Source organism: Mixophyes fleayi, chromosome 3, assembly GCF_038048845.1.
Source record: "Mixophyes fleayi isolate aMixFle1 chromosome 3, aMixFle1.hap1, whole genome shotgun sequence".
In the NCBI taxonomy this organism is placed as follows: domain Eukaryota; kingdom Metazoa; phylum Chordata; class Amphibia; order Anura; family Limnodynastidae; genus Mixophyes; species Mixophyes fleayi.
The window spans coordinates 58,840,831-58,912,919 of record NC_134404.1 but is presented as its reverse complement, the minus strand read 5'-3'; the positions used below and the strand labels follow the sequence as shown (position 1 = coordinate 58,912,919).

The 72,089-nt window shown below is 39.8% G+C and overlaps 1 protein-coding gene across 1 annotated transcript; it reads right to left on the bottom strand.

The window, feature by feature from the left end:
• Positions 1 to 15,595: 15,595 nt before the first annotated feature.
• Positions 15,596 to 67,404, bottom strand: IL20RB (interleukin 20 receptor subunit beta). Its single transcript, XM_075201546.1, has 7 exons — positions 67,210 to 67,404; positions 38,353 to 38,476; positions 30,193 to 30,383; positions 25,525 to 25,649; positions 20,197 to 20,368; positions 18,134 to 18,279; positions 15,596 to 16,380 (listed from the first exon to the last, which is right to left on the bottom strand). Exons 1-7 carry the CDS (start codon positions 67,280 to 67,282, stop codon positions 16,252 to 16,254), a joined length of 960 nt encoding a protein of 319 aa, XP_075057647.1. The 5' UTR covers positions 67,283 to 67,404; the 3' UTR covers positions 15,596 to 16,251.
• Positions 67,405 to 72,089: the final 4,685 nt, after the last annotated feature.

Below are 72,089 nucleotides of genomic sequence, written 5' to 3'. Positions count from 1 at the left end.
TCTCTCTCTGTGTTCAAAGTTAATAAAGTTTTATCTATACAGACTACTCAATGTAATACCTGCTAGAGGTGGTTTAACTAATTATTGACCAAGGGCAATGCATATTTATTTAATGATATTAATATTCATCTTTATTTTATTGTTTTGGGGAGACTCTGTGAAGATCAGGGTCTGACTCACAACATTCTAAAACAATAGAATTCTAGGCTGTGAGATTCTTAAGTGTGTAAAAAAAGGAATTATTCAGAGCATTGTGGCTAGCTAAAGATAACACATGTAATACATTGTGTGTCTTTCTGAAACAGTATTTCTGTTATGTACATTAAGTATGAAGCCACACCATTGATACTGAATTTGAAAACATGATAATTTTTCTGCTAACAATTCCCTAATGATGGTTCTGAGTCTATGGAGAATATTTACTTAACTGCAGGTTTGAAAAAGTGGAGATGTTGCCTATAACAACCAATCAGATTCTAGCTATCATTTGTAGAATGTACTAAATAAATGATAGCTAAAATCTGATTGGTTGCTATAGGCAACATCTCCACTTTTTCAAACCCGCCGTTTAGTGAATATACCTTTATGTCTGTGAAGAACACCATAATATATACCAGAAGAATAGTACTTTCCCATTATTCAAAGGTCTTGGCCATATCTTCTCATTACATTATTGTCACCTTCCCTATCAGGTAAGTTGGGTTGATATCATAGCAATTACTGCTTAAGGTGTAAAAGTTACCATGTAACATCACACCATGTTGCCTATTAATGAACTGCGTGGTAGGCTTCTCAGGTAGAGATGTTCACTGAGCCCCGTATTCTGGTTTTGGTTTTAGATCTGGATTAACTTCGTGTTTTGGTTTTGGCGAAAAAGCCCTTGCGTGCTTTAGTTTTGGATCACGATTTTTTTCAAAAATCCCTTTATTTTTTCCTAAAATCACATGTTTTTGCTTTTTTTTCCCCCCCCTACATTATTATTACCCTCAATAACACTAATTTCAAGTCATTTGCAGTCAATTTTGACCATTTCACAGGTCACAATATTATTTTCATAGACTTTCAAACAAAGACTGCAGCGACCTGGCTGGATGCTAAGCGACAGAGCAATGACTCAAACACACAGCAGTTCCTAGCACATCTAGGAAACATTGTCACACAGCAGTGGAAGAAAAGAAAATTGGGGCAAGATGGAATTGTCCTTGGATCATGATACCAGTTATGGTTCATTTGATCGCTCCACCCATTTCTTGGATAGCTGTGGTAATTCTACAGCTAATACATGGCGATGAGCGCTGAACCCCCCCTGGGATGCGTGCTTTTATCAGACCCAGACCAATCCAGGTTGCCAGACAATGTACTAAAAAGAACCATTGTAATTCACAGCAAAAAGCAAGTTCATCACTGAGCTTGGAATCAGCCCTAATTCCCACAAAATTATAATATAGTTAGGTACCTTCGACGTAAAGTGCAGATTACAAACACTGGATCGACCAGCAGCAAAGTGTAAGGTAATACATGTACATGTCTATTTAGACATCCATGCTTACATTACTTCTGTAACCAACGTTGTTCATTGTTAATAAAACTGTTGTCTTTATACCATTCAAAAAAATTAAAAATAATCCTCCACCATTCTTTGGATGTTGATAGTAGAATCAGGTGGAGTTACAGCAGAGGTGTCACTAATTCTGGTCAATTCTTTTACAGTACACAAGACCAGATGTCAAAATGTTGTGCTGAGTCATCTGCATCATCAATGGGTGTGTAATATTTTTGCTAAGCACACAACAGTATATAGCACATGTAGGCAACATTGGCACACAGTGGTAGTTGAAAGAAAAAGTGGTGCAAGATGGAATTGTCCATGGGCCCTCCCACCCACCCTTATGTTGGATCTTATAAAGGACATGCACACTTTAAAAAACCAAGCATTTCAGCCACAAAAGTGCCACTCCTTGTTGCTGAAGTGCTTGGTTTGTTTGGGCCCCCACAAAACAAGCTAACAATGGGCTTAAGGCACCTAATGTGCTGTTAATGAACTCTACTGTGACAAGATGTTGTTGTCATCATCCTCATCCTCACCCTCATCAGATTGCACATCATCCTCACACATTATTAATTCATCACCGCTGGAATCCACCATTACAGAAGTCTCAGTATTTTGATGTAATTGGAGGGAAAGGCCTTCCTCGTGGAACTTTAAGTTAATTTTTATGAATATCATCTTTTCCACCTTTTGAGGAAGTAGCCCCCTACGCCGATCACTGACAAGGTTGCCGGCTGTGCTGCAAACTCTTTCCAAGTACACACTGGCGGGTAGGCAGCTTAGGCAATGCAAAGCGAGTTGGTACATGGGTGACCAAATTCCCTTTATTTCCTCCCAGTATGTAAAGGGACTGTCTGATGTGTCTATTCCTATGTTGTCGTGAAAATAATCCTCCACCATCCTTTGGATGTTGATATTAGGATCAGGTGGAGTTACGGCAGAGGTGTCACATTTTTTAGTCAATTCTTTTGGACCAGACCACATGTCAGAATGTTGTGCTGAGTCATCTGCATCATCCCTGGGTCTCTTGGGAAAGCTAAGTTTTTTCCTAGCAGCAGTTGAGTGAGATACTGAAGGAGGAGGCGCTGTCCTGTCACATACCACTTGAGCTGTCATCTTGCTCACCAGGAGCTCCTTGCATCTCATCAGATCTGGGTCAGTTGTAAACAAAGAGAAGACATAGGTCTTAAACCGAGACTCAAGCACAGTCACCAAAATGTAGTGATCCGATTTCAAGATTTTGATAACTCTTGGATCCTGGCGAAGTGAATAAATCTATCTACAAGTATGACAAGTATGTCGGACTTGATCTACAAGTCCGACATACTTAGCGTAATTGCTTTGTTTCATCTCCTCCTTCAGTTTCTTAAGCTGCTTTTCCAAAAGTCTAATTAAGGGAATCACTTGACTCAAGCTAGCAGTGTCTGAACTCACTTCACAGGTGACTACTTCGAATGGTTTCAGCACCATGCACAACACAGAGAGTATTCTCAACTGCGCTTGAGTAAAATACATCCCCCCTTTCTTCCTAATGTCATGTCTTGTGGAGTAAGCGTGGATGGCTTTTCGATGTTCCTCCATTCGCAGAAGCATATACAGGATGAAATTCCACCTTGTCACCTCCTCTTGCTTCAGTTGGTGGCAGGGCAAATTAAACTGCTCCTGTAGCTGCTGAAATCTCCTACATGCGGTTGCAGAATGCCGGAAATGTCCAGATATTTTACAAGCCACAGACAGCATCTCCTGCACGTCCCTGTCATTTTTTAAAAAGCTCTGCACCACCAGATTTATTGTGTCAGCAAAACAGGGAATGTGAATGAATTCACCCAGCTGTAATGCTCTCACAATATTGGTGGCGTTATCAGAAATGACATATCCTGAGGAGAGTCCAAGCGGGATAAGCCCTGTTGCAATGACATCCCTTAGTTTTTGTAACAGATTGTCAGCTGTATGCCTCTTAGTGAAGCCGGTGATACACAGAGTAGCCTGCCTCTGACAAATGTGACGTACTTGGGTACATGCTGCTGCTGTTCCTGCTGGTGAAGGCGAATCACCAACCCAGTGGGCTGTCACAGTCATATAATCTTTAGTTTGCCCACTTCCGCTTGTCCACATATCTGTAGTTAAGTGTACAGTGGGTAGAATGGCATTTTGAAGCCCAATAATTACATTTTTATGAACCTTCTGGTAGAGGTGAGGAATAGCTTTTCTAGTGAAATTGTGTTGTGATGGAATTTGGTAACGGGGACAAAAGACCTCAAGTAACTGTCTAAACCAGCTGCATTAATAGTGGATATTGGACGCAGATCTAATACTAGCAGAGTCGCCATGGCGTCTGTGATCCGCTTTGCGACTGGGTGACAGCTTTCATACTTGCTTCCTCTTGCAAAGGATTGTTTAACAGTCAATTGTTGTAAACTACTAGTAGTCTTCTTCTTGGTCTGCTTCTGGGATGAAGATTCACCCCCAGCAGCAGCAGCAGCAGTTATCTTCTAAGGAATCCAGGATAGTGGAGGAGTCATCTAGCCTTACCAACTTGGATGCAGGATAACTCCAATCGCTACTGATGATATTGATGAGGATGGTGTTGTGGGTGTAGATTGCAGGCGTCGGGATCTAGCTGAAAGAAGGGACCTAGCTGATGATGGACTGCTTGTTATTTTTTTAGCATAAGTTTCTGATTCTCCTAACAGCTTGCCATGAACTCGCTTCAAATGACGTAACATGGATGAGGTTCCTAGATGGTTAAGGTCTCTACTGACTGTGGCTTTACAAATGCTACAAATGGCTAGACAACTGTTGTCAGGATTTGGGTAAAAATAATTCCACACATAAGAGGTGGATTTTTTGGTCTTATGTCCAGGCATGTCAAAGGCCTTCTTCTTATCACGTGCAAGAACTGCTTCAACCTGTGCAGGACTTACACAAATATCCCCCTCATCCTGTTGCAATTCCAAAGTAATTTATGTATCACCCGCTACACTTGGGCTCTTCATGCACACATCTGAGGAAATGCTAAAAGGAGCCTTCTTTATGGGTATACTATCAGAATGATCAGAAATACACATAGTACTCGTGGACAGGGCTGCCAAGAGGAATTCAGGGCCCCGGTACAACAAATTCATGGGGCCCCCCTTACAGTTGAGCATGCTAAAAATCGGAGGTGTAGTCATGCATTTGGGGACATGGTAAATGCGCCATTGGGGCATGGTTAACACATCAAAATCACTAGGCTCTCAATTCGCCCGAGCGTCACATATGTCCAAGCACTCCGACTTTCAGGACATCTAGCACCACAGTGTAGTATAGAAAAAATGCAGTGTGTACACAAAGAGTTCAGTCTTGGTCTACACCTTACATTGGGCACAACACTCACCAAAATTTGACAATGTCCCTACTAGAATCACAACATTTCACATACTATCCTGCTCTCTCCTACCTGTTTTTCTCACTTTCACCACCTGTGGCTGCATGTTTCTTTAGTTGCGGCTTGTATGGATCCTGGAATGCTGAGGGCCCTATTTGGAAAAAAAATAGCTACATTTAGATAATTCCAAACAACCCTGGCGTTAAATCAATACCATCCACGATTAATAACTAGGCCTTCCTCCAGCTCCGATATTACAATAATGTGCCCCTTCATCATCACCATGCCTTATGATCACACTGCGCTCTCCATGCAGCTTTTGCCCCCTTCACCTGGCTCCCCTTCATCACACTATACTATGCTGCTCCCCCCCTTTTTCAATCCCACTGTGCCATGCCTCCCCCCTTTTTAACCCCACTGTGCCATGCTGACCCCTGTTTTTTAACCCCACTGTGCCATGCTGGCCCGTTTTTTAACCCCCCTGTGCCCCCCCCTCATTTTTTAACCCCTCTGTCATGCTGCCCCCCCCCCGCTTTTTTAACCCCTCTGTGCCCCCCCTCATTTTTTAACCCGTCCGTCATGCTGCCCCCCCTCGTTTTTTAACACCTCTGTGCCCCCCCTCATTTTTTTTTATCCCCTCTGTCATGCTGCCCCCCCCCCCCATTTTTTAACCCCTCTGTGCCCCCCCTCGTTTTTTAACCCCTCTGTCATGCTGCCCCCATTTTTTAACCCCTCTGTGCCCCCCTCGTTTTTTAACCCCTCTGTCATGCTGCCCCCCCCCTGTTTTTTAACCCCTCTGTGCCCCCTCATTTTTTAACCCCTCTGTCATGCTGCCCCCCCTTTTTTATAACCCCTCTGTGCCCCCCTCGTTTTCCTCCCTTCACTTACCTTTTCTTCTCTCTTCTTTCTTGGTCTTCTCTGCTGCTCTGTGCTCCATTGCTCCAGACTGACTGAATGCTGGGCGTGACATGATGACGTCACACCCGGCATTCAGACAGTCTGAATGGAGCACAGAGCAGCAGAGAGGAGAGACGCTGGTGCCGCGATCATGTGAGTATGTTTTTGGTTTTTTTTAACTACTCTGCTCCCCCCACCAACGACCGAGCCCCCCCCTTCCCGCCGCAAAAAAAAAAAAACAGCAGCGCAAGGGCCCTGGCCGGGCCCCCTGACATGCCCGAGCCCGGTTAATTATTACCTGCCCCCCCCCCCACTCTCAGCGGCCCAGCTCGTGGATAGAGTCTCCTCAGGGATTTGTGTCATTTCTGAATCTGAACATACATTTTCCTCTAATGCCTTACTGTTTTCTTCAGCTCGTCTTTTACACGTAAAAGTATTTGGACACCATTTTTGGAGTCCAAATGATAAGGTCTTGCTTGGTCACAACTGAACTTACAAGAAGATGCCTCAGTGACAGTTGTAGAACTAGCACTCACAGAGAAAGGTGAAGGCCTCATTCTTTCCTTGCCACTGCGTGTGAAGAATGACATGTTTTTTATTTTATTTTTTTCTGCAGATAACTTTGCCTGGATTACAGATCTTTTTTTCTTGACCAAGGTGAAGGTTACATTTTTGTTTCCCCGACTTACAAACACTATGCACGTTAACATAGGCTTTACCAGATGACGTAAAGGGATTACTATCATCATGACTGGTGACAGCAGCTGCTTGGTGCTCCTGCTCTTCTGTGTACTGCTGTGAATCCATTTTGATAACACCATACAATTTGACTGCAAATTCAGAAGACCAAGTCTGTCTGCCCTAGTATTTCTATTTCAGGAATGACAATTAGCAATGGAGCTATCCTCTTTGTGTGTAACCTATATAACACCGTACAATTTGACTGCAAAGTCAGAAGACCAAGCCTGCCAGCCCTAGTATTTCTATTTCAGCAATGACAATTAGCAATGGAGCTCTCCTCTTTGTGTGTTACCTATATAACACAGTACAATGTGACTGCAGATTCACACAAAGGCTGCCAGCACTATTATTTCTCGGATCTGCTAAGTTCCGGTGTGTTCGGTTCTCGGGGAACCGAGCCTGAGCATCTCTATTCTTAGGTATCAAGGTAACACACTGCATTGTCATCTGCTAAAGAGCTAATTGAGATGATTGCTTAGAAAGCATTTGTTCTGTTGGGAAGAACATGCAAGAAAATGACACTTGTTTGATGTTCACAAGGGCAGCAGTGTTATATGCAGGCAAAACCAGTACACTGGTAAATAGCACTTGTACGATGTACCAGTGTATAGAATGCAATCACTCTTCCGAACAAGCCATTAGGTGATAATAAAAAACAGTTCAAGCACAACACTGGCAGCAAACCTAAGCAGTCTTTTTTTGTAAACCAGCATTACATTCAAAATGCTGATCCAGTCAGATATTTTCTTATGACATTGAATGTCTGCATGAAAAATGTGGCTGAATAAAAAACGTTTAAGTCAGTCTACATATATCCTTTTTTTTTTTTCAATAGAAGATACCAACCATGTCATAAGTCTTAACCACTGACCATGGCTCTGTAGTTAATTCAAGAATGACATACAGCAGGGCAGCAGGTGGGAGGTGATATCTGCAGACCACATTTTAGATATGTTGGGTCTGATTCATTAGTGCACACATCCTCAGCGCAACTTACGTAAGGTATTCTACACACATATATGCACAATACGATCGGCCAAATTCAACAAACAACGGATCTCAAGAAACGCAACTAGATGAATGCGGTCTCAACACATTTACTTGTGACTGCATTCATCTAGCTGTGATAGTGATACACCCCCCCCCCCCGCACAAAAGGGCAGCCGTGTATCACTGCGTCCGCACTCGGGAATATGCCTTTATCGGCCGTACAGCTCACTTACGTAAGAGTACGCTAATGCCTGAGTTTATTTTTACATGAGCTTTCTTAGGGGCCTATTTTGCATCTTTTGTTTCTTTTTCTTTTTTTTATATAAAATTACATAATACAGATGACAGAGCCAAATTACTTTCATGTATTATTATTATTATTATTATTATAATTATTATTACGACCCCACACACACCGCTCAGGGAAGGGTTACAGTGCTTTCATCACAGGATGTGAGTGCCACATCTCCCAATCTCGCAAGTGCTGGTAATAGTGAATGCTGCTTGGACCATCATGTTTTGCTACTTAATTTCTAGGCTGCCAGCAGTACAGTTATTTAAGCTGTCTGGGGAGGAGGGGGGCAATTTTTTTTGGGCTTGGACTTTTTCTGTAAAAATGTAATGATTACAACATAATAGCATAATGGCTCTGTGCCCATAATGTGTGTGGAAAGGAAACAATGACCTCATTCATTACAGTCATAGGGGCTGATGATAAAGTTTTTGGAGCCCTGCTACCCTCATCACAAGCGTCCTTATGACTACAAATGTCTGGGAGTTAATATCTAGTAAGAAGGGACCAATGTAAATTAAATGTTAGTTTATGTTAAAAATGTCCTTTCATTATTGTTCAGATTTACACGAAGACACTATTTTTTTTTTTAATTAAACAAGACACACAAAGGTTTTTTTTTTTTTTTTACTAAATAATTAAGTAAACAAAGAAACAAACTGGATGGAAAAAAAACCTGAATGTCACATGGTATAATAATAAAGGCATTAGTGATGAAAGCAGTATAATGTTTTAATTTTTTTCCCCATGAAATACATTTATTAGAATGTTGTTAATGTCGACTGAACATACAATAAATGTTATAGTTGTTCGTGATTACAAACGCATCTTACAGCATGAATACAAAACTGTTATCGTTACTGATCAGGACTTAGACTAGCCCTAGAGCTGGATTAAGAGATACATTCGCTCTAGTTTGTGCAGTGAAATCAGTAAAACGTCCCTTCCCCGCCCACTTCACTCCCCAAAGACCTAGACTATTATAAGTGGTCCTTGCACTTACTTTTGCTAGTACATTTCGTGATTGCATGGCCAAACTTCTGCTTTCTTCCATGTAAACCCCGGTTCTGAGCATGCGCAGAGTGAACCTGCAAACCATACACTCAAAATCAGCCGATACGAGCACTAATCAATCAGGCCCGTTGTGTTGGCTGGTCCTCATGCCCAGGCTCACAGACAGAATAGGTGTCCATTTGGCCACCAGTACAGATGGTCAGATGAGATCCTGGCCTTTAGTGATGGGTTGAGCAGCTGGAATTATTCTGGCTTCTCTGGGGTCTGTTGGTGTTGAGTCACAAGATGAGTGCACTCACAAGCTCTTAGTTATTATCTTTCATCCAGGTTCACCAACATGCCTGATAATAGTTGAGTTGGAGTATCGGAGGCTATAAATGCTGCAATATTGGGTCACATCCATGATATTGCAGACTGTGGCTAGTTTAATTGCTTCAGAACTAAAGAACTGCTTCCCAATAAAAGGGAAAATCTACCTAAACATCATATTTATCGAATAACTGTCCCCTAGTTCAAAAGTAAAGTCTCTTCCACATAAACAGTCCTAGATAGAGGGCAAAGTTATATAACATTAGGATGTACTTCTTTAATTCTTAGGCAGAATTACTGAATAATATAACCCTTTCTGAGCAAGGGGCATATATTCAGTCAGGGCCAGCGCTGGCATGTCCAGCGAGCCTCTGCTGGATTTTGCGCATGTGCTGCTCCCTCTTACACAGATGCCTATTCCGATCCCTACTCTGAGGTGGGACTTGGAGGCTAAGACCAAAGGCAATATTTATTTTCAGCACAGGCAGGCTGGCTGTGCACCCTCCTTCCACACTTACCGGGCTTACTGCGTCCCACCAGCCCTGTATGTTAGACATAGTTTTATGTTATTCCTCTGCATACTAGGAGTCACCTTAGGGAGTTGTATATGTCCCCTCTCTACCTGCTCTCTCTTGCCATGTTATCAGGCTTATCCGCTGACATCCCCAGTGATGTCCTACCCAACCCCCCAATGACATCACAGATATCCCTCACCCTTAGGCCACATACCCAAGCTATAATATTCTGTAAAGTGTATCATGCCTCAGGGATTCTGAGAAAGAGGAACCAATATAACTGTACTCCATTGTGATCTTTGCAAGCAGACTTCCTAGCCTCATCATAGAACCTAAATAAAGACAGAAATAATATTTTATATAGTCAACTCTCAAAACTTACATTATACAAATTCAAGAGGAAAAGGAACAAATATATTTCGAGTCCCTGTCAGTTTTGGGTGAAACTCTTCTTGTTTGATTTACAGTTATGACCCTGGCTAATGTTAGGTCTCTCTTGGAGTATTTTCATATTTTAACTTGGGTTGCAGTATTTAACAGATTGGATTAAGATGAATTAGGTCAAGCACCAAAGAGGACATTTTTTTTAAATGGGGTATCTTGTCTTCTATAGCACTAGGAGGGATACATTGAGAGCTCTTATTTAGGGTTCATTATTAGGAAGTCTAATGTTGGGCCCCTAAACTGGTGCTTACAAGGAATAATTGACCTTTCCGAAAACAGTATGCTCTGCTACTAGCGTTTAAGTCGGTGCTTGTCTGAGATCAGGCGCTTAAATCAACTGCTGTCACTTTTATACTCCAGTTAGAGTTGGAGAGATAAACAATATTCATTGTAGGAAAGCAGCGTAAAAATTCAGATGGAGCTAAATACATTCCTGCAAATCATTAATCAGGTGTCGGCATTTGCATCAGATGGTTTTGTGCATTTGAATGTATTATAGTCAATATTGTCAGAGTAACTGAAAAAACTAAGAAGAAAAAAATATGTGTCAATATGCCATTTACTAAATCTACCTGTTTTCTATGTTCAATCTCACATCTGTTCGCAGTCGCTTCTTAGAACTGCAAACCAAAATACAGTCCTACACTGCCATCTGTTGCCAGCTTGAATACTTACAGCTGATATGGGAATTGGAGCTACATTTTATTTGGAGATACTTTCTATTTAGTAATGTTTTAGCATATACTAGTCTGTAAACGTCTGTCTACCTGACATATGAAACAAAGGGTACTGTCGCACTAAATCATACTTATAGAAGCTTACTACCCAAAATATTCCATATATCAAAATTATCTTGATATGGGGTGCCACCTTAACTTATTGTACATAGATCAAAAGAAAGAAAAGAAGTTAATCGATAGGTGCACTGTTGCTTCTAATATGTATATAAATGTTTAAGTAAAATATAACTTTTATTTTTATATTTAAATAAGCGAAATATATAAAACCAATTAAAAAACAATGCAACTTGTATAATACTCCGATAAAACCACAATTAGTTTGGAGATATTATGTAGGTAGACACAGGGGCGGATCTAGACTTTATGTTTAGGGGGGGCGATTTTGCATAATCACGCCCCTCCTTTGCTCTGATTGGCTGGCTCGCGTTAAACCCCGCCTTCCACCCGCAATTGGCCCCGCCCCCTCCTGTTGTGATCGCCGGCTGGGACCACTCTGATTGGCTGGCCCACATTTAGCCCTGCCCCCCGCTCACGCTTAGCCCCGCACCTCCCGTTTTGATCGGCGGCTGGGACCTAGCTTTTTGCTGCTAGGGGGGCGAATGCCCCGATCGCCCCCCCCCTGGATCTGCCACTGGGTAGACAGCAATACACTCCCCGTTTTTTGCTAGGAGACACTACAACCCTAATATATGGGTTAATAAGATAGTGTTTTCATCGCAGTGAAGCTTTGTGTAATATTCAGCCGATTCTATTAGAGAAATAACTTAATGAAGGGAGGCTTTATTATAGTATACTCCCCGTTTTATACCAGGATACACTATAACCCCAATATATGGGCTAAAGAGATAGTGTTTCTATCGCAGTGAAACTTTGTGCAATAATCAGCTGATTCCATTTGAGAGCAAACTTAACGAAGGGAGGCTTCACTGTGCTTTGAGATATAAATGTCACCGAATAACATATGATTAAGGTTGATGGTGACACTATTTCTACCTAAGCGCAAGTCCACATATTTTGAAGGTTATATATGCAGACAGCATTGTTTTTTAATTGGTTTTATATATTTCGCTTATTTTAATATAAAAATAAAAGATATATTTTACTTAAACATTTATATACATATTAGAAGCTACAGTGCACCTATCGATTAACTTCTTTTCTTTCTTTTGATCTACCTGACATATGAGCAAATAAGTGAAATTGCAGGTGTTGATTTAAGAGTTATAAAAGAAGTCCAAGGCTCAGAGTAAAAAGAAAGGGAGGATTTTAGACATACATTTATAAAAGATGAAAGTAGTCCCAATGAAAAGTACATATAGAACTATGTAGTCCACAGAATGCTTTTCCATATAACTTCAATTGTTTACATATACTGTACAGACTTTCCAGAACTGTACCGAGTTAAAAGATCTGTCACTACACATGATCCCTTTTTTATTTTATTTATTCAAAGGTTCACATATTTACAGAGATAAATGTACAATAAATGAGTAAAATAGTCAATATCACTAACAATTATATTACATAGCATGCCATAACATAAAACATTAAGCAAAGAAAAGAGATAGGGAAAAGAAATTGAAAATAAAAAAGGATATGAGGAGGAATATGGGATAGGGGAGCAGACTATGAAAGCATCAGAATAAAGAAGGGAAGGATATCATAATCACCATTTATTTATATAGCGTCACTGATTCTGCAGCACTGTACAGAGAACTCATTCACATCAGTCCAAGGATATGAGGAGCGATATGTGATAGTGGAGCAGTCTCTGATAGTCACAGAATAAAGAAAGAAATGCAATGAGATGGGATAGGGGAGCAGTCTCTGATAGTCACAGAATAAAGAAAGAAATGCAATGAGATGGGATAGGGGAGCAGTCTCTGATAGTCACATAATAAAGAAGGGCAGGATATGAGAAGGGATATGTGATAGTGGAGCAGTCTCTGATAGTCACATAATAAAGAAGGGCAGGATATGAGGAGGGATATGGGATAGGGGAGCAGTCTCTGATAGTCACAGAATAAAGATGGGCAGGATATGAGAAGGGATATGTGATAGAGGAGCAGTCTCTGATAGTCACAGAATAAAGATGGGCAGGATATGAGGAGGGATATGAGATAGGGGAGCAGTCTCTGATAGTCACAGAATAAAGAAGGGCAGGATATGAGAAGGGATATGTGATAGGGTAGCAGTCTCTGATAGTCACAGAATAAAGAAGGGCAGGATATGAGAAGGGATATGTAATAGGGGAGCAGTCTCTGATAGTCACAAAATAAAGAAGGGCAGGATATGAGAAGGGATATGTGATAGGGGAGCAGTCTCTGGTAGTCACCGAATAAAGAAGGGCAGCATATGAGAAGGGATATGTGATAGAGGAGCAGTCTCTGATAGTCACAGAATAAAGAAGGGCAGCATATGAGGAGGGATATGTGATAGGGGAGCAGTCTCTGATAGTCACAGAATAAAGAAGGGCAGTATATGAGAAGGGATATGGGATAGGGGAGCAGTCTCTGATAGTCACAGAATAAAGATGGGCAGGATATGAGGAGGGATATGTGATAGGGGAGCAGTCTCTGATAGTCACAGAATAAAGAAGGGCAGGATATGAGAAGGGATATGGGATAGGGGAGCAGTCTCTGATAGTCACAGAATAAAGATGGGCAGGATATGAGGAGGGATATGGGATAGGGGAGCAGTCTCTGATAGTCACAGAATAAAGAAGGGCAGGATATGAGGAGGGATATGGGATAGGGGAGCAATCTCTGACAGTCACAGAATAAAGAAGGGCAGGATATGAGAAGGGATATGGGGAAGTCTCTGATAGTCACAGAATAAAGAAGGGAAGTTTATGAGGAGGGATATGTGATAGTGGAGCAGTCTCTGATAGTCACAGAATAAAGATGGGCAGGATATGAGGAGGGATAGGGGATGGGGGAGCAGTCTCTGATAGTCACAGAATAAAGAAGGGCAGGATATGAGAAGGGATATGTGATAGTGGAGCAGTCTCTGATAGTCACAGAATAAAGTTGGGCAGGATATGAGGAGGGATATGGGATAGGGGAGCAGTCTCTGATAGTCACAGAATAAAGAAGGGCAGGATATGAGAAGGGATATGTGATAGGGGAGCAATCTCTGATAGTCACAGAATAAAGAAGGGCAGGATATGAGGAGGGATATGTGATAGGGGAGCAATCTCTGATAGTCACAGAATAAAGAAGGGCAGGATATGAGAAGGGATATGGGGAAGTCTCTGATAGTCACAGAATAAAGAAGGGAAGTATATGAGGAGGGATATGTGATAGTGGAGCAGTCTCTGATAGTCACAGAATAAAGATGGGCAGGATATGAGGAGGGATAGGGGATAGGGGAGCAGTCGCTGATAGTCACAGAATAAAGAAGGGCAGGATATGAGGAGGGATATGTGATAGGGGAGCAGTCTCTGATAGTCACAGAATAAAGAAGGGCAGGATATGAGAAGGGATATGTGATAGTGGAGCAATCTCTGATAGTCACAGAATAAAGAAGGGCAGGATATGAGGAGGGATATGTGATAGGGGAGCAATCTCTGATAGTCACAGAATAAAGAAGGGAAGTATATGAGGAGGGATATGTGATAGTGGAGCAGTCTCTGATAGTCACAGAATAAAGATGGGCAGGATATGAGGAGGGATAGGGGATAGGGGAGCAGTCTCTGATAGTCACAGAATAAAGAAGGGCAGGATATGAGAAGGGATATGTGATAGGGGAGCAGTCTCTGATAGTCACAGAATAAACTAGGGCAGGATATGAGAAGGGATATGTTATAGGGGAGCAGTCTCTGATAGTCACAGAATAAAGATGGGCTGGATATGAGAAGGGATATGGGGAAGTCTCTGATAGTCACAGAATAAAGAAGGGAAGTATATGAGGAGGGATATGTGATAGTGGAGCAGTCTCTGATAGTCACAGAATAAAGATGGGCAGGATATGAGGAGGGATAGGGGATAGGGGAGCAGTCTCTGATAGTCACAGAATAAAGAAGGGCAGGATATGAGGAGGGATATGTGATAGGGGAGCAGTCTCTGATAGTCACAGAATAAAGAAGGGCAGGATATGAGGAGGAGGGATATGGGGAAGTCTCTGAAATCCCTCAGAATATAGAAGGGAAGGATATGAGGGGAGATCGGGGAGTAGTCTCTGAAAGCCTCACAGTCAGTGTTATGAGCTCAATTAGTGCTTAACTATTTCGTACATGAGTGGGATGGGAAAGGCGTAGGAAGTAAATATGTAAATGTAAAGTGCCTGGAAATGATTTAGGGCCTGATTCATTAAGGTTCTTAACTTGAGAAACTTCTTATTTCACTCTCCTGGACAAAACCATGTTACAATACAAGGGGTGCAAATTAGTTTTCTGTTTTGCACATAAGTTAAATACTGACTGTTTTTTCATGTAGCACACAAATATCAACTTTAAATTTCAGTGTACAAATAAGCTATCAAGTATTTGTGTGCTACATGAAAAAACAGTCAGTATTTAACTTATGTGCAAAACAGAAAACTAGTTTGCACCCCTTGCATTGTAACATGGTTTTGTCCAGGAGAGTGAAATAAGAAGTTTCTCAAGTTAAGAACCTTAATGAATCAGGCCCTTAATCTCCAATGAGATCACAAACCAGACAACTGTGACACATTCAGTTATGCTGTAATCAGAGGATCAGTCCATGTTCAGCTTTTCGAATTGCTCACCTTAGTCACATAGTTATTTAGGTTGAAGTAAATGTCCATCAGTGTCATCACTTCCAGCTCAAAATGTTCAGTTAATCCAGAAAGAAGCAAAAAAGGAAAATAAATTATAAGGTATAGTGCAATTTTCCTTAAGAAGAGGATGAATTCCTGCTCAACCCCAAACTAGCATTTGGAGTTCTCCCTGGTTCAGTAACAGTAACCCTGTATTAGCTGTTTTGCTATGATGTCCAAACCAACCTACAGGTGTCTGTCAATACCAGTTCTTGTGGGAATGCATCCCATAGTTCCACTGTTCATGCAGATAAAACCCTTTATTCAGCTGAAGGCTTGTTACAAATGTAAGGCATGTCCTTCTGCCATCTGCAGAGATAAGATGATCTTTGGGGAAAACCTTAAATATAAAATGTTTAGGCAACACAATTTATCTACAACTTTTCCACTTTTTTTGTTACTGCCAAAATAGTTTTTCTTCCAACAATCTTTTGAGAATCTTAGAGACTTATCTCCTGGGCCATCTTTGGCATTTCTGAATAGTGCTCTTGGTATTGAAGACTTTACAGCTTCTGGGTTTCAGAACCCAAGTGTCTGAATACTGCAGATGTAAAATATCCTCTATTTGATGATATCTAAAAGCGTTGGTTTTTTTTCATTTTTTTTTTTTTTTTTCATTTTACTATAAATGCATGTCTCGTCTCTTGGGAGAAAATAGTTTCATGAAGTTCAGTATTGTTGCCTTCTTCATATTTGTCCTGGATTGAGTAATTATTCTTGACCATTCTTTGAGTTATGGGATCCTTATGGAGATAGAAGAACAGAGAATGTTAGATAAATTGATTGAGCTAAATAACGTTTTATTAGTGTTGGGGACATTTACAATAGTCAACAATTTGAACAGCCTAAATGCAATTCCAATATTAATCAAGGTGGAACTATCTTTATTATATCTGTGTACTGTGTGACTCCAAAGGAAGGAATTATTTTTCATGTTATACCAGCAGTATGCCCTAAAACTTGGAAGTTTCCTGCTTGCCTTACTTCTAGTTTGTGGCAGGCGGTTATCAAGAAACTATTATGTGTAGGTGTTGTCTTCAAGTAGTGTCACACAAGAGATTTTCACACAAGGAGGAAATAACTATGGAAAGAAGAAACTCTGTAATATTTCAGAGTGTTTTTCCTCCTGGCAGAAAATAAGGCGTCAAAAAAACTGTAAAGAGCATCCAAGCCGATTGTTACCAGTTGTCTAATTGTTTATGTGACAGCGGAAGAATAACAGACTTCTATAAAACATGTTTTTGCTTTAACTGTTTTGCTACTGGTCCTAAACGGACGGATTTCTATCAGTTGTCTGACCAGAAATTCTTCTTTGTATGAGACGTTCTATGCAAAATCCATTCATTTCAATGGGAAACAACACAGCAGAATCAAGGTTTTATGTAACATCAGCCGTAGAAAGATGTCCCAGATGAGTCTGGAGGAAATGGTTTATACAACTATTACACTCTTTTTTTTATAGGACCCTCAGTAATCAAAATTAGTTATTGTCAAAATAAGCAATTTTCAGAAGAAATGTGATAGTGATAAAACTAATTTATTTTGTTGTATTCTCTTTCTGTGAGCAGCCAGTACAGATCAGCTCAGTTTAGTTTATTTCCATTGACCTTTGCAGGTACGGTCATTGTCAGTTCCCGACAACCTTGGCAAGTGATCTTAGCTTATTGAAAATTCTTGGTGGCAGTACAAGCATCCATGCAAGAGATTAATACCGGTACTGCCAACTGCAATGTGGTGGACATGGTGCTATTGACTGCCAAGGTCATCAGAGTTTGAGAATGGAGGCACAGAGGATGGCTAGGACAGATTACTAAATTATAAATATTTGGCCATGGTACTGAAAGCTGGAAAATAAGGTAAGGGGAGGACAAGCCAATGCGTAGTAGTTATCAATAGTGGTACACAGAAAAGTGACTTAAACGGGACTCATATGCTGTATTTGCAAATACTGTGTAACTTTGGGATATCTCTTCTGGAGAATAGACCTGTCTATTCCCAGATTTTTGTCTTATCAGGATCAGGAGTGTAGCTGCCTCTAGCCACCCACTGTCATTGATATTACCTGATAGTGAGCTGTATAAAAAGCATATGCAGTAGCATATAAGAACAGAGGGAGCTAAATGTGTGTCAATGTCAGAGACTAGGATTTTAATAACATTGTAATGCTCATCTGGAGTTACCAATGGAGTTTTATGACCCGGTTGTTTGCTGGCCCTCCCACTGCCCTTGTTTCTCCTAAAAAGGAAGTGAAGACCTCAATACACGTTGACACTGTTTTCAACTATTTTAATGTTTCAACAATACATTATGAATTATATTTATTATATTTATTACAATGCTATAATCCTCAATTTCTATATTCTCTGCACCAATGACAGCCTGTACTCACAGATCGGAGGGACAATGCACACATTCATAAATAAAGTCTATGTATAGTGAACCCACATGGATGTTGTTACAGGAATCGGTAGGGCTATGCAAGTGATATTTTCTTACCAATACATCCGGAATATCCTCATCTGGAAAGCAGGAGTATCGCATCACACTGAAAGCTTTCCAGCCTCCTAAGGCCAGAGGCACAAGTACAATGAGCACCCCAAACACGCAGAGGAATCCAATGAAGAGAACTGAATGGTTAAGTGCTAAAGACACAGTAAACAGGATTACAGTTACATATACATATAGTATTAAGTAGATAGCATTCTATTATAGCAACCAGAATGTCTATCCCTTTCCTCTCCTCTACTGACAGTACCACTGCTTTATCATAATAAGAGCTAGCAAAGGAGGATTGAATATTTTAGAAAGGCAAGACAAGTAAGCATGGCTAGCATGAAATACATAATGGCTAGTGTGATGCAGTCATTTGTTAAAAATATTAATTAGAATTATACAGTCAAACTGCCAAACCAGCCACCACTCACACAGGGGAGGGCTGGCAAATTTTAGCCTGGGAGGCAAGACTCGATCTATTAGGAACATTTTAAAGGGAAAAAAATGTAGGGAACCCAGCCCAAAGTATCTAAGGGACCAGCTCATGGGGGCAGTCTGCCTCTGCACTGGCATGTACGTGCTGGGCAAACTGAAATCCATCTGGTCAGTTTTGGTTACTCATTAACAAATCAACCAATTAACATTTTGGTTTATATTTTGCATTTTTTTTGTATTTTTGCGGCTGCTGTGGTGGAATAACACAAGTCAATGACAGTCTACTGGTCAATATAAAAAATAAAGTAATCTTGGTGTAATGATGAGAGACCACATTTAACAGAACTTTTACTATGGCTTAAATGGGCTGTAGCCGTAGCTTAATATCCCACCTCCTATCTAATGCTGTGTGGGCCAGTCATTTATATCCAAAATGTTCATGCAAAACTATCAAAATCTGATTGGATTAAATTGGGCAGGACAGAAATCTGCTAGGCCAATGACCCTTGCTGATTGGTGTATGACCCCTGCTGATTGGTGTATGAACATCGGCTTACTCAGGAAGAACGAGGAATCATCACTACCCTAAGAAGAGATCTGTCAGCCCTGCAGGTGTGTGACCAACATTGCTGGAGATTTAGTTATTTGTCAGTCAGGCTGAATAGTAGAGTGTGTGTACAGCATTACACTATCTGACATGCTGTGTAAAAGAGAAACAGCAAGATGAACAGTAAATATAAGGCAATGTTAACAGCTCTTGTACATCTTAATATTAGAATATTAGTTTCCATTGACTGAGAAGTATTGAGTTGCGATATTTGACAGGCTGGAAGTAATACATGCTCAAAGAAGGTGCCTGTAAAAATAGCATCTAGGTATCTCAAGATGTGTCCAGCTCTGTACCTGCATCGTATGCACCAAGCTTCCATCGCTCTTACGTCGGGCATACAAACACCCTCATACACATCCACACAAACAGGTCATAACAGCACGAGAAAGTTTGTTAACATTTGATCTTTTAGTGAAAAAGGAATTTCAATTTCCAATTATATATATAATACAGCAGATATAATATTCCTTCTCACGTACAAATATGTAAATATATTCCCACAAAATCCTTTAATAGATGCACGATCACTGCAGAAAGCACCTATCAGCTTCAGAGGTATATTCGCAACCAGCCAATCAGAAGCAGCTAACAAGTGCTGGTCACTATTGTCATCATCCCCACTCTGTATTTGCACCTGCCCACTAGCAGGGGTATATGCATCTCCTTGTCTGTCTGCCTCAGCCTACATTAGCCTGCTCCATTCCCCCCCCCCCCCCCCCCCGTTCCGTCTCTCCAGTCATAAGCAGGTGCAATCTGCACTTCTGCTGAAGTGCAACTTTAAGGTGCAAAATGTGCCCCATTAAAAATATAAGATGAGACCCGATCTCCTCCAGCTCAGACCTGCTGCAAAATTTAACTCCTTTTGTGATTTGTAAATGACTTTGTGTCCTCGCACAGCAAGGAATGCCCCCAAAAATGAACACTCTCCACCCCTTTATCACATTTGAAAACACTCCAGTAAATGAAACATCACTTTGCACTGCTCAGCAAATCTGACACATTACATACATGCTCATCTTACCCTGTACATGGATACACACTGGATCACTGCGGCTGCTGTTCTTGCTGATGGGGATTGCGTATGCAATGACCTGCGCACAGTACTCATTCCCTCCCTCCACTTTAGTGACAAATATTGATGTAGTGTGTCTTTGTAGGATGTAGGATGTCGTGCTTGTTTTTATACTCTTTACCTGCAATATAAAAGTGAGGGTAATATCATAGATGCCCACATTTTAAAATAATTTTCAGATTCGTCTTAGCACATCATAAGCGGTACTGTCTAGGAGAACCTCGGTAATACTCAGTGTTTTGCATTTGAAATACTCCTATTCAATAAATAATAACTTATAAAAACTATAAAAAGGAATAAATAATGAGAAATGCTTTCGATGCACAGGAGAATAAAGATTTATACTGTGCAGTTGCTCAATTTAAAAACATAGGGACATTTAAAGACACAAATCCTTAAAAACTGGGGCTATCTCAGGAGACTCAGAACAGCTGGCAACTATCAATAGCGCAACCATTGGTGGGCCTGGCAAGAGAATACGCCCAACAATGCTTCATCCACATACCGTGGTCCACACTCTATCCTGGTGGCGGGGCTTAACTGCACATGCTCAGAAAATCATATGTCCATCCGGAGGGTTTGGCATGTATCTCCAGCCAACCCTCCTTCTCTGTCCAACGCCTGTGGGGCCTGGTTATTTGGTGTTCTGCAACTGACAACTAATTAATATGTAAAGCACACATGTATGCTATACAGTACCTACAGTATACTCAGGAGGAACAGCTGCTGCATAAAACTGACTAGAGGAATTGTAAAGGGGCTCTCTCAAAGGAAATAAACGTGTTTTGAAATAGATTATTTCAATTTCACGCCTTCACCTAAACTGATGCGAAGTGATCCTGGGGATCTGATTGTCAATATTTTGCTATGACTTTATTTATTTGTTCAAAACATTTTATTTATTTTTTGGAGAAGATAATACAGTAAAAGACGGAACTATAGAGTAATAAGCATACATCAAAATAGGCTCACAACATATTTAGAAAACAATATGGGTATGAGAACAGGTGTAATAGAAACAAATAGTCAATTACAAGCAGACAAAAATAAAAGGAGTCAAAATTATCTAGAAAGTAAACGCAAATGTTCTGCAAGAGAGCAGGAGATTCAGGGGCCCCAAAATTTGATGGTGTCCCTCTCCCGAGCTCCATTGTTTATTTATACACATAACCATAAAGGGCCAAGAAACCTCAGGGGACCTCCAGCTGGCTGCTAAGTGGAGTCTAACACAATGGTTTTTGAGTGTGGGAGGAAACATACAAATTCCACACAGATAAGGCCATGGTCAGGAATTGAACTCATGACCCCAGTGCTGTGAGGCAGAAGTGCTAACCACCAATCCACCGTGCTGCTTGATGTAATATGTAGCAACACCTTGCAATATTTACAGCCAGTACAACATCCTATGGGGCCTATGTAAAAATCCACCCTCATAGGGTTTACTTGTCAAGGTAACCATAAATAGACTATTGCTTAATCTAGGTGTGAGTAATCATCCTACTGGAGTGTAAGAACTGAGTATGAGTACAGTGGTTTTCAACATTATTTTCTGTGAGCCTTGAAAAACTTAAAGAGGTCGATAACAGGCCTATCTTAGCTAGCGGCCTGAAGGATGCACATGACACGGTGCTGGTTGCTCCCAGGAGAAAACCACTTGGCTGGGGTAGCTATTAGAGACACGCCACATCCAGCCAAGCCGATTAGTCCTGAGAGAGCGGGTTATGAGGAGCAAACCTAAAGTCGATTTTTTGGTGGCAAATAGATTAGTGTGGGACAGAGCTGGAGTCAAAGGGTTGAAGTAGGTGAGTGAGGGACAAGCTAAGGTCAATGAACAAGCAAACAAAACACCAACAGATGAACACAAATCCAAACTATGCTCATGCAAAGCTTGGTAAGAGTGAGGGCACTTTAAAGGCTGCCTATAAGTAAGGTCTGTTGGTCATGATTGACTTGACCTTCATCAGAAGTGCTGAGCACAGTCAGTGTTATATAAGTTGCTTTAGATGTGCACGGTACAAGTGCTGCAGGTGAGGTGTTTTGGTCCTGAATGTTGTGAACTTTAGCAGAAGTGCTGAGCCTACAGTGTTATATAAGAGTGTTGCAGTTGTCAGTGTTGATGGTGCACTGCCACCTGTCATCCATAGTCGGTATTGAGGCTGATAATCACAGCCTAATTACCCAATATTACATGAACAAACACGGCAACAACGGTTCCATTCTGACTATAGAGTGTAGATAGAATTGGTGCTTGTAGTTACATGTGTGACTGAGTGAGGGTTATTGTATCCTTATAACTCTCAGTCAGTGTGTATTATAGCTTGTTATACCAGCACTGTATCGGTGGATATTATGTGTAGGCAAATATAATTGTTCACTACATTGGCTTAGTATTAGTTTTTCACTGTTGCACTGCCGTTTTATCACCTTTTTCCCCAAATTCCTGTCTTATCCTCCCATTCTCTTTACCCACTCTTATAAATACAATATCCTGATTATTCCCCATGTAACTTGTATTGTTAAGTTGTGTTGTGTTTAGGACAGACAGAGGTTCTCCGGGGTCCAACCGTGGTGGACAAACAGAAAAACTGTTGGAAGTTTATGTTGTGAGCCTCGATAAATGTCCACCTCTATTAGAGGTTGTAATTTTAAATGATTGTATAAATCCATACATTGTCCATGGCTCAATGTGAGTACAAGCGCTTAATGAAATCTCAGCACTGGCAGCCTTTCCCTCTGCAGATGATGGAGCTGTCATTGGGGTTGGAAGAGGTCATTGCAGACACTTTAGTCTTGTGTACCATGGTGAAGTGGTGCTCAACTTTTCTTAGTAGGAAAAACAAAGATGTGTAATTAAATTGATTTGTTTTGCTTTACACATACTTTTTTACATCTAAAATAGAAGGTTTTACAGTCCTGAGTATTTTATATGTATATACAGCCATGGCCAAAAGTTTTGAGAATGACACAAGTATTGGTTTTCACATTGTTTTTTTTGCTGTTTCAGTGTTTTTAGACCTATGTGTCAGATGTTGCTATGGTATACTGAAGTAAAATTACAAGCATTTCATAAGTACCAGAGGCTTTTATTGACAATTACATTAAGTTTATGCAAACAGTCAATAATTGCAGTGTTGACCCTTCTTTTTCAAGACCTCTGCAATTTGCCCAGGCATGCTGTCAATCAACTTCTGAGCCACATTCTGACTAATGGCCGCCCATTCTTGTAGGGTTTTTTTGTCCACCCGCCTCTTGAGGATTGACCACAACTTTTCAATGAGATTAAGGTCTGGGGAGTTTTCTGTCCATGGGCCGAAAAATTAGATGTTTTGATCCCCAAGCCACTTAGTTATCACTTTTGCCTTATGGCAAGGTGCTCCATCATGCTGTAAGAAAGGCATTGTTCTTCATCAAACTGTTCTTAGTTGGTTGGGAGAAGTTGCTCTTGGGGGATGTTTTGGTACCATTCCTTATTCACGGCTGTGTTCTTAGGCAAAATTGTGACTGAGCCCACTCCCTGGACTGAGAAGCAACCCCACACATGAATAATTTCAGGATGCTTTACTGTTGGCATGATACAGGACTGATGGTAGCGCTCATTTTCCTTCTCCGGACAAGTGTTTTTTTCAGATGCCCCAAACAATCTGAAAGGGGATTCATCAGAGAAAATAACTTTACCCCAGTCCTCAGCAGTCCAATCCCTGTACCTTTTGCAGAATGTCAGTCTGTTTGATGTTTTTCCTGGAGAGAAGTGGCTTCTTTGCTGGCCTTCTTGACACCAGGCCATCCTCCAAAAGTCTTCGCCTCACTGTGCGTGCAGATACACTCACACCTGCCTGCTGCCGTTCCTGAGCAAGCTCTGCACTGGTGGTCCCCCGATTCCTCTGCTGAATATCAACTTGAGGAGATGCTAACTCAACCATGACAGAGTGATCTCCAGCCTTGTCCTCGTTAACAATCTCACCTGTGTTAATGACAGAATCACTGACCTGATGTCAGCTGGTCCTTTTGTGGCAGGGCTGAAATGCAGTGGAAATGTTGGTTTTGGGCTGAAGTTCATTGTCATGGCAAAGAGGGACTTTGATATTAATTGCAATTCATCTGATCACTCTTCATGACATTCTGGAGTATATGCAAATTGGCATCATAAAAACTGAGGCAGCAGACTTTGTGAAAAATAATATTTGTCATTCTCAAAACTTTTGCCCATGACTGTACTGTTTATGTAGCGCCACAATATTAAGCATCACTCTACAGGGAATATTTAATAATTTAAATCACTCCTTGTCCAATTGGAGAAAAGTAAACTAAATTCTCTACCACGCTTATAAACACACACACAGGTCTGTTTTTGTAAGCAGTCAATTAACCAACCAGTAAGTTATTGGACTGTGAGAGAAATTCAGAGCTCCCAGGTAAATTCATGGAAACCCGGGGAGAACATACAAACTCCACACTGATAAGTCCTCGCTGAAATAAAACCCATGACCACAGTGTAATGCTAACCATTGTGCCCCCTTTCCAGCCTCTTACTTTGCTATATACATTCACAATGACAATTTGTAATGAATTGAATAAAATTGACAAGAATTAGTTAGCTCACATTTGGGCTGTTTGGAGCAAAGATTTTTTTTATTTCCGTTGATAGCCTTTGTGTGTTCTGACTATCTTTGGAATTGTCTAGGACTGACAGTCTTAGGATATATCCACACAGGGACTTTCACTCATTCCAAAGAGAAAGCAATGCAAAAAATAGTAGTAGAGACAGACTTAGGGCTCACCCAAGCCAGAGTTGTCTCCTGTTCCAAATAGAACGTAATGTAAGAAAACTGCTGGAATGAAGCTAGAGCTCTGTGTACTGGCCACATGGAACAATACCATTGATGTATGTAGGAGGCAGCAAGACAATGCCACGTATGTCACTGCTATCAGTGTGTACAGCATAAGCAGGACAGGATAAACATCTGTAGAACTGTCTGTTTCGCTGTTTCCCAAGTGGAAATCTCACATTCCATTCCATTTGGAATAGGAAACAACTCTTTAGTATTCATGGCTGAATTTCTGGTACTAAAGACAGCAGGTTTGCTCATACAATTGGAACATGAATGTGAAGGTTATTTTATGCATTTTTATACCAGATTATCAGCCCTGTATAACCCCTGGACAAGTCTCCTACTAATACCAATGTATGTGCTAACTTCTAAATGCAGAATTCCTATGCATATATCTAATCCTCCACTAGATGCTGTTCAACAATTTCATCAGACCACATGTACTTACCTCATCCTCTTTTCCTTTCTTCCATAAAAAAACAAAACACTGAAAAGATGACCCATAGTCTTCGATATTTGCATGGAGGTTAAGCCCACTGGCTTGGAGGTTTACCTTCGGAGGAATTAGGAGAGCTGTGAATATAGAGAGACATCTTACTGCATATGGCCAAATTATTCAGTATATATCACCAAGGAGAAGAGGTACAAACAGAGCACAAACATATCTGTACAGCAAGAGGTTGTAGAAACTTGGAAAGGAGAGGAATTGGCGTATATTCCATTTATATATCACTAATAGACAATGCATGTCAGGATCATGTACTGTTTATGTTCTATAAGGCTCTGATGGCTTATATCACATGGGCGTTTAAAAAGGGCACATTTATTCTAGCCAGAAAAACATGTCGCTCTGTAATTAAATTAAAACACACCATGGTCCTTCCATAGTCCAAATATATTTTGGTAAGTTCATTGACATCTAAATAAATTGTCCCTAGTGTGTGTGTGTGTGTGTGTGTGTGTGTGTGTGTGTGTGTGTTTATGTGCCTGTGGTAGGGAAATTAGATTGTAAGCTCCAATGGGTAACGGATTGATGTGAATAAATAAATGTTTCTGTCCAGAGCTGCGTAATATGTTGGAGCTATATAAATGAGTAATAATAATAGTAACCTTAATGCACCCTGTGAAATCGAGGAGCACATTAGACAACTTCTGCTATCAAATGCTGCATGCAGCATTCTCTCACGGTGTGTGACAGACACCGAGCTTACCACAGGAACTCCAGAATGCCACACTTTTGAGGTTCTAAAAAAACACTGTGACTCTAGCATAACAATAAATATTATAAGTTCAGCAAGTTCATTCTTCACATTCCTATTCCTAATACTCAAACTAAAAAACACAAAATGAAAAAACTTCATTTCTCATTAGATCAACCATTGCGACGCGTTATCTTTGTCCAGAACGGTGTCATAACAAATGAGTCCAACTGGCGACGTCCTCTATGACTCTTCACAGACTCATAGAGGTCGCAGAGCATTAAACATAGAAGGGAGACATGATTACAGACAGGTTTAGTAGGTTTCACTGTTGACAAGGCGAAACAATAATCACAAAGTGCTGATCAGGGTATTGTTCTTGGTGTAAGAGCACATAAAAGGAAGTTCCATTTATTATTATAGGTTGTGTGGTTATCTCAGCAAAATGTGATTCAAGCACAAAAAAATTATGTTACAACAGGAAGCAACTAAATATTTGCACATAGTTGAAAATATATATTTCCTTTACATATCCAAGAACACGCAACAGGAAATATTGTAAAGAGATTAAGGGTTAGAGTGATTTGATGTTTGCAATAACCTCAAAGAGATGCTCATAAAGACAATTACATTTCCTTTAAGCTGTTTACCAGTACAGTATAATCTGACTACACACTAGACAACTGCTCTGTTTTACCGAACACATTTCCACTAGAACTTAGTGAATGAATATGCTGCCTTCTCATGAATATTGGACCAGCCCACCAAATCCACTGAGTGTAGGCGACGGACGTTCCTTCTTGCTGTCAATCAAATGTTCTGTATAAAAAATGTGGGAGAGGTACGTATATATCATGCTACTAAACTCCTGAAGCTGAGTTTATTAACTTGGCATACAAAATAAATCTCCTCCCATTAGTGTGGCAGAGCACGTCTAGGCAGGAACAGAGAGGAGTTACTGTGTTCAATTTTTAGTTACCTGCTTGAACTAGTTTGTAAGGATTTAAGAGTTTGTCAATTAACAAAGTCTAATTGTGTTGACTGAATAATGTTTATTAAATAAGCGGTTTCTGCAGTGATATTCCATACAAATAAGGAAGAAACATTGATTAAGAACTGAAAATTAAGTAAGGACCTCCATAAGATGCATTATCACAGAACATTACTCACTTGGGCGCCTATTTATCAAAGGTTTCCCCCCCCCCTATAAAATCCCCGAAAACTGTTGTTTTCGGGGATTAAACACTAATTTTCTATTTATGATAGCAGCATCGCAGCATATATCATAGATATCTGCTGCTTTGCATCTCCTATCGTTTTACTGAGCACTCCCCATAACAATGTATGGGGAGTGCTCAGTAACGCTATTTAACAATAAATGTAATTAACTTTTCAAACATGTTAATGTACGTCAGCTCAAGCTCCGAAGAGCAGAGCTGAACAGCGCATGTGTGGAGGGATCACATGATCCCTCCCTGTCACTCACTGCTCGCTCTCTCCAACTATAGTTGCAGAGCAAGAGCAGAGATGTCTGTACGCATTCCCGACGGTTTCACTCGGCGCATGCGCACTGGAGTCATGCTGCTTCCGTAACAAAGATTGAGTGGTAAGCAAACAATTGGCTGCTATCAAAATTGACCCTAGTCTCTCTCTCTCTGTCGTCTGTGTGTGTATGTTAGGGAATTTAGACTGTAAGCTCCAATGGGGCAGGGGTTGATGTGAGTGAGTTCTCTATACAGGCTGCGGAATCAGTGGCACTATATAAATAAATGTTGATGATGATGATGACGAAGTATGTTTTACACTTCACAGGAACAGCAGTTTTTCTAAACTGCTGTTCCTGTGTTGCTTCTTTAATAAATATGAGATAAGGATAAGGATAATGCGATAAGGATTGCGATAAGGATTGAAAACTATTTTTCATAATTTGCGAGTTTTGATAAATGTGCCCCTTGAGGTCTGGCATTCCAGCCAGTTCGGTGTGTCAATCGATATCCAGAAATATTCTCTTTCCTCCTGTCGGCAGAGTGTTGTCGATGGACAACACACTGTCTGTAGGAAAAAGCCTACCTCCGTAGGAGAGCATCGTCAAGATTTATGGTATTCCATCCAAAATGTATTTTTCAGAAGTTATGATTTTTTTTTTAGGTGAAGTTATTCATTACAAAATATACATGCTTGACATCTTTTTTTGGTAAGCTATCAAAACACACAGAAATCTAGCTTGTTTTCTTACGGATCACAGGTTTTGTAGGACATGAACCGCTAAATCCATGGTAGCTGTCTACTCTTAGGGCAGGAAGTAGGGGCAGCAATGTCAATTAGATATATTTATCAATGCCAGTCAAATACTAGCTATAATTTATCTAGTACATAGAAAATGATAGCTAGAATTTAATTATTTCCTATGGGCAACAATTCCGCTTTTTCTTTTTAGAAATTTTAGTAAATCTTCATGGACTTAAATGAGAGGTCCAGTGTAATTAAATATATGTACAATAAGCTCCCTCAAGCTAGTAGATTGCCTGGGCCGCCACTGTATGGCAGCTATGTACATCCACCAACTCCTTCTACATGAATAAAAGTCTGGTAAAGTTTGAAACTACACAGTTAATTGGATAACTGCACGACTTCTCCAATCTACTGTGTTGACAACTTCCATGCAGATTTTGTTGTTTCAAACGTCTCCAGACTTTTATATCTGGAGAAGCAACTGTTAGATGGGCTGTCAGGGATTGGCAGCTGCTAAACCTCACGAGTCACGCACATAGGACTCCAGTGGGTGACGGGAGGGCTTGTTATTAGTAGAATATTTAATTTGCCTGGAGTCTTCCTTGATCTCCAATATTCTTTTCCTAATGGATAAGAAAGTAAAGCTTTTCTATACATTGCTTTTTAAATATGCATAAGCGCCAAGTCATGCTGTTACCACTAGCCCGGTCAGAGATCTAGAGAGCCAATTAGAGTCAGGAGGAAGCATGGGACAGCCAGAGACCTAGATAGCAGCCATCTGCCAATCCACAGCACTTCACAACCAGGTACAATGCTGGACCTGATCTCATCACAGTGATATAGCTCCCCAATGAGTGAAGTCAGATCAATGCAGACATCATGGAGCCACCACAGCAGGGGAGCTGCAGCTAAAGACAGGCACCACAAGACAGCTGCTACTGCCACAGGGTTCAAGAACCACCAATCAGAGCCAGAGGGAAGCAAGGATCCTGTCCTGACAGATAAAGGTCTCCAATTAGGGAATCAGGAGGCACAAGCCTGCCCTGGAGGTTGGAAATCAGGACCGCATAGCAACTGCTGCCAGAGAACCACCTTCCTCTCTCTGTATGGATGATCATGATCTGAATGTCAGGACTGGCAGGGTTTACAGCTCCTGCTGGACTGACTGGAGAGTGATACGCTATTAGAGGACAGCGAGGTTCATGGATCAGCAAGGTCTTGAGGATCTGTGTGCCCGCAAATGTGGGGTGACAGTGAAGCAGGACAGTTGCCCCAACAGCAGCATCAGGAGAGAAGCATCTACAGCCTAGGATGAAGATCAGCGTGGATATCCCAGCGATGGCTATAAGATAGAGGTACAGTGATGCCTATGTGTCCCCTTTCATGACTAATGTTCCATTTGGTATAGTTTCATTCTGTAACCAATCCTTGAAACTTTTTATTAATAAACCTATACACTATAAAATATTGCTTGATATTTCTCTGGGTGATTTTGGTCCCACTTAGTGGTAGTGTGGGTGCCTTGGTATCCTAACAGTCATATGTGGCACTTTCACCTGTACATCGAGTGATATGTGCATGTAGACTGACAACCACAGTAATATTTGTACAGAGCGTTCCAAAGCAATTTCATTGGCTCATACAGCAAAGCTATACATTTTCTGGTCAAAATAATTGGTTCTTACATGTATTTCTGTGGAATAGTGGCTCAAGTTCTACCCAAGCAGATATTTGGTCCCCCAACTCTGATCGAACCCGAAAGTTGTAGAAAACATTAGCTTTCACCTCTTCTGTTACATTGCAGTGGTGAGCGGAGATGGACTGGCATTGGTCAGCCTCATGCCAGGACCCATTCATGTAGCGACGTTCAAATTCCCTAGCAAAACAGAAATGTGTTTACAAAAATCCACAATTTCCCAACAAGGTTCTGTATACATTTTTAACATCATTTATCATTTCAAAGGGGAACACCACCTTCAATTAATTCTATTGTCCAACAGTTAAGGTAATAAGGACCAATATTAGGCTTATCTCTTAAAAATGATCAGTGTTTTCATTGCCTTGTGTATTTTTTGGGTTTATCTAATTTGCTGCACTTCATATGATTTGATACTGTTTTAGGCATTGGGACTTTTTGTTATTGTTATTACTGTGTCCAAGACCAAGAAGTAAATAAAAAGATAATTGAAACAAAGAAAACATCCTATGCTACCCAATGAGAAGTATTGCTCTAGGCATTTGCCTTGTGCAATATGGTAAATACATCCCCAACGTATAGCATGTTTTCTGCTTAAGTAGAAGCATGTACTGTGTAATACTACTGTATTAAATGAGAAACAATTATACCTGTGACTAAGATGTTAACAATTTTTTCCCAATGCCAAGTGAATTGTAATTCCCAACTTGTACTGACAGGTGGAACATTACAACTGGAGTTCACTGTGGCACCTGGACAGCAGTTGGAGCTAGCTGCACATTATCCCTCTCTATGCACTACTCCCATTTTTTCTTATTTTCATAAATATAAAGCATTGACTATTTTTTGAAACTGTTGGTAAACGTCACAGACGCACGGTCATAGCGGTTTCCATATCTGTTCAGTTGCCCACTAATCTCAACTGTGATTGCTTCTGCCATCTCTGGGTGGCTGCTGGACCCACTGAGCCCAACTTTAGCATCCCGAGCCATGTATCAAAGCTGCAGAGACTGCCTACCCCATTAACCCTCGCCAGGAAGTGGTAAAGTAGCCTCCTCCTTCATTGTCCTGCACAGTTCGGATCAATTTTATCTAATTCACATTCATCCACATCACTCCACCATGCACCTACACCATGCACCTACACCATGCACCTACACCATGCACCTACACCATGCACCTACACCATGCACCTACACCAGTGGTTCCCAAACTTTTGCAGTTCACGGCACCCTTAGAGTCTCCATAATTTTTTCAAGGCACCCCTCCAAAATAATTACAGAGCAGTCCTGTTTTAGAAGTAGTTTAGTCAAAAAAATTAAAAAAGTATTTAGGTCAGGACAGAAATACTTATTTAGTTGTATGCAAAAATAATACACATAAATCCAAGGGAAAATAATATTTTTATATATTTTTTTCAATTATATTTCTGTCAAAGAATAATTGACAGCTAACTCACACTGTGTCCTCCTTCATCTCCACACACTCTGCCCCCTCTGCATCCACTCACGCTGCCCCCTCTGCACCAACTCACTCTGCCCCCTCTGCACCAACTCACTCTGCCCCCTCTGCATCCGCTCACTCTGCCCCCTCTGCATCCACTCACTCTGCCCCCTCTGCCCTCTCTTACGCTGCCCCCTCTGCATCTAATCATGCTGCCCCTTCTTATGCTGCCCCCTCTGCCCTCTCTCCTCTGCCCTCTCTCACGCTGCCTCCTCTGTCCTCTCTCACACTGTCTCTTCTGCCCTCTCTCACGCTGTCTCCTCTGCCCTCTCTCACGCTGTCTCCTCTGCCCTCTCTCAGGCTGCCCCCTCTGCCGCGGCCAGCCAAAGAAAGAAAAAAAACTTACCAATCCGCGCGGCGCACAGGACCGAGCATTCTCCTCTCTCCCGCAGCTGCGGGAGAGAGGAGGATGCTTTTTTATTCTGGCTTGACTGCGGCACCCCTGTGACAGGCGCACACTTTGGGAACTGCTGACCTACACCATGCCCCTACTCCATGCACCTACACCATGCACTTCCACCATGCACCTACACCATGCACCATCTCTCTTTCTCTTACTTTAACCACACATCTCTCCAAACACCTCTTCTCTCTCCAGCATCAAATTTCTCTGACCTTTTATTATTCACGTCCCGAATTCATGACACTCTCATCCTCCAACCTGGCCATGGGCACCAGGTTCGCCCCGAGTTATGCCAACATTTTCATGGCCAGGTGGGAGGATGAGAGTGTCTGGCTTGGTCATGATTTCGAAGCGAGCCTGGTGTCGTGGTTCTGTTTTATAGATGATGTTTTCTTCATCTGGAGAGGGACGGAAAGGGAATTAAATTCCTTTTTCCAACATCTGAATTCCACTGCATATGGCATTGCGCTTACGTTCACATGGAGTAAGTATAGTGTCAACTTCCTAGACATTACAGTTTACAAAAACGATGAAGGTCTCCAGACAAAAACATTCAATAAACCTACAGACACTATAAGCTATATTGATGCCAATAGCAATCACCACAGAAATTGGTTAAAAAGTGTGCCACTGGGACAAATGAAGAGAATCAAACGTAATTGCACGGAAGTAGATGTTTTAGAAAAACAAGTAAAAGAAATAAAAGGGGCATTCAAAAGCAAAGGCTATAATAACACCATGTTAGATCAGGCAGAAAGTGAGTTGAAAGAAACCAAAAGGGAAGATCTCCTGACCAAAAAGAATAGGCACTTAATTGAGGGGAATATAAACAAAGAGGGGGGCTTTTTTTCAATATACACAAGTGATTTTGTTCAAATTGAAAAAGTATTCAGTAAATATTGGGGGATTCTTAAGAAGGATAATGTCATAGGTGACATTATTCCGGATAGACCTCAGTTCATATATAGGAAGGCTCAAAATCTAAAGGACAAGTTGGTACGTAGTGATCTTCCTGAGATTACAAGACATTCAGTTAGAACACAAGGATTTCATAGATGTGGCCTGTGTGCTGCTTGTAAAATGTGTAAGAGTAACTGTAACAAGTTTACTAATGTATCGCTTAATGGCAAGGATCTGAAAATCGAGCAATTTATAACATGCCATACAAAAAATGTGATCTACGCAATAGAATGTACCTGCGGTAAGATCTATGTAGGCAGAACGACGAGAACATTAAAAGTAAGGCTAAGAGAGCATCTCTATAATATAAAAAAAAGGCCTTGAGACTCACTCACTTTCCAACCATTTTAAACAAGTACATTCATGTATGGGGGAACATGTGAAAAGTTTCTGGGGTCTGAAAAAGATAGAAGAAAGCTGGAAAAACAGAGATATGATATCCTCTCTAGCCAAATTAGAAATGAAATGTATATACAATATTGGGACACTCATTCCGAGTGGTCTCAATGCAGACTTCGAACTTAAATGGTTTTTGTAAGGACCGCAAAATTTGTAATAGAAGGGTTTATTTCGTGTTTTAATATCTTTATGTGGCAAAATTTGGAACTTGATTTTTTTTTTTTATACTCAGTGTGACTACATATGTTGATTAGGAGTTCATGGAGTGTAATCGTGGAGTGAGCTTGTGCAGTTCGTATACAAGCTTATGTATCCATAGAACTTCAAACAACCAATATTTTTTACTATATCTTTTATTATATGTTGATTAGGAGTTCATGAAGTGTCATTGGGGAGTGAGCTTATGCAGTTCGTATACAAGCTTATGTATCCATAGAACTTCGAACAACCTATATTTTTTACTATATTTTTACTATCAATTTTGAGTGCTTTATAAGAGTATGTTAGGTGTGTAATGCCAGACTCATAGCACCATATTGTTATGAAAATTGGATTTCCGATTACAGTATAGAATATGAGGATTTGGATAACGCTTCCATGCAGCTAATTATAATTTTATTTTTTCAATTAAACCGAGGCACTCGTTATCCGGAGGAACATCTATGAAAAAGGAATATCCAAAAACATATTTTTAGTTAGTATATTATTTGTATTAGATAGGGTCCGGCTATGGTGATGTCACTTTAAGAAAACCAGACCTCGTTTTGAGTAGAGAGAGACTTCCGTTGATGTTTGATACCAAGCCTCAATATGGAAAAGGGGTGGAGGTGGAACAATCAACCAAAGCACTATAAAGGACATCGATGTGAGACTAGTAATTACACCTTGATAAAGACTTCGTGAGGAAGTCGAAACAAGCTGGTTTTAACGTTTTATATGCTTTGGGAACTGAAAGCAAGGAGGAGGCGGTCCGTGAGAGGGACATAGGGGCACATTTATCATTAATCGGCAAAAGTGAGATATAGTTATCAATCCTTATCGCAAGGATAAGGATTGAACTATTTCTGAAATTTATTAAAAAGGGAACACAGAAACAGCAGTTCCGAAAAACTGCTGTTTCTGTGATAGAAAAAATCACACTTACCCCCCTCTTCGGATGCGCTGTCTCGGGATCTCCTCTTCGTTCCTCTTCTTCCTTCAATTGCGCATGTGCAGTGCACATGCGCACAAAGTCCCCACTCTGTCTGCAACTATCGTTGCAAAGAGAGCGCGCTGAGTGACAGGGAGGGATCATGTGATCCCTCCACACATGCGCTGTCCAGCTCTGCTCTTCGGAGCAGAGCTGACAGCAGTGGATTTCTTCAATTCTGATAATGTACGCCAACTCCCGGGACTTGTTAGATTGCGGCCAGGAGCAGTCACCATTCTATTGAATGGTGACTGCTCGCAAAAACGATCAGGAGTGCAAGCAGCAGATATCCATGAGCGCTCAAAAAATATTACCGTTTATACGGTAATATTGCGCGCGAAAAGCGTTAATACGGTAGTTTACTCGCGGAATTTCAGCTCGCCGCTCAGGGAGCAGCGAGCTGAAATTCCGCAAGTAATTACTGTATTAACGCTAAGATTTTTTGAGCGCTCGTTTTTTTCCGTTAACGCTAACAATTGAATACCCCCCTTTGTATGTTATTCCATCTTGTTTGCTATTTTGTGTGAAATATATGGTAGTATTTCAACTACATACAAGAGGCTGCAAGCCTTAGTGGAGCGCTAGATACTCAGAATTGCATCTGTTTATGATTATTGCTTCTATGCCAGTTTACTCAGCTATAAATTCATCCTTTAGTCTTACAACACTGCCCTTTCACTTGCCAATATACTTCACTTCTCTACTTTCCACCTAGTCATCAAAACCCCCCTCTGTAGCCTTCAACTAACTTCTCTGCCACCTGCAGTTCCTCCACCTTCTTCCCTCACAGACCTTGATTTTGCCACCTACTTCAAAGACAAAACTGACACCACTCAACAATATACTTTATCATGCAAAATCCCTCACTCCCCACCCAGTTTCTTATTCCTGAATCCAGCCTCAGTTTATTTTCTCCAGTAACCAAAGATTATTCTCTGCACTCATCTCATCATTCTAACCCTACAACCTGCTCCATTGGCTCTATTCCCTCAAAACTTCTCAACACTCTTTCCCCCAATCCATGCCCACTTCTAATTCACTTTTTCAACCAGTCTCAGCTGTCACATTTCCATCTTCCTTTAAACATGTGTTCATCCCACCAATTCTAAAATATATATCTCTTGTCCCAGCAACTCTCTCCAATTACCTACCTACTTCTCTCCTTCTCTTTGCTTCCAAACTACTTGAGCAGCTTGAGTACAACCTACTATCTCACTTTCTTTCCACTAAATCCATTCTCAACGCTCTGTAATTGGGGTTCCACCCCTTATATTCCTCTGATACGGCTTTCACAAAAGTAATTAATGATCTACTTACAGCAAATTCTAAGGGTCATTACTCATTCGCCTGAATCTCTTGGCTACTTTCAATACTGTTGAGCGCCTTCTTTTCTTGTATACACTCCACTTCATTGGCCCTTGTGACACAGTTTTTTCCTGGTTCCATTTCTACCTATTAAACCACTCTTTTAGTGCCTCTATCTCTGACACATCCTTTCCTCCACTCTATCTATCTAATGGGTCCTTAAGGTCTCTGTTCTTGCAACTCTCTTTTTCTCACTGTACTCCTCTTCTCTTGGGGTACTATTGCTCATTCAGCCTCCTGTACCAGCTCTCCTTCCCTGATCTCTCCACTTCTGTACTATCTTGTGTAACCAACTGTCTCTCTGCTATCTTCATGTGACTGTCCAAAACAGAGCTTATCATCTTCCTTCCCCCTAGGAGAGGAAAATTTAAAATGTGGGGACAGATTTATATTTGGGGTAAAGCATGTCCTAAATCAACTTTAGATTTCAATGTAAAAATAAAGCTATCAAGTATTTGTGTGCTACATGAAAAAACAGCCAGTAATTAACTTATGTGCAAAATAATAACCTAATTTGCACCTCTTGCATTGTAACAAGGTTTGTCCAGGATAGAATTTACTCTTTTTTTTGCCTTGCTCTCCATAATGACTCAGGCCTACCACTGTCAGTCAAATCTCCCTCCCCATCAACAACACTACAATTTCCTCAGTCTCCAAAGCCCGCAGACTTGGTGTCACACTAGACTCCACCCTTTGCTTTATTCTTCACTTCCAGTTTCTCTTCCAGTCCTGTCACCTTCACTTTATGAATGTTGCTCACCGAAGATGCTACCAAAACGATTATCCACTCTCTTGATCTCCCGTCTTGAAAACTGCAACATCCTCCTATTTGGTATTTCACTCACCCATCTTAAATGCTGTAGCTGACTGAATAACCTCTCTCACCATTCCACATCTGCTACACCACTTTGCTAATCCCGACACTGGCTTAGTGTGCCCTCAAGAATCCAATTCAAATTACCCTTACCTGCAAAGCCCTCAAAAACTCCTGCCCTTCCTACTACTTAAATGTCATCTCAAAATATTCTACCTCTCACCCTTTTAGATCTACCTCTGACTTGCCCCTTGACTTCTCTCTGGCAATCACCTCTCACTCCAAACTACAAGACTTCTTATGTGCCACTTCCCACTTATGGAATTCCCTACCACGTCCGATCAGACTCTCCCACAGCCTTCAAATCTTTAAATGCTCTCTGAAAACGCATCTATTTATTAGAGCTTACCCTACTCCCACTGATACTGTGAATACTGAAGCACTCTCACACCCGTCCTAGTCTTCAGTCTGAGCCACACTTTCTCAGGAGCAGGCCCCATTCCTACCCATTGCTTTCACATCTGCATCTATTGTTTATCTTATATGTCCCCGTCTTATGTACGTCCAGTTTTCCCCACTGTCCGGTGCTGCAGAACATTGTGGTGCCTTACAAATCAACAATAATAATAATAAGCTTTGTGCGCTGCTGCAAAACTGACTCATGATGTTGAAACATTTGTGTTAATAAGGAAGTGTATCTACTAATCACTCTGAAAGGTTTTAATGCAAAACCTGATCTGTTTCATAAATAAACATGTGAGGAACCAGATACACATGCTGAGTTTAAACCTTGTTGGGATGAGTGCGTTATCTGTGGTGACACAGAAGTCATTAATAACCACAATAGCCTTACACATAACAATATAATCGGATTGCATCATTGCAAGCCAGTAAGATTTGTGCTTAGTTTGGCCATATTTAATTTGTACATTGGAGTTGTGCTGACTATTCTATTACTATACTATATGAGGGTTGGTGAATGATCTTGCACATGTGTCAATGGGGGCCATCACCCAACCAAACTTTTCAGCAAATATGATTGGATTTTCAATGCTTAAGATGGGGCCACACCTTTACCAAATGGAGATCTGTTTCTTTGAACTGACAAAACTGAACAACCACAATTTGTGTACACTTTTGGCTCAAATTGGGTTTTTTAGCAACGATTGCCCAGGGGAGTAGGAAATACATATATGGTTCCATTTTGTCTCCATTTCCTCTGCACAATCCCTGCATTGGGCCACTTCCACTGTGTGGACGTATTACAGAAATGTAGTGGCTGCAAATGGCAATAAGATATATAGTCCTGAATTACATTATATAACCATAATTGAGATATAAAGTAGCATAGGGATAAAGTGGATTCCGAATTCAATTGGCTGTGGACAAAATTTGCTAATGAAAAGAAGTCATGGCATATGAAGTCATATTTCACTAATATAAAGCATATAATAATACACTTCCAAAAAAGTAAACTGCATTTGTGCTGAATGATAAAATATAAATCAGCCAATACCCCTGTGTCTGAACCGAATAGGTAACGTTCCCCCTGGCGACCGATATTGGTTCCCAGTGCAGGATATGTTTAAGGTTGATAGATACCACAGAGATGTTTTCTGGAGACGGCAGCAAATCTTGTTCTAGAAAACGGAAAATAAGGTATAAATTGAAGATGAGACTTATTGTGTATATTATGTCATAGTATTGTACCTAGTTTACACTTTGCAGGCAGACTGACTAAATCACAAAAGGCTGTAACTACAGAGACATATGTGTGTGTTTGTAACATATCATTAAAATCACCTTATTCCTGCAGCATTTATAATGGACCATAAACCGTTTGGTAGTCATTCAATTCTATTCCACTCTAGTCTATGTCTCTGTACTGCAATTATTATTATTAATAGGTCTTATCTACCAAAATTACTCCCTCTCGGCACAGTATATAATATATACAAAGTGATCATTTGTATTTGTTAACAATAACGTAATTTTTTAAAGGTATTGAAATACTTCAATGCATAATAAATGGAAATACAGTGAACATATCTATAAAGAAACAAAAACATATACACATTATTAAAAGTAAACATATTATTAAAAGTACCATGTCTTGTGTGAAATAGCTCTGCACATGGTCCGAAACAGACCTTATGCCAATGAACACACGTGTATGCTATTGGAAGAAAGGAGGGGAAGTGGCGGCCTAACAATGTACAGTAAGGGAGTGATGAAGTCATTCCAACGCAGATGCGGCAGATTCACGTCCTGGCATTCTCGTAAGAACGCTTGGGTTCACCCGTATCATTTGCACCAGCTACAGGGCAGGTGTAAGTTCTGTCTGAGGTTGATGACCGACATGGCATAGTCTCTGCTTTAAAAACTACACTAGTGCATGCCAGTTGCTAGCATATAACGTGTATGCAAAGAAAACAAACTATAAAAATGCACTGTACGCATTACAAGCGTATTTATTTATGTATTTAATATTTTTTATGCTTTCTGATGTGGCCTTATATTGTACATATGTTGTGTCTATCTATAACGGCAAATTATGTTTAGGCAGAGCGCACTTACACCCAGATTCAAATTGAAAGCTGTCATGAGATCTGCTTTGATTTGAATACGGTTGGAACTACACTCAAGTTCCGTGCTCTTTTTATTTTTATTTTTTTATTTTTTTTAAACTCAGCTTGCGTGCATCCGACCATAAATCAGGCCCATATTGTGCAACTGTTGAATTTATATACTAGCTGAATAATTGGAACCTGAAACAGGCTTCTGCTGTATGATGGATTTGATGTATACTGAGGCTGTCCAAAAAGTATGACATATAAATCCAAATAACGGATATAACAGTAATTGTTGCCGCAGAGAAAATTGCCCTGTACACAGTGACATCATTCAGAAGAACACCCAACTGAGGGCACGAGGAAGTGGACTTGTGAATCATGGCATGAAAGGATATCTTTATCAGTTTTTACTCACTTGCAGAATGTCCTGGTTCTATCAATTTTTAAATATGTTTTTGACCACTGAGTACAATTCTTTGATACTACTCTGGTAAGTGTCATTCTTTTTCACAATTCATTGATTTCAGTCATAGAATTCATTAATTTCTGATGTCAAGATACAACAATCACGGTGTTACATTTTAACTTTTTTTTTATGAAGGGTGACAAAAACAGATTTGAAGAATATAAGTAGGTTCCTTTTGTGCAGAGGATTAGCAGCTGTTTTTAAATTGTGATTCTTATTCATGTAAATACCTAGAAAGCACATTTTTGTTCTGTTGAAAACAAAATATATTGATTGACATTTCAGAAAATCACCTGATAAATACCATGCAAATGCAAATCTGATTGTAGCTACTTTTTTTTAAATTTCTTGCACCCTTTTACAGGTTTGTATAACTGTACCAGGTTTAATAACTGTCCCTGAATACATTAATATACAAAGGCTTTTGCTCCTATATTGTAGTCAATGCATACACACCATCATGCAAAACATCTCCCTGTTTTAAATGTAAACAAAAAGAAAACTTGAGAGTTCACTTGTTATAGTGAATTACCCATCTTCAGCATCATTTATTTATATATATATATATATATATATATATATATATATATATAGCCTCACTAATTCCGTAACGTTGTACAGAGAACTTACATCTGTCCCTTCCCCATTGCAGCTTACAGTGTAAATTCCCAAACACACACACACAGACTAGGGCCAATTTGATAGCAGCCAATTAACCAACCAGTATGTTTTTGTAATTGTGGGAGGAAACTGGAGCACCTAGAGGAAACTCATGCAAACACAGGGAGAACATACAAAATTCGCCATGGTCGGGAATTGAATTCATGACTCCAGTTCTGTGAGGCAGAACTGCTAACCATTAAGCCACCATGCTGCCCTATCTTGATTTCTTAACTGCCTTAAGGATCAAATATAATATTGTCATGTATCAGTTTAACAATGTTAAACAGTCCTACTTCCAAATCTGTCTGTCTAAATCTGATTTAGTTAGAGCTGGGAGAAGGAAGATAAGGTCAATGCGAGTTTAGTTATTTTCAAACTCTTTTCAAATGGTTGGCTTGCAGACCATCGGCTGATAATTTCCACTACAAATCCACATAAAATAAATATTATAATTTGAAATTCATTTAATTATCATTTTGGAGTAAACACAGATTGTACTCCAAATTATAATATTTTTGTATTTCCTTGTAACAGATAAACTCTGACTACAGGAGATACACCCATGTGTTATGAACTTGCCTTTAGAATAGTCCTCATCCGAGATTGCCAAGACTGTTTCATGAAGATTCCATCTTGGACATTATTTCCTGTTTGGGCCTATAAAAGACACTTCCTCTTTGAAGCCTTTGCTTGTGTATTGTGTTGGAATCTGAACTAGATTGTGTATTGTGTTGGAATCTGATCTAGATATAGAACTTTGTGATTTGGATTACAGTCGTTTGATACTTCCATGGGACATGACTCTGAGACACACCTTAGTAGGAACCTGTTAACCAATTTTTGAAAACAAACCATTCCACTAACTGAATAGACATAAACATTAGTAGACATTTGAAAGAATAAGCCTTTGTGTTAGAGAACTATTATACACATGGTCTAACACTCTGTCCAATTGCTGATCTTCAGGCTGTACGTGGCCCCTCCAAAGCTTTTGTGTGGACCCCGACATTTCTGACATCCTCAACATTTTCATTAAATAGTATTTGATCTATTAACCTAATTATAACATATATACAGCTCTTGTCAGGTAAATATACAGACCTTATCTAAAGCTGGGTACACACTACAGAAATTTCGACCAACTTTTTATGCCGAGCGATTTTACATGCGATCGATGGTCCGATCGCTCGGTCCATGGACTGCATACACACTAGCCTTGTTTAGGACGATAAAGGGAAGAGCGGACGTCCCTTTAGCGACTTTTTACAGCCATGTTGTCGTGAGCAATGACTGTAATTTCGTACTCACTGTTGTGGATCGGTCGGAAGTTTATACACACTACACAGCGGAAACGAGATTGGAACGAAAATATTAAACGGTACGACCGACCAAATGTGGCGATAATCGTCCATTTGGGCAGACTTTCGACCATCGTGTCACTGCACACACTGACCCGACTTTTGAACGAGCGGTCGTATGTCGGCTGTTTGAGCCAATTATTGGACGAAAACAGTGTAGTGTGTACCCAGCCTTAGACTCTTGGGACTTTTAAAGAGCAACTAGTGATAGTCCTCAGTTGTTTAACAATTGATCTTAGTTATAAGCACAATTTCTTATCTTGAGACAAAGCAATACGTGTGAATTTGGAATTTTGCTGACACTTATTACTAATGCCATGTGTTACAAATGTCCCTCGGTATATTTAATATTCAGGCCTTGTTTCCTACATTAATTCCACTATATGGACACCATAATCCATAAGCACTTCTCAAGTGCAGGAAGAAGAAAGAATAAATACAGTAAGTTTCCCATCATATCCTGTTACAGACACTAAACTGTGATGAATATGTCAAAAAAGCAAATCCTGGAGTAGAAGGTAGGGGCAGGGGCTTGGAGGCAGAGGGTGGGAGCTACATGAATTCTATTTTTCTCCAGCTACACGGCCATGTTCATAAACCAGTTTTACAGGTATCGGCATCTCAGCAATGTCAAAAAAACATGTGAAACTAGAGCAAAGTGTGTCAAAAACAAGATGTATACCAAGCTCTATGGTTACTGCATTTGTATAAAGATTTGAGATGTCACTGTTCGCATTTTAGCCTACATACTGCATCTTCTATCTGACTTACCCTTTTCTTATGTTTTCTATATGTCTAACAGATTGTACCTCCTGTATTATTTTCCTGCTGTTACAAATAAAATGTTTAAAAAAAACAAAACATAAAAACAAGGGGCCTGATTCATTAAGGAACTTAAATTAAGAAGTTTCTTATTTAAGTCTCCTGGACAAAACCATGTTACAATGCAAGGGGTGCAAATTAGTTCTCTGTTTTGCACATAAGTTAACTATTGGCTGTTTTTTCATGTAGCACACAAATATCAACTTTAAATTTCAGTGTACAAATAAGCGATCAAGTATTTATGTGCTACATGAAAAAACAGTATTTAACTTATGAGCAAAACAGAAAACTAATTTGCACCCCTTGCATTGTAACATGGTTTTGTCCAGGAGACTTAAATAAGAAACTTCTTAATTTAAGTTCCTTAATGAATCAGGCCCAACATGTATTAGTTAGAGTTTAAACCAGTAAGATCCAAAGGTAGATAAATGCAGTGTGTGTGTGTCCTGGGTAATACATGCAGAAAATCAAATCTACTGCTACTTGACAAGTGGATATTTCTTGATGCACGTATGTTGCATTCTGTGAAACAACTGTTTTTATTATAACTTTCTTTAAAACCAACAATAAACAGTTTAAGATTTTTTTGTTCTCCTTTTACCTATTGATCAGCGGTATAAAAAAAGGCAAAAATAAATGAAGCCCAAGGTTTCCATTATTGTGCATTGTTTAGATTAGTATACAGTATATGCAGAATTATTTTTTTATCTGCTTCTTCCAATTACAGTGATAACAAAAGTCTAATTTAAAAAAATAAATAATGAAATACAAGTAAAAAATTACCCGTTCCTTGAACGGAGGCGAAACAAAAAAAGGAAAAGTGAGGACATCTTATGGCAAGTCATTTTAAGCCTTCTTACCCCATGAAGGTGTGTGTATATCCATAACTTTTGCCAAGTATAACATGCAGAGACATGGGGGACACTGAATATGTGAACAACAGGGCTAATGTCTCAGAGTACTAACTCCTGTACACAATGAGATGCTAACATGTTCAGTCAGAGATAAAGGGCAAGTTTAATCAGCTGAGAGAAACATTGAAGCTTGCAGCCTTGGATAATGTACTGTTGATTAAAACCATCAAGTGGTAAAAAAAATTAAAATATTTTGAATAAAATTCAATAAGGCACACAAAATGAATGTCTAAATCGGGCAACAAAGAGCAGCTGTAAAGGTACGTTTCTTGATAAATACGGGTCTAGGTCATTTTAAGCCTTCTTACTACAAATGCTCAGGCTCCGTTTCCCGAGAACCGAATATAATCGAATATACCCGAACTTAGCAGATCTGAGTACCAAGCCGAGCCGGCTGGTACCTTCGCGCTTTTTCGGATTTGAAAACGAGGCAAAACGTCATTGTTACTTCGTCAGATCTCACGATTTTTGGATTCCTTTTTAAGATCCATCATAACGGTGGGTGGGAGGCAGGGCAGGCCCAAGGACAATTCCATCTTGCACCATTTTTCTTGTGCGCCAATGTGTCCTAGATGTGCAAGGAACTTCCGTGTGTTTGTGTCATTGCTCTGACGCCTACCATCCAGCCAGGTCGCTACAGTCTTTGTCCGAAAGTGTATGAAAATAATATTGTGATCTGTGAGGTGGTCAAAATTGACTACAAATGACTTGAAATTAGTGTTATTGAGGTTAAGAATAATGTAGGAACAAAAAAAAGAGCAAAATTATGTGATTTTAGCATATTTTAGGGTTTTTTTTCAAAAAAAATCCAAAACCAAAACCGACACCAAAAGACACGATGGCAGTTTTGCCAAAACCAAAACCCAAAGCTAATTCAGATCCAAAACTAAAATCAGTTCACAGGGGTCGGTGAGCATCTCTACTCCTTACCCCATGAAGGTGTGTGTATATCCATAACTTTTGCCTAGTATAACATGCAGAGACATACCGGGTGGATCTGTATGTTAAACTGAGTCACATGGGTCACAATGAATGTCTTGTGCTTTTTTTTTTAAAGACGCACATAAATCGGGCATACGCACGTCCTTAATCAACAAAGAGCAGATGTAAAAGTGCGTTTCTTGATGAATACGGGTCTAGGTCCGCTCCGCTCTAACAGACAATACACTGCAGGATAAGTACAATACATATGTAGAATATAAAGTCACAAAAGAACGCACAGAAAAAAAACTATTCAATTAATGTCACATGTAAATAATATAGTCATTAAGAAACCTGATAAAAAAATTAAAAAGTGTTTTCTTTTTCTTTTTTCCATAAACTACATTAGTATGATAGGAGTCTACTATACACAAAATGCATTTTTACAATTGCTTTTGATTGCAAACACATGTTCTAGCTTCCATACACGAACTTCATGTCTAGCAATCGCCACATACACTTGACCTGTAGCTGGTTCAAGCGATACAACAGAAAAACATGTACCTTTGAGATCTCCAGAGCATGAATTGGATGCTGGAGCGTGCACTTGAGCTTGGCACGCCCCTACTGTACATACGCCCCTTTTTCCTTGTTTCTGGGCATGCGCAGAGCGATTTTACGCAAAATATGACACATATCAGCATTATCATGCCTTAATGAATCAGGCCCTTTGTATCTAAACAACATTTTGAAGAATAAAAGGTAAGTCACATATTGAAGGTGATCAGGAAAAAAGGAAAGTATTTTGAAAAACTAGAAGGGACTAAAAATCAATTAATTAAGGAAAAACAACATATAAACAGCAAAACCAATAAAATATATAATATTGGGGATATAGATAATTGTAGAAGATAATAAGAAATCTGATTTTTTCTTTTACTGTATTCAGAAAGGAGGTTAAAATTACAGGAAATAGGTTGTTTAGCAATAGTCTGTGCGCACCATTAAACTGTCACAACATAGGCGGATGTACAGTTACACCAATACAAGATAAAGACAGATAAAAATATGGCTCAGATAGTATACCAACGTGTTATAAATTGACTTACTGATAGACCAGTGTCGACATGGTTTTACATAGGCTTGATCATGCCCTAACAAATATGATTCGTTTTTATGAGGAAGTAAGTTGACCTGGAACTTGGTAGTGTAATTGATATATTGGATTAATATATTTGGATTAGTCTGGTACATAAGATAAGAGTATGAGGTCTATGGGAAAAACTATGCGCATGGGTAGAAAACTGGTTGAACGCAGCAATGTTGTGGGAGTCAGAGAGTCCAGCATCAGTTAGCTAAGAACAGTAACACTACTGAGGTTTGCATATATGACACCATCACTGGTATAATGAGACTGGACCAGCACCCAAATAACATTTAGACAATGGTAGTCCTGTAGTTGGATACAGAACACTTATGAAAGGGACTGGTGGAAGATGATTTTTCTTGTGTAGTCCAAGAAAAACAATGGTGTAGAAAATGACATATCAAAATGCATGACATCATACCTTGTCATAGGTGGGTTATGGCAGAAAATCAGCTACCTGTTGAATCCCGAGGTTTCAAGATAATGGGAGAACCAAGAAATAAGGAAAAATTAAAGGCCATAGGTCCATTGATGGGTGTCAATAATTTAGGCTGCTTGTGGCAATGTAATGCTGTAGAGTGTGTGATTTCATAGCAGGGTCCATTAATACAAGGAGAGCAATGTTTGACTGTCACAGGACATCTGAATATCTTTATTTATCAAGTGCATTGTGATAAAACAAGTTTGATTTCACCTTAACCAGCCAGCACTTCGTTATATGTACTTTTCTAGCCCCAAATGTCCCAATCATGTTTTAAAAGACAGCTCCCCCCCAAACAGCATATTGGCATTAACTACCCGGCGATAGCTGGTCAGACTGGAGTAGAGAGTTCAGTCTCTGCCAGCTGACAGAGAAGGGATAATTGGTCCCTGGAGTACAGCCTTTGTCCTGATTTCTCCTCAAGTCTTGGGGAGCTGTGTGTTCACCAAAAGCAGAGTCACCCAGGACTGCTGTCCTGCTGCTAGCCTCAAAGAAGAAAGTGTCTGCATCCCAGGAGAAGCTTGGATGGACAAAGCCCCTTGAGAGTGGCTAGGGTATTATACACTCTGGGCCTGATTCATTAAGGAAAGTAAAGCAAAAAATGAGTAACTTCGCACCTTGCCAAAACCATGTTGTATTGGAGGGGGAGGTAAATTTAAAATGTGGGGACAGATTTATAGTTGATGAAGGGTATGTCCTAGCTCAATTTTAAATTTCAGTGTAAAAATAAAGCTGTCAAGTATTTGTTTGCTACATGAAATAACAGCCAGTATTGAACTTATGTGCAAAATAATAAACTAATTTGCACTTCTTTCATTGTATCATGGTTTTGACCAGCAGAAAACGTACTAATTTTTTTGCTTTACTTTATTTAATGAATCAGGCCCTCTATGTTGGCTGTGTCAGACTGTAGTGTGATTTGTTGCAGGTTATTTACATGTTATTATTGCTGTTTGTTGCTACCATTTTGTTAAATAAACCTATTTATTTTTATTTTGGATATTTGCCTGGGTAATTTTGACCCTTGGATAGGTACCAGGTAGTAATTTACTTTAAGATTAGAATGTTAGAAAAGACAAGCACTCCTAATCCACTAATGAAAACAAAAATGATAAAAAAAAATTTATAAATTCTTCATTATATCAATTATTAAATAAAAACATTCACAAACAGATCCAATTCATAGTTAAGTTCAATGTTTTTTTGTATTTTTCAAATATATATTAAACTATCTCAGATTAATGTGATCATGTGAAAAGAAAGAAAAAAGGTGAGTATTGAAAATAAAGTGAAAATAAAATCAAAATTAACTCCAACCCATAAGATTGACCCCATATTATTGATTTTCAATTTTATCTGACCCAAAAGTAAAGTTCAAAATGAATTGACTCTGCTTGAGTTAGATTTGTATTGTTTTAATCATTGTATAATTTATATACAATTAACTTGTTATTCCTATGCATTTAATGAATGTATATATGTGGCATAGATATAAATGATAATATGATTCTTGCTTTGGTTTATTTAGTTTAATCACATATTCTCATCTATGATATCATGTTCAGTCTGCAATATCTCTCTTATAAACATCCTGACCCTTATAATTGATCCCATTAATTCTCATAATGTAGTATGTAAATTAAAAAAAATCAGCACGTTATATATATTTATAATAATTATACATCATATTGAAAAGTCTGTCAAGACAGCTGAGACATTGTGGAGGGGTCGTTCAGGCAGGTGCATATTCAATTAAACAAAAACTGTTCTAAGTTAAGATTAATTAAATTAGACTTTAATATTGTGTAAATGTTGAATCTCATTTGAAAAGTTATTATAGTGTCTGATCCACAGTATAATTGTCTCATATCATAGCACTGTGAGACTGAGCATCTTTATTCAAAAGTGTGTTATTCAGAGATTAGGTATATTAGGCTGCTGATAGATAACAACAAAACAACTCAGTATTTATTCATTCAATTGTTTGATAACATTGTGAATTTCACATACACGTGGTCTATCTCTGTGAATTAGGTATCATATTCTATCTGCAATAGACCTAATTCACACAGATAGCCCACATGGGAATTCAAATCAGTAGTGGGACATGACGTCCACTCAAATTATCTTGTGTGCACATTTATAATATATTGCATTACATCATTTCCCTTTATACTGATTGACTTTTCAACCTATAACTAAGGTTTTGCGGACAAAACATTTAAATGAATATTAGTTTCATTGTAATAGAAAGAGTCATTCCAGCAGATGCAAGTCTCGTTATTGTAAAGATTAAGTTTAATTGTTTTGTGGTCTAATTACTATGGAGTATTTTAGATTGGAGAATAGACTGATCATAGATATCTATTGCAGGCAAGTTGTAATAGAAACTGAATATTGATTTATAAGAAAAGGATAGCATATGATTTTATAAGTTTCTAAACCACCGATTGTTTAAACACTTGAGTTACTGTTTCTCCCTTGTTCATAGAAACATAGAATTTGACGGAAGATAAGAGCCACTTGGCCCAACTAGTCTGCCCATTTTTTTACCTATGGTAACCTCCAACCCTATTTGATCATTAGTTCTTTGTAAGGCTATCCTTATGTTTATCCCAAGCATGTTTATATTGCTCTACTGTATTACCCTCTACCACCTCGAGTGGGAGGTTATTCCACTTATCCACTACCCTTTTTGTGAAATAGTTTTCCTTAAATTTCCTCTGAATCTACTCCCCTCCAGTTTCAGTGCATGTTCTCGTGTTTTAATACTTCTCTTCAACCTTTCCTTTCTTCACTCCAAACAATACATATTAAAATCTTTTAGTCTTTCCGGGTAAGTTTTGTGCTGTAGGCAATGCACCATTTTAGTTGCCCTTCTTTGTACAGTCTATAATGTATTTATATCCTTCTGGAGATATGGCCTCCAGAACTGGACTGAGTATTCTAGAGGACTACCAGTTATCGTGGCATTATTACTTCCTTCTTTCTGGTACCGATCCCTCAATAATATTTGTTTGACACAATCCTTCCCCAGTAAAACAATGCTGTTTGGGATCATGTAAATTGCTTGATTTGAGATATTCTAAAACTCTCTTTTAAAAGTGTTTCCACTTTTAAAAGAAAATATGTTGTTTGTGCATGACTGGCACAAACAACATCCATATCATCAACATCCTCATTAACACCGTCGTCAGCTACACAAATATCCACCCCCTCTTGTTGCAAATCAGAAATGGCATCCTCAGTGTCTATATCACCAGCTATACTTGTGCTGCTCATCCACACATTTGCAGAAATGGTGAAAGGAGGCTTCTTTATGAGTACAGTATTAGAAAGGTCAGGCTCACACATAGCACTCATGGATAGACTCTTCTCAGGGATTTGTGATATTTTCGAACAGTTTGTTCTACTGCCTTACTGTTTTTGTCAGCACCGATTTTACGAATATAATGTTTTTGGCACCTTTTCTAGACTCTGAATGACAAGGTCTTGCATCGTCATGACAGACAGAAGAAGATGCCTCACTGACAGTTGCAGAACTATCACTCACAAATAAAGGCGAAGGCCTGAATCTTTCATTGCCCTTGTGTTTAGAATGGCATGTTGGCAATTCTATGTTTTTTCTACAGTAAACCTTCCCTTTATTAGAGGTGTTTTTTTCTTTATCAATGTAAAAACTTTTTTTCTGGATTTCAGTTTTTCTGACTTAAACCCACTATGCCCTTGAGCATAGGCTTTAGTAGATGACGTTGAAGGACTAGTATCATCATGATTGGTGCCAGCAGCTGGTTGGTGCTCCGGCTCTTCTGTCAACTGATCATGATCCATATCGATGCACACTCAATTTGTCCAAAAATTCCCCAAATGAGTACACAACTAATTAAAGCACACACTTCAAGTCAGTGATTTATGTGAACAACACAGTCAGATACATTACGGCACACAGTTTGTATAAAATAGAGAATCGTTGCTTTGTTCAGCAAATGACAACAACTGAGTAGAGTACACACCGCTAGTCAGTGATTTATGTGAGCAATGCAGTCAGATACACACAAAAGAATAGCGTACAATTTGAATAAAATAGATGTTTTTTTCAGCAAATGACAACTGAGTAGAGTCAGTGATTTATGTGTTGTGTTGCAGGTTAGAAATAATGAGATTTGAGGGTGGAGTGTGACAAGAACGCTGCTACCCCTCCTGTGTCTGTGTGAGAAATGGCGGACGATCCCTTGGGGAGGAGGGACTTATATGTAATCTAAAACCTGCATGATGACGTTTTGCCTCATCATCAGATCCGAGGAAGCAATAGAGTACTGAGCCGGCTCGGTACTGGGATTTACTAAGTTCAGGGGCTCGGCTTTATAAAAACAGAGTCTGCAAAATGCTAGTCATTAATGACGTCCTGATCCCAACGTATGTTTCAACTATTGGGCTTGATCACAGGTAAAAGACTAAAAAATTCACCTTGATGAATGGGATCTGTTTGAGAATAAGTTTTTTTTAAATGATTGATATAATAAAGAATTTCTAGCTTTTAATCAATTGTGTTTACAGCAGTGGATTAGTAGTTCCTGTCTTTTCAAACAGTCTAATCTTATAGTAAATGAGTAGCCTAGAGCTACTGTTAAAGAGCACCTCCTCTAGCCATAACAGCAGATAAACCCAAACGATATGAATAATACCTAAATGGTACAATATAAAAATGATCAAATATTGATATTAGAGGCCAATCCTCTTTCTAGGGTGGATAAACTCAACAATATCCTATAGTAGGTATCAGATAGGCCAGTTGTGCGGCACATTGCCCTGAGGGAGCCCGCATGATGGGTGAAACGCGTTGGTTGCAAGCTATATATATATTTTTATATATTTTTATATATAAATATATTTTATATTTTATATTTATATATATATTTTTTTATTCTACACCAACTCTGTTTTTATCTATATACATTCTGTATAAACGAGCTCGTTTTTTACATCTATTCTAACAAGGATCCTCTGCGCATGTGCGCTCATACAGAAGACTGTGACGTGCATCCGCCCACTGGGAAGCCCAGAGACAGGCTACAGTGTTCAGCATACTGGATAGTATGAGCTAAGCGGAACATTATCATGGAACACCAGCATACCACTGGTAAGATCTTCTTTTAATATACTATTGACAGAGGGGATTCACTGTACTGGACATTTAGCCAATAGGCGAAATATCGCCACCGCCACTGTACTGAATAATCAGTTAACAGGCGGGATAGCGACATTGAACGCCGGCATCTTATTGGTATTGTCCCCGTTCAAGACAATACCAAAAGATTGTGTGGACGAGTGATTACTGTCCTATATATATATATCTTACTGGATGACATTTGTTTTATACTAGCCAGAGCATTATCGATCAGGATACCACTGCGCTGTTGCGCTATGCATTGCCAACAAGTGTTTATTTTTAATTGTATCTGGTCCATATAAGCCATTTCCTGGAATGTTTTTATATTAATCTACGGAGTGACCACTTTTATGTTTATAGAGAATATTCTCTCATTATTCAAACCTTTTCTGATGTATACAATACAAGGTATTGCTACGGATTTACATGCACTCCGAACCGACAGGACTGCATGCCACAGCTTGGTTGTAGCTGTTTTACCAGTTAACCAATATTTATATGTTTTTTGATTTATGATTGGCCATTTTTGATATACTATGATATGTACCAGTGCACTGGTTATTGTATGTTTGTAATTTTCAGCTGTCTATAATACAGTTTTTACACTTCTATGTTTGTTTTCTCTTATTGTTTATTCTGACTCCATTTCTATTACACTACTTTTTACATTCAAGTCTTACTTTGCGCCAGTGGCTTTTGTGTATATTGTGCTTTGTAGGGGTGGGACATCCCCTGCCACTTTGAGCAGCATTGTAGACTTTTTCTAGAGTCGCGCCTTTTGAATTGTTGTCAGTTGTACGGCACAGATTGATGCATTAAGCCCAGTATCATAACAAATATATATATATATATATATATATATATATATATATATATATATATAAAAAACACTACCCTTGTTTCTGACGCTCAAGTCTGATGCCTTGATTCCTCCCTCTCCTTCAAGCCTCACATTCTATCCCTTTCAAAATCCTGCTACTTCCACCTTCGGAATATATCCAAGATACGCCCCTTTCTCACCACTGAAGCGATGAAAACCCTCGTTCACTCACTTGTAATCTCTCGCCTTGACTACTGTAACCTACCTGATTCTCACCTTGACCCTCGTAAGTCTATCCTCAATGCTGCTGCCTGCCCCATTTTTCTCTCCCGCCGCTCTATCTCTGCTTTCTCCCTCCAACAGTCACTACATTGGCTCCCAATGACCTACAGAATAAAATTTAAACTCCTCACCCTCACCTTTAAAACTCAATCAATCCTCCCCTCCCTACATCTCCCTTCTCATCTCTACCTACACTCCTAGCCGTCCCCTCCGCTCTCTCTGTGACCGCTGCCTCACTGCTTCACTAATCACTCCCGTCTCCAGGACTTTGCCCCGGCTGCTCCCCAGCTGTGGAACGATCTTCCATGTTCTATCAGGTTAGCATCTACTCTCAAAGACTTCAAGCGTGCCCTTCTTTATTCAAGTCTATCAGTCCTCCTACTAACTCCCTTGTCCCGGCTCTCTCCCCCAGTTAGTACCACCCTATTTGTGTCTCCCCCTTTCCTTTAGGATGTAAGCTCTCAGGAGCAGGGCCCTCTTTCCTTGTGTGCTCCTTCTACTATTCCATCACCCTCTGTACCTCTTGGCCTGCTTCCCTAGCCCTATTTTCTTAAGCTTCGGCCTACTTCTCACTGATTTCTACCATCATTTTCACTCATTGTCCAAGTAATAATTTGATTTGCACTACCATGTTACATGTGTCTGTGTATATATTTTTGTTCTTTCTCTATCATGTTGTGTCATGGCTCACTGTTTTCTGTATGTCTTGTACGGCGCTGCGGACCTTTTGTGGTGCCTTATAAATTAAAGATAATAATAAATAATAATAAAAAGTATCTATTCAGCAGTGAAGTCATCTGTGAATTGATTTTTTCAGCACTATCATGTTACATGCCATGAATTCAACTTAAGTATTGGGGCTAGATTTACTAAATTGCGGGTTTGAAAAAGTAGAGATGTTGTTATAGCAACCAATCAGATTCTAGCTGTCATTTATTTAGTGCATTCTACAAAATGACAGCTAGAATCTGATTGGTTGCCATAGGCAACATCTCCACTTTTTCAAACCCGCAGTTAGTATATATGGTCTCTCCAGACACAAGTTCCTGGATTTCTAAGTATAAATTCACTTCCAACTAGAATGCAACAACTATGAGATGCATTGAAGGTAACACAGGGCAGGACCATGTTTTGAAAATTCAGTTCTCTGAGGATAAATAGAAAGCAGGGGTATGTATAATAAAATGGCTGCACAGAATACTCTGACTCTCTGATTGCTCCTTTTGATACAATAAGCATGTTAATGAAGACAAGTTAAATATATTATTTAATATCTATTTTCAGCTTTCTTAAAACATTTCACCACTAGAAAATGTTGTATATTTTCATTTCAAAATTATGGGTGACCTAGTTGCAAACAATCCCCCAGGTTGCATGCTGTTATTGTCACTGGAGAGCAAGACCTCTGGATGGATCCAATCATTGTCTGGTTTGGAAGATATTACTGTTTATGACCCACACTAATGGCGATCTCAGGGAAATTTGGTAAAAAGAAAAACAATAGACCATCTCCCATGTCAGCGTGTGTGAGCAGCCTCAAAATTCCAAGTCATAACGTGAATGCTGAAGCCTTAATGTGGCCATACTTGTACAGCATTCTACTCCACCAGACAACAAGTGGTGTGTGTGTGGTTGCAGGGTTATATCTTCATTGTGAATTCACCAGTTAGGTAGTCTGGATCTGCTGGGAGAACTGAGTCACACTGGGGCAATAAATATGTTGAAAACAGTACATTGTCCAGCTACCAAACTCCTGGTAGCCAACTGTATCCACAACACACCAACATGCTCATACGGAGGTGAAGAGCACCTTTAGTCTTCTCAGAGAAACATTGTAGTTTAGTCTGGTTAAAAAAAAAAAAAAATTCTTACTGAAGACAATTGTTGTTTACAGTTCTACTAGAAAGTCAAACCAGCCAGACAAGAAAGGATTCCAGAATGTCAATGCTGCATTCTCATCGATATTTGCTCTGCTTCTGTATATTATCAACAGACACACTTTACACGTCTCCTTTTCTCTGATATATAAAAACATGGTCCTTGGCAGATATTTTATAATTGATGTAGTTTCTTTCAAAAAGAAATTCAGCTTTAGAGTACTTCTGTCTATGGCTGTACAATCACCAGTCGAACATGTAGGCGTCCAAACAGTGCATAATGTAGGTCATGCAATTGTTTATAAATTCCATGTGTCATACTTTACTAGATGGTGTATTTAGCAACTCAACTTGCTAAATCCCCGCCAAGGAAATTATTTATGTTCACACATTTGATTTCTGTCACAAGTAGCAACATGTAATTTTATCTAGCAGTTATTACTTTACAGAGTCAAATCCTAAGCAACCCAATATGTATACAATCCTTTCATATGTGTAATGAAATAAGGAACCTGTGGGTGATTATTTAATAACTTGATATAAAGTAATCTATAGGAACCAATCAGATACCAACTTTTAACAATCTAATGAGGTCAGACTAATGAAAGCTAATGTCTGTCTGACTGCTATAATGTGTGTTCATTTTATTAAATAAGCTCCTTTGTATGCCTGTTCATAATTAAACATAGGAAGTGCATATTTAATTTTTGATGCAAAAGTCTATAGTAGAGGCGGTACTTGTTAATTATAAGGGAGCCACTTCGCTCCGTACACCTGTCATACTAGGGTTGAATCAGTTATCTAGCGAGCAGGGAGCTTGTGCAGATCAATCAAATCCCACTACCTGATAGCCCAAGCGTTGATCGCCACCGCTAATGTATTACAAGAGACACAGGTGGATATTAGAGAGACACAGGAAGGGGAATGGAGACATGGGGGGCTGGGCTAACAGGCTGTCTGAGAGATCAGCATGGGTGGTGGAGAAGGCTGACTGCGTGGGTGGGGGACAGGGCTGGGACCAGGTGACCCAGAGATGGTATGAACACAGTGATAACTAGAGATGGTCACTGACCCCCGTGTTTTGGTTTTGGTTTTGGTTTTTGATCTGGATTACCTTCGTGTTTTGGTTTTGGTTTTGCAAAACCGCCCTTGCGTGTTTTGGTTTTGGTTTTGTTTTGCTATTTTTGAAAAAAATACAATTTTTTTGGTCTAAATTAACCTAATTTAGTGCTCCACCAGTTTCTTAAATAAGTGAGGTAATTCTAAAGCTAATAAATTATAAAAAAAAAACAGTTTAATCCCTGGTAGGCCACCCTTAATTCAAACACTTGTCTGCAAATTATACAGACAAACCTGGTTGTCTACCTCCTCCATCTTTGATTATTGGCAATGTAGCCATCGTCTTTGGGTGTATATTACACCCTCCACTTGTAGTTGAATATAAAAAAAGCAGCCTGCACAGACTGTGGAATTAGAAAGTAAAATTAAATGGACCACGGTAGTTTGGTGGCTATCTACGCCCCCCCTCCCCCCCGCCCTCCACTTGTAGTTGAATATAAAAAAAGCAGCCTGCATAGACTTTAGAACTAGAAATTCGAATATACAAAGAAATGGACAAAGGCAGTTTGGTATCTGTCTGCATCAGACTCCCCACCCCCCATCCACTTGTAGTAAAATAGAAAAAAAAGCAGCCTGCATAGAATGTAGAACTAGAAATTCGAAGATACAAAGAAAAGGACAAAGGCAGTTTGGTATCTGTCTGCATCAGACCGCCCCCCCCCCCCATCCACTTGTAGTAAAATAGAAAAAAAAAGCAGCCTGCATAGACTGTAGAACTAGAAATTCGAATATACAAAGAAATGGGCAAAGGCAGTTTGGTATCTGTCTGCATCAGATCCCCTTTCCACTAGGAGTAAAATAGAAAACTATTCAGCCGTTATATAATCTAGAACACAAATAGAAATTGAGAAAGGCAATTTAGTATCTGTCTGCATCATAATCATCAACATCATCATTAGCGCCCTCGTCACCTCCACAAATCTCCCCCTCATCCTCTTCTATTTCCAAAGTGGCATCCTCAATTTGTGTATCACCGGTTACACTCGGGCTGTTCAGCTACACATCAGCAGAACTGCTGAAAGGGCCCTTCTTTATGGGTACACTAACAGAATACTCACAATTAGACATACCACTGTTGGATGGACTCTCCACAGGGATTGGTGTCATTTCTGATTCAGAGCAAACATTATACTCCAATGCCTTACTATTATCTTGCAGCTCGGCTTTGACGCGTAACAGTAGTTGTGCACCACTTGTAGGCTCGGTAACATTTTTGGATCTGCCACTAATAGATAAAGGCGAAGGCCTCATTTTCTCTTTGCCACTTCGTGTCTAGAATGGCATGCTGGCAATTTTTTTTTCGGCACTTAACTTTTCCTCAGTTAGACTTTTTTTTCGCTTCAACACCGCACATTTTTTTTTGGTGTGTGTTTTTTTGGATGATTTCAAAAGACATTTTAGTTTGACATCGCCTTTCCCAGATGACGTACTGGGAACACTACCATCAGGACTGGTGACAGAACCTGGTTGCTCATTTTGCTCATATGTGGACTGCTTTGAATCCATTCTGAGCCCAAAGCACTTGTAGTGCTAAAAATTATTTGGTAGATACTGCTGACAGATAGTAATTTTGACAGCCAGAAATATTTATGCACAATTATGGGGGACACCCCAAAAGCACTGGGGAGTGCTAAAAATTATTTGGTAGATACTGCTGACACATAGTAATTTTGACAGCCAGAAATATTTATGCGCAATTATGGGGGACACCCCAAAAGCACTGGGGAGTGCTAAAAATTATTTGGTAGATACTGCTGACACATAGTAATTTTGACAGCCAGAAATATTTATGCACAATTATGGGGGACACCCCAAAAGCACTGGGGAGTGCTAAATATTATTTGGTAGATACTGCTGACAGATAGAAATTTTGACAGCCAGAAATATTTAGGCAAAATAATGGGGGACACCCAAAAAGCACTTTGAGTGCCAAATATTGGAAAAAAAAACAAAAAACCCTCTATCCTCTTCTCTTCTCTAGCGATTTTTGTTAGCACAATTGGAATCAGAATATTGTATTCTCTGTCCCTGCTCTAATCAGCCTGTGACTACACCCTGCTCTCTCCCTCTGTCAAATGGCGATGGATTGCTGTGGAGGCGTGTATTTATAATCTTCAAGCATCGCGAGAACCGAGCCCCGAGATCCGACGACGTCACGATGACGTTCGGTCTCGATTTGGATTCCGAGCGGGCGGGAGAGTCCCGAGCCTACTCGGCTCGGTACTCGGATACCCAAAGTTCGGGTGGGTTCGGTTCTCCGGGAACCAAGCCCGCCCATCTCTAGTGATAACTTACATGAAAGGTGGGCAGAGTCAAGTGGCGCCTATATAATTAACAATTACCTTACGAGTCTATCTTGAGGTTAAGCATAATAATATTTAAAGTGACAATATTTGTATTTTATAGTTTACCCTACACAGATGCAAATGTCTGCGTTAGAGACTGTGTAAGGGATGAGGAGTGCATTGTCTTTGCTGATGTCACTAGGTAGCATTATGAGAGAATCACGTTTTATTCTATAGAGCAAGAATTTCACCTTGTTAACCACAGGCTCACATAGATTTGCTAATTGTTCCCTCTACCTTTTGATAGCTATTAAATAATACTGAAGTGTTTAAATACATATACATAGCCTACAATATGTACATGTTGGAAAATAGAAAACAGAATATACTTACTGGTAAATGTCTTTCTCTGATTCCATAGGGGACACTGGAAAGTCTTGACAATGTGGTATAGAGTGGTGTTTGCTTGGAGTTGGCACAATAAAGTTTTGTTTGAAGTGCTGACTATATCCTCTCTATGCCCCTCCTACAAGCCAGTTTAGTACTGTGTCCGAGGAGATACACTTAACCAATTTTTCAGAAAGAGAATAATAAACATAACCAAAGATACAGTAACTGAAAAGATATAGACAGAATTAGTCAACACATAATTGATACATGGCAGGAAAAGGCCCAGCGCTGGGAGGGTGCCCAGTGTCCCCTATGGAATCAGAGAGACATTTACCGGTAAGTAAATTCTGTTTTCTCTTTTATCCATAGGGGACACTGGAAAGTCTTGACAATGGGGACGTCCAAGAGCAACCCTAACGGGAGGGAGAGCCCTGGGACCCCTGCAACACTGAATGTTCAAATTGAGTGTCAGAAGCAGACAGCGTATCAAATTTGTAGAAACGCAGGAAGGTATGTCGACCCAACCAAGTGGCTGCTCTACACAGTTTCTCAGTAGAAACCCCTCTAGCAGCTGCCCAAGAAGGACCCATGGATCGCGTGGAATGAGATGCAATAGAGGCAGAGGTTTTCTTGATGAAGCTACAGAAGTCTGTTGGATAGTAAGATGTATCCACCGTGCTAAGGTGTGCTTAGAAGCAGGCCACCCTGGACGTACTGCGTCATATAATACAAACAGAGCATCCGTCTTGCGAACTGTTGCCGTTCTTTCTACATATATTCTTAGGGCTCTGACCACATCCAGAGAACGGCCTGATGGAGAATTATTACCCAGGATAGGTAACACTATCGGTTGGTTAATGTGGAAAGCGGATACAACTTTTGGAAGGAACCCCAACTTTATTCTTAATTCAGCCCTGTTATTAAAAAACAATAGATATGGTGACTTACATGAGAGGGCACTGAGATCCGATACTTGCCTTGCTGAAACTAAGGCCAATAACATGACCACTTTCCATGAAAGATATTTCATTTCTGTTAATTCCAATTGCTCAAACAGGGAGGACTGGCGGAAGGATAACACCAACTCCAGAACCCATGGCATAGTTGGTGCAACAAACGGAGGTTCTAATCTTTAAACCCTGTAAGAGGTCTGTACCTCCAGGAAAATTGCCAGTTTCTGTTGAAAAAATATAGATAAGTCTGACACCTGCACTTTCAAGATCCCAGTCTCAGTCCTGCCTCAAATCCTGCCTGTAAAACCAAGAAAAACCTGGATATTTTAAAGGCTGAGGTAGATACTTTTTGACCCAGAGTCACTGCTCCCCAATCTCTCTGATTCGCATCTGTGGTCAGGAACGTCCAATCTGATACTCCGAAAATTCTTCCACTCAGAAGATGGCTTGACTTTAGCCACCACGTGAGGGACAATCTTGTTTTCGGAGCCAAGGTCACTAACTGTTGCAGAAACAGACGAGATCCTGTCCACTGGCATAATAAATCCAGCTGTAAGGCCCGGAAGTGGAACCTTCCATAAGGTATGGCTTCGAACGTAGCCATCATCCTCCCTAGAAGGTGTGTACACGTGGACAGACACCCTGCCATGTTTTAGTATCTCCCCTACCATATTTTGGATACCTACCGCCTTGTCCTAAGGAAGGAATATTCTCTTCTGGACAGTATCCAATATCATAACTAGAAATTTTAGTCTTTGGGAAGGTATCAATTTTGATTTTTCGAAATTGACCATCCATTTGTGTTTTATTAATAACTGATGTGTCAGCGAGATGTTTCTGAGCAGGATCTCCCTATTGGATACCTTTATTAGGAGATCGTCCAGGTATGGAGTTATCATAACTCCCTGAGTATGAAGCAATGCCATCATTTCTGCCATTATTTTTGTAAACACGCTGGTGGCAGAGGACAATCCGAAAGGCAATGCCTGGAACTGATAATGCCTGGAACTGATAATGCCTGTCCTTATGTGCAAACCTGAGATACCTTTGGTGAGGCGGCCATATAGGAACATGGAGATATGCATCTTTGATATCCAAAGATACCAGAAACGCCTCCCTCCTCCAGTCTTACAATTACAGAACAATTAGACTCCATCCTGAATTTGATTACTTTTAGAAAAAAATTCTAATTCTTTAAATTGAGGATTGGCCTGACCAACCCATTTGGTTTGGGTACCAGGAAAAGGCTGGAATAATACCCAGTGCCATTTGATGAATCCGGCACTGGTATTATCACCCCTGAGTCCAGAAATTGTTGAATAGCCACTTGAAGGGCTAGACACCTGTCTCTGGAAACTGGCAAACTGGTTGTAAAAAAATTAATCTGAGGTATTTCTCGGAATTCTATTTTGTATCCATGAGTGACTAGACTTGTCACCCATGCATCTGAACGGGTCTCCCTCCAAACCTGAGCGAAATCCCGAAGATGGGCTCCTACCCTGGAATCCCCCAGGTAAGACTGAAGATCGTCATGCAGATGGCTTAGTACTGGATCAGAGGAGGATGCGGCGGCTGTACGCCCTCTGCCCCTGGATCCTCTAGAAGACATGGCAACTCATCTGGTTCTTCCCTTATATCTGGAGGAAGTCCGAATAGACCGAAACGATTGTGCAGCATAGCTTTTACATGGAGTTGGAGTAGCTGGTGGCAGAAAAGTGGATCATCCCCCCCGTAGCCTGGGAAATCCATTGATCTAGCTCTTCCCCCAACAACATTTTCCTGTTGTATGATAGTTCAACTCCCCTCCTAGAACCTCTATCAGCCTGCAATTGTCTAAACCAGAGATTCTTGCGACCCGCAACAGCCATAGCAGATACACGGGATACGACCATACCCATGTCTCTAGCTGCTTCACCTAAATAGGACGTAGCCTCTCTTGTATGGTCTGTTAATCTTACCATATCTTCTACTACAGCTCCCTCAGTTATACCATTCTTGAGCTGAGTAGCCCATTCCTCTACAACCTTGTTGACCCATACACTAGTCCTGATGAGCCGCAATTGTTCTCCAGCTGCTACATATATATTTTTAAGAATGGATTCTAGCTTCCTGTCTGAACCATCCGTTAACGATGTAGATAGGTAAAGTAATTTTCTTTGACAACCTAGATACATAAGAGTCTACTAAAGGAGGCGACTCCCAGTCTTTCCTATTTGCCTTTGGAAAGGAATAGGATGCCAAAAAACTTTGAGGAACTGAAAATCTCTTATCTGGGTTTTCCCAGGCTTTTGCAAAATGTTCCTCTAGTTCAGTAGACACTGGAAACGTTACAGCTGGCTTATATCCCTTGGTAAAATACATTGGCTGAGATGGTCCTGGCTCAGGCTCACTGACCTTAAGGCCGCCATTATCAAAGCCTCTAAACCCTGCGACAATGACTCTGAATCTTGAAGAGATTCACCTTCTTCCATCAGAGGTAATCTCTTACCATCAGATTCATCTGATTGTAACACAACGGGAAAAATGCTCTAATTAGCTGCAGAATTGGCATGAGACACAGAAACTGCAGGAGTCACCATCTGTGCTAAGAGCTCTACCCTGTGTACCAGAGATTGAGCCCATTCAGGTTCAGGTTGTGACAAATCCGCAGATTGCGACCTAGACGCTTCTCTTTTATGTCTAGAAGTGGCCAATTCAGCTGTTAATGCTGACATAACCCCCGCCATCTGAGCTACCCACACCTGGGCTCCATCGCTTTGAGGAGGGGCTGACTGTGGACTAATAATAGCTTCACAATGTTGTACAAGATCACCCTGCCCCGTAATGAACTTAGTTTTATAAGTCCTACAGACTACAGATTTTTCAGTAATTTTAGCTGCCCCTATCCCTGCCATGCTTTTCAACCACAGATAACATACAACAGGAAGATACAGTAAAAGGAAATGCAGGAGAAGCAGATAGAGAGGAATATCAACTCTAATATGTATATACCAAGTACACACTGCGTCTATGTACATGCAGCATATGAGACACACGTGGTCCTTATACTGTGACATCGTACTCATAGTTTTACTGCTAACTCACTGCTCTATTCCCAATGTTCAAGGGCTTTGAGAGTTATCCCGTCTGGAAGGTTTGTGCTGGGAAGGGACTGCAGCGAATCTGCAGAGACCTCTTCTGGAGCTAGCGTACTAGACCACCTCCCCTGGAGAGAGGGATTTTTATATCTGCGGCTGCCCGCATCATGCTCCGCCCACTTCCGGCTCTTTTTTTTTTTGCATCTGTGAAACACAGCCGGCCCCAACTTACTAATACCTATCCTGCCACTAGCGAAAGAAACGCTAGTCTGTCTTCGCCGGGTTTAGCAGCGGTAACCAGATGCAAGCTTTTTCAACAGCTGCAGTGCGATACCTAAAGGCAGGGTGGTCTCATTTGCTGGAATCCCGTAAATCAATCTATATGAGAGATAGACCGGGTCTCCCCGGCGGATCCCTAGGTGCAGACAAAGGTAAGAGGCAGAACAAACCTGTCTATCCTCAGGCTTGTGCGTCTCTAAAAATTAACAAATGCTGAGAACTAAAAGTAAAATCTATTGGAGAAGCCCAATGCGTGTCCAACTCCTCGGGCACAAATTCTAAACTGGCTTGTAGGAGGGGCATAGAGAAGATATAGAGCCATATTCAGTAAATTCTTAACCCCACATGTTACACCAAACCTCACACAAAAGGTGTAAAATCACCTAAAGAAACAGGTTTAGCATTAAAAACTTTTTACTGTAACATAATACATATGTACACAGTCATGTGAAAAAGAAAGTACAATCTCTTCCAAATCTGTTTTTACATATCAGGACATAACTAACAATCATCTAGTCCTCGCCAAGTCCTAAAATGGAATGAATCTAATCCCATAAGGCAACATGAAGAAGCGGTGTGTGAAAACAGAAGGACACCATTACTGCTTCCATATCTAGGGGGCCTATTTATTAAACCTTATTTTCCTGTAAATTATTCTGGGTAACAGATACAATTATAAGTATCCTGCAAATTTATGAACAGTGCATCACCGATATCTGCTTCTTTGCATTTTGCTTCGGAATCTATAGCAGTCCCCAGAAATGTGTATGGGGACTGCTCTGTACCACAATTTAACAAGTTCTGAAAATGCAATTACACATATAGTAATGTACACCAGCTCAGACTGTCGTACATTACCGTTTGTGTCATCTTTCAGGTCTGCTGTAGGGAGAGAGCATTGCGGTAGAGGGATCTTTGGATCCTTCACTGCGTCTTACTGCTCGCCCCTCCAGTCACTATAGCAAAGGTGGCCACTTTGTGATAGTGACCATGTAAAAGATAGGAGAGGGGTCTTCGCAGTAACAGCAGTTTTTCGTGCCTGCTGTTCTTGTTGGGGATTTTTAATAAATACACACAATCTTTCAATCCTTTTCATTGCGATAAGGATTGAAAGGTTTCATGTTAAAAATGCAGTCATTAATAAATATGGGCCCTAGAAAGAAATTGGACATCATTATGTGATCAACAGGAAGTGCTACTACTGCTATATAAGAGCACAACCTTTGGCAATATGGAGTGGGACATTTAGGTTTGTGTTTACACTAGAGATGCTCAGGTTCGGTTCCTTGGAAACCGAACACACCCGAACTTAGGGGATCCGAGTACCGAGCCAGTACTTGCCCGCTTTTTCGGAATCGAAAACGAGGCAAAATGTCATTGTGACGTCGTCGGATCTCGTGAGTTTTGGAATCTATAAATACCGCCCTCCAGTGTTAAAGAAAGTAAACAGTGACATTCAGGAGAGCTCCATAGCGCCAGTGTTAAATCTTATTGCAGAAAAATACAAATAATGGTGCTTACAGGGTTGATGTAATTCTGCAGTCCAATTCTACAGTGTTATATAGGTAACACACAGAAAGGAGAGCTCCATTGGTAATTCTCATTGCAGAAATACAACTAATAGTCCTTGCAGGCTTTTCTTCTAAATCTGCACAAAAAAGTGTATGGTGTTATATACACCTAAAGACAAGAGCTCCAGTGCTACATTGCTAATTGTCATTGCTGAAATACAAATACTAGGCCTTGCAGGCTTTTCTTCTGACTTTTCTTTTCTGCCACTGCTGTGCGCCAATGTGTCCTAGATATGGTAGGAACTTCCTTGCGTTTGAGTCATTGCTCTGTCGCTTAGCATCCAGCCAGGTCGCTGCAGTATTTGTCCTAAAGTGTATGAAAATAATATTGTGACCTGTGAGGTGGTCAAAATTTACTTCAAATGACTTGAAATTAGTGCTATTGAGGTTAATAATAATGTAGGATCAAAAAAAGAGCAAAATTATGTAATTATAGCATATTTGAGCAATTTTTCTAAACAAATGCAAAACCAAAAAAAAACACACGAGGATGGTTTTGCCAAAACCAAAACACAAAGCTAATCCAGATCCAAAACCAAAACCAAAGCCACTTCACGGGGGTCAGTGAGCATCTCTAGTTTACACCATGCCAAGTCGAGAAGACATTTGCAATAATTTCAGAGAAACAATTGTTGCTGTTTATCAGTCTGAACAGTTAATCATTCTACAGTGAGAAAGATTATTCACAAAGAGAGAACATTGAAGGCAGTTACAAATCTCATCCCAGCTATGTGACCCAGTGACACTTTCCTGGCCGGTGTCTAGTGTATTCATCCATGTGAATTGTCAGTGGAATTGCAATGAAAAAGTGCAAACAGTTATCCCAAAAAAACGTAGTAATAAATCAACAATCACTTCCCCGCCCCTCTGAGCATAATTTACAAGAACAAGTGCTTTATGTCAAATATGTACCACACCATGAGAAGTGTAACATTATATTGACATTATAAGAAATACTCGGCGGAAATTAAAACCCAAACTTTAATTATTAATTTTTTAATCATATTTATTTTTTGTTGGCAGAACTCTATTGAGATATTTTAGAATGACTTGAACACTCGGGAGGTCGTTTACAACACATAAAACTGCCGAAACATAGTGCAAAATCATCTTTTCTGTCAAAGTGCAGGGCTTTGTGGGAAAAAATAGTGGCAGATACACCAGGTAATGGGGAGATGGATATAGAGAGGGCATTTTGTGCTACCCACGGGAACCAGGTCAGATACTGGAAGACCCAGGACAGAAATATTACAGTAGTATTGGTAATATGTCCACCATTGTACCAGGTCTGCAATGAAGTGGGGGGCTACCAGCTCAAGCGTGTTTGTGTTAAACTTAAAAAATTTGGCACTGTCTATTGTGAATGGGGAACCTTGTATGGCGAACTTCAAACAAAGTAATGTTTTCAGTTTGATATAAAAAAGAAATGTATAAATCATCATCATTTATTTATATAGTGTCACTAATTCCTCAGCGCTGTACAGAGGACTCATTCACATCAGTCCCTGTCCCTTTGGAGCTTACAGTCTAAATTCCCTAACATGCATACACAAAGTCTAGGGTCAATTTGATAGCAGACACTTAACCTACCAGTATGCTTTTGGAGTGTGGGAGGAAACCCACGCAAACACGGGGAGAATATACAAACTCCAAACAGATAAGGCCATGGTTGGGAATTGAACCCAGTGCTGTGAGGCAGAAGTGCTAACCACGATGCCACCTTGCTGCCCATGTGTTACTACAGACGTGAGGCAATATGTGTTACTATAGAAGTGAAGGAGGCCAGACGTGTTACAGGAGAAGGCATAGCTTGCTCACTATGGGATGTGACCCCATCCACTAAATGGGATGGCCATGCCAACTCTGGTGGCACACTGATTCTTTACATTAGTGCACACATTTTTTTATCCATAGTGTCTTCTTAACAATGTTGAGAGATATAGCATAAATAAAGTATGGCATCACTGAGGTATAGCATAACTACAGAGATTCCTCTTTTGTTCTCTAGTAATATCTATGTATTTTACAGATTTAATAGGGATGAGCGGTTCAGATTCGGAGAAATCCAACAGATCCAAGATTTAGGATTCCAAGTAAAACCGAATCCTGACTCAGTTTCGTGCACCAATTTCGGATCTCAAAATGTCATTACGGGGAAAATGTCAATGCAGATCTCGAGAGAGTTTATAATATATATATATATATATATATATATATATATATAAAGCGTGCAAACTGATGGCTCCTCACACAGGTTTATCTGAAGCACTTTGACGTTTATTTAACTTGTCAGGATGGATAAACAGTCTTAACAGTGTCTTCAGCAAACAAATGAAGCATTCACAACAGTAAACATAATCCAATAGTCCTAAACACCGGCTATCACAGTTAGGCAACGTGTCCCAATTGCCACAATATATATATTATATATATATATATATCATCACACTCATCAAAGATGAGTACATCAATTACATTTTCATTTAAAAAAAGAAGATACTGCAAGTAAGTAACTGTTAGGCAGCATGTGTGACACACTGGAGAGGGTCAGCAGCAATACATTGGAAAGGGTAAGCAGCATTATATTGGAGAGGGTCAGCAGCAATACTTTGTCCAAAATTGGTGAAAATTTGGATAATAAGAAAGATGGTTTGAAAAAAGACTGTAAATAACTGTTAATGCTATAAATAGTAATATAGGAGCAAAAACATAATTTTACCTATGTTTCACAATTTTTTTATTAAATCCAAAACCAAAACCTTTCATGATTTTGGGGCAAAACCTGTAACAAAACCAAAACACGAAGATGTGTTTACGTGAGTTTCCTGGTGCTCCAATATTCTCCCACACATTTCAAAGACAAACTGGAAGGTTAAGTGACTTTTGATGAAATTAACCCTAGTGAGTGAGTGAGTGAGTGAGTGAGTGTGTGTGTGTGTGTGTGTGTGTGTGTGTGTGTGTGTCTCTGTATGTTCGGTAATATAGATTGTAAGCTCCACTGGGCAGGGACTGTAAATATTTAAAAATACTTTGTAAAGCATTTTGTAATTTGTATGTGCTGTATCATTTGCTGTTAATAAAGTACATAGTATTTTTATAGATTTTTAGAAACTTATTCTAACTATAGTGCCAGTGTACCATGTGTTGTTTAATAAGATGTCTCTTGGATTCTCTCATGGTATGTTCAATTACATTTAAATCTTACCTGAATAAACCACAGAGGTGGAAACTAAGCACACCAGCATCACTTGAGGAATAAATCCTTGGAGTGTGCCCATTTTCTGTTCACTCGCTCATTAATCCAGATCATCACAATCCCAGCTGATACACAGGGTTCTATATCCATACTCTGAGATCAGTGGCAGCACCGCACAGTGACACTGCATACAGCCATAGCTAAACAGACTGGAACCTGGAAATCCTGTTCACCCACAACCTGAGCTGCTCTCCTTAAGAGGTGTGGCCATGATGACATATTTGGTACAGCAAGCAGGAATGTTGCTTCCATCATGTGGAACCAGTATCGTATATGTTATACTGGCTCTGTGTCATTTAAAGGAATGCAGGTGAGATGAACACAAAAACACCTTAAGCCTAGAAGGGGATCATGCGAAATATATTTAATGCATCTCTAATACACTCATTTATCCAACAGAATGAATGTCTATGCTGGTATAAAGCATTTTGGAAATACCAGTGGCAAGTGCAGAATTCTGATAGGGAGGATGCCAACAATGCCTTTTACCCGAATATTCCTATCATATTTATATAAATGATCTGCAGATTCTATATACAGTATATGTAGCAAACATTATGGGCCTGGTAAGTAAAGCAAAAAAAGAAGTAACTTTGCACCCTGGCAAAACCATGTTGCATTGGAGGTGGGGGGGGGGGGGGGGGGAGTAAATTTAAAATGTGGGGACATATTTATAGTTGGGATACAGCATGTCCTAGATCAACTTTAAATTTCAGTGTAGAAATAAAGCTATCAAGTACTTTTGTGCTACATGAACACAGACAGTGTTTATCTCATGTGCAAAATAAACCAATTTTCACCAGTTGTATTGTAACATGGATTTATCCAGAAGAAAACTTATATATCACTCTGTTCAGCAAAGAGGAATCAGGGTAATGGATCTATATTAAAAAGCATTGATAATGACGACTATCTTTTATTGCCACTATTTATCAATAAAATATTGCTGGTGGAGACACGTTATAGTCCGCTGACTCAGATATACTGGGCCGGAGTGATAAAATTGAACTTACCGCTTTGCCAGGCCAGTCTTGGGGTATATGTGCATGCGTAACCTAGCCAGCCGGTACCCGCATATGCAGTGGAACTGAAAGCCCAGACTCTGGCTTTCAGTTGCACTAATAAAAGAATAACAGAATAAGTTTCTTTATTTTTTATTCCATTCATTTTTTTTGTTATCGCTGAGATCTTTGTCACTGGCAAGAGAGATACAGCTGGCGGCAATCTCTTGATAGAGTGAAGCCCTATCACACGCAAATATAAACCGATAAGTGTTTGTGCACTAGTAGAAATGTCAGTACAACATATTTATATCTGCATATGTTACAGGAAAACTATTTTGAAAGAGAAGTTGTTGCAGTGTGAGTAGTGGGTATTACTGTTGCCAATCATGCATATGCTGTTATGTTTATTACGTGTTAGGTTATTATTGTTTCTAGTGTTAGATATAATGTAATGTGGGCTTAGTGGTGTGTATAAGATTAGTAGAGTGTAGAGAGTAGAGGAGATAGTTGCTTAACTGTATATATTGGTTTGCTCACATCTGACACTTGTGCCTCCCTACGACTGGGGGGTCTTAAAAGTTGGAGGGAAGGGGTAGGCCTAGTACATTAACGACATGTTCTCATAATTGCGAGGAAGGCATATTAAGACAAATATACATATGCCAGGAGCTGTATGACTTGCGAGTACCTGATATCAGGTACAGAATACATGCACTAGTGATGATGACTGGCACTGCTAGCTTGTGTTTTCTGATTAGATGATTGCAAAGATGTTATTTCTTTTTATTAAGCCTTATATCGATCACGCTATCAAAATGATTGCGAACAATCTGTTTTGTTTTGTCTATATTTCAATTTTGTTTGGATAGGCTTAGGCGATTGATTGGTTAGTGTACTCCGATTTACACTTTTGCAATTATTACTATAAAACACAACTATGTTTTCAAGTTTTGTCAATACTCTTCTGTTTGTGTATGTTTATATCCTCAGAGCTTTGTAAAAAAAACAAACATGGCAGGATTTCTTACAGAATTTTGCTTTTAATATTGTTGTAATTCCAATGCAAACTTATTTTATATTTTCATTGCAAATGTGTCATATGTGCTTTTGGTGTGGCATGTGTTTTTTTTTTCATTGCTTTGCTGATGTTAAGCTATATTAAAGTTTATTTGTGTATTTAAGTAATCCTGCCTTTTTTATTAATAATATTTTAAACTACATTTTTATTTTCCTTTTACTGACATATTAACTTCTCTTGGCCCAATAGCATTGCTGATTTTACTTTGCCAGGGTCACCTCCACTGGCAGTATAAGGCAAACAGAGTGTGTTTACAGGTCATGCGTAAACCTCTTGGGATGCTAGAAACAAGTGACAATCGGGTTCAGGCTCCCCCATCATGTCATCCTGAAAAATCTGAAGATTGCATAAACTGACCTGGAGCCTATTATCTGCATCTGCACAGCAATACCACCGTTGACTACATTGTGACGGTGTTATATTTCTGTGTGTCAAGACCACAGTAGGTGTGGCGGTAGGAATGTCACAGACACTTTTTGCTTACATACTATAATGATTACTATGAGCATTCCTGTAGTGCCTTAGTCTTTTAAGTCAACAAAATGAAAGTGAGCATTTTGGAGTGACATGAACTGTCACTTTTGTGGCTAAAGCACTTGATTTGTTTGGGCCCAAACAAAAGTGAACATTTTGGTTGTTGTACTGGAGGATAGGGATGTTTACAAATTACTCATAGACATATGACTAACAGTGGTCATCTTCCTCAATGTCCTCACCCTCATCACAGATGTCTAGATTAACTACATTTTCATTTTACAAAAGAAGATACACAATGTAGTCTTTTGTTTGACCAGTACCGTTTGTCCACATATTCGTAGTTAAGTGGACAGTCGGTACAGTGACATTTCTTATGGACTAAATGTCTTTTTGTTTAACCTCCCGGTACAACTGAGGAATTGTTGTTTGGGAGAAATGGCATTGAGAAAGAATTTGGTTTGCGAGGACACAAGACTCAACTAATTTCTTAAAACCTCATGCATTGATGATGGAAATTGGACACACATCCAATGCTAACATAGCTGTCATGACTTTAGTGATCCGCTGTATAACAGGATGCTGGCTGTCATACTTGGTTCCTCTTACAATTGCTTGCTTCACAGACAATTGTGTTTTAAAACTATGCATACTCTTCTTGGTCCCCTTCTGTATAGCAGTATCACACCCAACAGTAGCACATGGATATCTTAGCTCCTAGGAATCATGAATGGGAAAATTTGATGCTTTACTACTCACTGATAATGAGGAGGTTGATGATGAAGATGTTGACGAACAAATCAATCACTTCAGAGACAGGGGTTGACACTTTTGTGCCTGATATGCTTAATTTGTTTGCCCCCCACAAAAGCAAGCATTATGGTTGTTAGGTGTTGAACTGCAGAATAGATAGGGATTTTAACAAATTACTAATGTATGGGCATTTGGCTAACAGTGGTCATTTTCCTTTTATGTTGACAATGTCATCACCCTCATCACTGATGTCAACATCACCATTACACAATATTAATTCATCCCCACTGAAATCTAGCGTTACAGATTCCCTTTGCAATTAACAGCAAGAACAATATTCCCGGCTGTGCTAAACACTCTTTTCAAGTAAACCCTGGAGGGTGGGCAGCTCAAGTACACCATAGCTTGTTTGTACAAGCAGCTTCAAATTGCCTTTTTTCCTCCCAGAATTGAAAGGAACTGATATGTTCATTTCTACTTCATCATTAAAGCAATCCTCCACCATTCTGCTAATACAAGGAGTATCAGATTAAGACATGTTAGAGTTATCAATATATTTGGGCATTTCTTTTATAACCTTTCACATTGTGCTGTGTTGACTCATCATCAGTGTGACTCTTAGAAAGGGGAAGCTTTTTTTTTCTGGCATTACTATTTTTGGGAGAAGCTGAAGCAGGGGACGTGTCATGTGTGGCAACAACTTGCTCACAAGGTGCTGTTTGCATCTGTGACTATTTGTGTCAGTTGGGAAGAAAGACATGAATTATGACTTAACTCTATAATCAAGCATGCTTGTCAAAATGTAGTGATCCAATTTCAAGATGCTGCAAATACTTGGGTCCTGGCAAAGTGAATAAAGAACTTGATCTACAAGGCCACCATACTTTGCAGAATCGCCAAGTTTACTTTTCTCCTTTAGCTTCTCCAGGGTATCACCTGACTCAAGCCAGGCAGTGTTAGAACTCATTTTATTTGTTACATTTTCAAATGGTTTCAGTAGCTTGCATAAAACAGTAAGGATTCTCCAATGTGCCAAAGTAAGGTAACATGTCCCCCTCTCCCTATCTCATGGCTTGATGTGTAGCTCTTGATGGCTTGTTGCTGTTTCTCTAGTGTCTGAAGCATATAAAGTGTGGAATTCCACCTTACTACCTCTTGCTTCACTTGGTGGTATGGCTGATGATATTTTGCTTGCATCCGCAGCAATGCCCTACATGCGGAATATGCCCAGAAGTTTCATGGGCCATGAACAGCTTCTCCTGCACCGACCTCTCATTTTTAAGAAATTCTGCACCACCAAGTTTCTTGTGTCTGCAAAGCATGGTACGTGTTGAATTTCACCCAGTCATAATGCGCACACAATCTTCGATCTGTTATCAGCAATAAGAAATCCTGATGAGAGTATTAGCAGGTGGGCCATTTTGCTATAACATTCCTGAGTTTTTCCAACAGATTAACACTGGTTTGTTTCTTTGTGAAATCAGTGAAACAGAGAGTAGCTTGCCTGTGAATGACTTGGC

Bases quoted from the DNA above. Each gene is read 5' to 3' on its own strand.
- IL20RB (XM_075201546.1), bottom strand. From the start codon at position 67,282: ATGGGCACACTCCAAGGATTTATTCCTCAAGTGATGCTGGTGTGCTTA. The intron at 25,650-30,192 runs GTAAGAACCAAT...CTATATTCACAG, and splicing joins ACTATTCCACAGAAATACAT to CTCTCCTAATTCCTCCGAAG. The intron at 16,381-18,133 runs GTAAGAAAATAT...TATCTCCATAAG, and splicing joins AGGATATTCCGGATGTATTG to GATCCCATAACTCAAAGAAT.